Source organism: Ictidomys tridecemlineatus, chromosome 12 (assembly GCF_052094955.1).
Source record: "Ictidomys tridecemlineatus isolate mIctTri1 chromosome 12, mIctTri1.hap1, whole genome shotgun sequence".
Classification (NCBI taxonomy): domain Eukaryota; kingdom Metazoa; phylum Chordata; class Mammalia; order Rodentia; family Sciuridae; genus Ictidomys; species Ictidomys tridecemlineatus.
In genome coordinates, this window is record NC_135488.1 from 108,926,386 (window position 1) to 108,998,474 (window position 72,089).

Genomic DNA, 72,089 nt, shown 5'->3' on the forward strand with positions numbered 1-72,089 from the left:
CCACATTTTTTTTGACATTTTCTAGGCTCTAATAGCAATGCTAATTGTAGCTATTTTTTCTAGAATTATAGTATTACTTTTAGTTTCCTCTTTTGGTGTGGAAGAGAAATTCTAAGGTATGCTACTTGACTTTTTCTCTCCATTGGTTAGAGAGACAATGTAAGAATTCTGTAAGTTTCTGAATTACATGTACATTTTATTTCATATCCAGAAAGTTGTAATATCATCCCAGGATGTGGACATAAGGCCCACGTCCAATATACAAAGAACTTGGGTCAGGACTCCATCTATCTCCTGAATTACATAAGCTTCCTCTTCACTGATATCCCTACTTGTGCCATCCCTAGAAATTAGCATGATTTCAGAGTAAACTTCTTGTTATCTATAGAAAGTTTGAGTATTTCTTAGATTCTGATATTCTGGTAAAGTCTGCCAAGTTCCTTTGGTGAAGCTCTCAAGGAGATTTATAGCATACAGTTTTGGTGCCATGGCATAGTTCTTACTAAATATGACTTGGCTTTCCTTTCAATGGATGGGCACAGGGATTGATGGAGACTGGGTGTGATAAGTGGGTGAGAGACCATGGCTCTCCACTGTGGCAACTCAAGCTAGATTTTATCACTTAGAATTAGAAGTTTAACTTTTGATTTACAGAGAAAGTGATCTTCCCACAGACTGCTCATATATTTCAATTTTAGAAATACCGTGACAATTCGCTATCCCATAGATTCCTGAGGGTCAGTGCATTGAGGTAACTACTTGTTCCTTCTCACACTTGTGGTCTTTGCATTCACTTGTCTCTAGTAATTCTACTCTGCAACTAGGTCTCTACAACTCATACCCACTGAAAAGAAAGATCCCATCAGGAGGAGCACCTGTGTTTCTCACAGCTGGCCTACAGATCAGGTAGACTTTGAGGAGGCTGCTACTATTTATACCAATATATTATATTATCAATAGCATCATGAAAGGAGTATCCTCTGGTTCTTTCAAGAAAGGAAATTGGATGAGGAAAGACAATCAGTTCGTACTTAACAAGCCCATCCCAAATTCTTATCTCTTGTGAATTTCTTCTACATTATATCAAAGAATTTCTAACATCTTTGTGAACTAAAGAAACAAATTTAAGTTCATGCACTGATTTCGATAATTGTGACCAAATCAAATGATATATATCCTCCTTCATCTAAATATCTTATAGTAAATTCCCATGTGTATCACTCAGTTTTTTGCCAATACAAATTTGCAAAATCTTGCACTTCTTTTGGAGTGTAGGCCCCTAAAGTTATTTTATGCCTTTATTCCTCTTGCATATGCTGAGCTCTAACTCTCGTTAAACTTTTAGCAGTCACAAGAGATGGAGAGTTAATCTTGAGAAAAATAAAACCCTCCTCACATTTGCTGAGGCAAAGCAATTGACTCAATGAAGTAATTAAAGGCGAGGTAAGGCTGGCTGCTTCTGACACCAAGGGAAGGGCTGTGTCTGCAGGCAAGGGAGCTTCAGGGAGACTTGGGGTTTCAGAATTCTCAGCTTCATCCGAGCGTATCTGGATACCTCACTCAAAATGTCAGGCAACCAATGTTTTCATTAAAGCTATAGATTTCATGGGTAAAGTGAAATAAATGAATTAAAGGTTTTCTTTATAATCATGCAATCTGTACAACTAAATTTTGGATTCGACCTAGTATTATTTGATCCAAAGAAATATTTTAGTTTATTGTTTTGTAAATTTTTTTAGAAACTTTTTATGCCTAAGACTTGCCCTAGGAATTTAAAATCTTGTCTATGTATTTTTTTTTTGTGGGAACTCCAGTGCAATCCACCTGCTCTTCAGATTCAGGATACGGCTACATATAGTGTGCAGTGAGGCTGGTTTTGAAGGTATTGAAATAAGCTGGAGGCCTGAGCAAACCTCTTCCGTAAGAAGAGGTGATGTTGTTAAGACCAAGACACAAGAAAGGAACGAGTTCTCTGCCTCTAATCTTCATTTATTACTTTTTTTTTTTCTGGGAAAGCTGAGGAGAAAACTGCTGGAAGATGAATTTTGGAAATCTAGGAGGAACGTTCATAAACCACCTCAGTTTCCTTAGATGTTCTGAACTATGGGTGACCCATGGGCCACAACATGATCATGAATGAAAGCAAATGTGAGGAGTGAGAAAGAGAAAACAAAGAATAGCACAGAAGGTAAAAAAGGTGAGGATAATAATTGAGAATGATATCATGAAGATAGTGTGTTGAGAAAACGAATATGGGAATAGGTATCAGAGAGAGGAGTGAGGTGACAGGGAGTGGGGTGCTGAACTGCAGGCTCTTTGAAGTTTGAGTTGCTGAGTCAGCAAAAGAGTAAATAGAAAGAAACTCTCTAATTTCTTGGATAAAAGTGTCAGCATTCAATATTCCTTACTTACGAGTTGGGGCACCACAAATGAGAATGACTATTGCCAAAGGAATTTCTGTAATAATTAACTTCTGTATTCATCAGCATGCACAGGAAACAATTCTACTACCTGATTGTACCCTGGTTGATTACGTCAGTCTAATGTGATCAAAGCAAACTGCTTCTTTTCCCTCTCGGGACTTGGGACTAGTGTGGCCAGGCAGCAGCTGTCTTGATCCCTTGACACATCTACCTGCCTCTAGTTGAGTTTATGGACATCTCCTTCAGCGTCTCTTGACTTTTGATTGGTTTTATTGTGGCTGTTTTCTGTTTCATCTCATCTGCCCTTGGAACTTATCCAGGACCTGGTGGTCTATGTGTCTCAGCTCTATGGACTGGCAGAGAGCTCTCGGGAGTAATGCGAGTATCATTTTTCTCAATCCTTAATTAAACCAGTGAGCCCTGCACCTCTCTTACCAGCTGAGATCAATGGCAAGGATGATAATATAAGGGCCGTATTCTCTAGGGAAAAATGATGATAGAAATATATCTGTGCTGTCCAACAGAGAAGCCACATGTGGCTCTTTACATTTTAATTTAACTATAATTAAACATCAAAAAGTACTTGTCACATTTCAAAAGTTTAATAGTTCATATGGACAGTGGCCACCACACTGGATAGTGCAGATTTTTAAGTGATCTGGACTGTTGATAAGCCCTGTCCTCTGTGGCTATCTATCTAGTAATAGTAACATCTTTAAGCAAAGTTTACATTTCCTCTTTGAAACTGTTTGCTGGTGCCCTATACCTCATAAAGATCTGACGAGAAAGGTCAGTTATACACACTGGACTGTTACCAGTATTCCTGCTTTGCTGCCCTCCAGAACTGTAGCTTTCTAAATGTGACTTCCACTCCAGTGTTATTTGCCCTGACAATTTTGTCTTCACCGATCTTTTGTTTATAAACTATCATAGAGTTTCGTGTTTAATCGTACTCTTTATTCCTTAGATTTAGGTACAATATGTCTAACTCTATCATAACAACCATTCCAGATAGGCCTTGGACCACCTGACGCCAAGAAACTATTCTAGTCAATGTCATTAAAGACAGAGATTTGGCATGACTATCGAATGATACTGTCCCTATTATTAATTCCTAAGGAACTTCTGTAATTCACTGAGAGCTAAATAATATCTATATGTCAATGATAAAATACTCATATCCCCACCAGGAACCTCTTCCAGGAATCATACTCTCAAACTCATAGATCTAAGGTTTTCTTGGCATGTCCACTTCAAGACTGAATATGAATCTAAAAATTGACATATTTAAGCCAGGCGCAGTAGTGGTGCATGCCTGTAATCCCAGGGACTGGGAGGCTGAGGCAGGAGGATCATGAGTTCAAAGCCAGCCTCAGCAACAGCAAGGCACTAAAGTAAAATGCAAAATAGGGCTGGGTGTGTGGTTCAGTGGTTGAGTGCCCCTGAGTTCAATTCCTTGTACCCCCACCCCCACCCCCCCAAAATTGACATATTTGAAACAGAATTCTTGATTCTTCCCCAAACAACTGCTACTTATTCCAGTGCAGTACTTCCATCCACTCTGATCCTCCCTGTCTCAATTAATGTTCCAATTTCTTAAATGAAAACCTTGGAGTTGTCCTTGATTTCTCACCTTGTATAACCCCTCCATAGGAAGCACATCGACACTGTATACCTTGACTTTACCTTCAAAACACTTTGCTAATAAATCCTCTTATTTATCTGTTGGTTTGTTTGTTTGTTTGTTTATTTACTATCTTTTCCCTTTTCCCTACTGTGATCTGGATCTAAGCCACTACCATTTCTCTGAGCTTTTCCCTCATTTCTTACCTGAATCATACCTTCTTTTCTCCTCTTATCTCTTGTCTTCTGGTTTCCTTTCTTTTCTTTCCTACTCATTTCAGCGTTTCCCTAGACGACTGAGGTCATTTCCTAAGTGCCTGACAGCTCCATAATTTCTTTCTCTTAAAACTCTCCAACTTTCTACCAGGACTATGAAGACCTTCACACTTGAGTTCCCAATTTCTCTGTTAGAGTTTGGGCCTGGAATGTCGCCAATGTCCTTTGCATAGGAGGTCTGGTCCTCAGCTTGGCACTGTGGTGAGGAGGTGGAAGGCATTTGCATGTGGGGCTCCGTGGGGGTTAGATTGCTGGAGGCATGCCCTTGAAGGGGAGTGTGGACGCCTCTCTCTCTTTGCTTCCTAGCTGCAGTGAGGTGGGCACCTGTCTCCAACACACCCTTCTCACTGTCATGTAACAGCCTTCCCATGAGCTCCAAAGCCATGGGGGCCAACCAACATGGACTGAATCCCCCAAACTGGAAGCCAGGATAAACCTTTCCCCTTTGTAGGTTGCTATGGTAATGGAAAGCTGAAGAGCACCTTCTCCATCCTCGCTGTTTACCCATCCCCCACATTACCAAGCAACCACTGCCACACTCACCTGCTCTCTGTTCCTTGGTCACATAGAACTTATTATTGACCAGGAGCCTTTTTAAATTTTTTTTTCATTTTTAATTTGTTTTAATTAGTTACACAGGACAGTACAATGATCTTGACATATCATACATTTGAATCAGATGGGATATAATTTCTCATTTTACCAGGAGCCTTTAAACCAGCTCCTCCTCTGCCTGCAGCTTGATACACCCTCATCTTTGCATAGCTGGTTCCTTTATATTATTGGGGTCTCAGGAAAAATAAAATGTCTTTAGCATGGCTGCCTTTGACCTCTTAGTCTAAGAAACTTCTCTCAGTCATAACCTCTAATTTTAGACGCATCGTGGTACTGGTCATCACCTGAAATACTTTCATTATGTTTGTTTAATGTCTTCTCTCTCCCAAAGGAATTGCTCCCTTGCCTTGCTCACTGGCTTTATCCTCAAAATGAAAATAGTGCCTGATATGTAGCAGTTTATTTGTGCTATTGTAACAGAATACCTGAGATTGGGTAATTTGTGATGAATAGAATAGTCAATAGAATTTATTGACTCACAGTTCTGGAGGACAGGAAATCCATGGTCAAGGGGCCAGAATCTGGCAAGAACTTCTTTACTTCAAAGGCAGAGGTGGAAAGTCAAGAAAAAGCAAAAGAAAGCTAACCTTATCATTTTATAGCCGTATGAATCCCACCTATAAGGGTGTAGCCCTTATGGACCAATCATCTGAAAAGTTTCACTGCTTAATACTGTTAGGTGGCAATTAAATTTCAACATGAGTTTTGGAAGTGACAAACATTCAAACTATAGCAAGTGGGTACTTGATATTCATTCATAGAATAAATTGATGAATTTTGAAATGGAAAACATTTAATGAATTACAAAAATTTTTGTGGTTTGCTACAGCATTCAATCTTTGAAAATAGTAGTACTATTTACTATGGGTAAATAGTACTACTCTTTGAATTTGCAGCTCAGATATTTCCAAGATCAGGGATTTTGATGTGATAGGGGTTGTCTTAGTTGGTGTATACTTAGTTTTACTATAATATAAGGCACATAGAATATAGTTAAGGAACATGTTCTGAATGCACTAATTGTATGGTAGTGAAAAAGTTGGGCCTTTGTCAACTTTGCTTGTTACTCTAATTCACAGCTCAGGGTTTGTAATTAGTGCATTGTCATGTATATTTGATGGAAGAATGAATTAAATGAATAGCTACTTACTTTCCAGCTATCTCATATTCAATGATTCCACATCATGCATAAAATAAGTACTCATTAGTTATAATTGGTTAACTAATTGAATTGCCTTTGGAGAAATGTTTAAAGGGAACTTCATGACACCTTTTGAGACATGTGGAGTACCAGGATTACAGTTTGGGTGTTCACTCTCCATCATGTCCGAATCTTCAGTAGCAATGCTTGGATATGAGTCTATAATTGCATGATGGAAGACGTTCGGGAAAGTGGCTGTTGTAACACAAGTTGTTTTAAAATCGTTCTGAAAATCAACAAAAAATAATAAGGCAGGACAACATGTAGATGTTGTAAACAGCATTTACAACAAAACTAACTGAACAGTATCTCCATGAGTCCCAAAGTATAAAGCAGGTGAGGGCAACCTGCCCACAGCTATGTCCCTCCATACCTGAGTAACATCGATAATTGTGCCTGGGTGGCAGAACCTCAATCAGGCACCCAAGAACATTAAACTAGGACCAAAATGATCCAATATATATTGGTTTGAAAATGCTGCAGGCTGGGATATAGCTCAGTTGGTAGAACGCTTGCCTTGGATGCTCAAAGCCTGGAGTTCAATCCCCAGCACCATCAAAAAAACAAAAGAAAAAAAAAGAAAGAAAGAAAAAGAAAATGCTGCAGTCTAATTTGACAACAACAACAGCTGAAACTAGGAAGGATTTTGTTCACTCTGGAAACAGGATCTACTTCAATGCTTGAGGAAGCTGTCATAGATTGGGTGTCATGAAAATTTAAAATCAAGTTCCCGGTGCAGTCTTGCTGGACAGGGCCCCACACTGAGGAGATTAGGTGTGCAGCAGATTCAAGAGGGGAAAGGGAAGGAATTCTAGTTAAAATGCATTGGAATAAAAGCAAGAGGCATTTGAAAGAAGGCCACCATGTCTTTGAAAACCATATGAAACCCAGAGAGGAGGGAGCTGTATGGAGTGAGATCCTGAACCTCACCTCCTTTCAAAACACAGGATGAAGAATCAAGAACTTGTTCTACCTGCTCTACATGCAATGTGCCCCTAAGGATACACAGAACATATCTCGGAAAGGGTGTTTTTATACAATGATTGCAATGAATGAGTGAAAAAAAAAAAAAAAAGAATAATTACAAAACCAACATCAGTAACCTGCCATGAATTAATGGACCCAGACCCTGGGCATCAACTTCTGGTGACACCAAAAATAGAGCAATGACCCAACATTATGTGGTGGTAAGGAAAGAACATCTCAGTGAATCTATGCTGGCAAAGGGATGAAGTATGAATCTTACTGAGCTTATGGGTGCAATGGTCATTTTAGGAAACACTGAGGACAGAAGAAGATACTGAAGTGAATCACAAGAAAGGAATCAGCAAACCTAGACTGTGGGAAGCTCTCCATACCAAGTGATAAGGAAATGAAAGAGGTGGTGGGAAACCTGCAGAATAAAAAGTCTTAAAGACATAGCCTCTTTTTAAACTGAAATTTTAGAGTATAGAGTTACAGGGCTGCCTATTTTTGTGATAAAATAAGTAAAACGATTACTATATAAATAGAATTACTGGGAACTTCTGGGGAAAGGAATTGGGTTACTTTCTGAGGGCTCTGAATTGGCCACCAAAGTCCTTTTCTGATCTGGGTCCTGGTTAGCAAGGGTTTGCCTCACAATATCTCAGTGAGTAAGACCTTTCGGTGCTTTGTGTGCATGTATTTTATCTTATAATCAAAAGGTGTTCAAGGTAGACAAATCATTTTTTTTGTAAATTCTCCAACAAATAATGAGCTATGTGTGGGACTACAGAAGGGTTTCCAGGACATGGTACAGCCTTTGGATTCTCATGAATCATGAATATTGGGGAAAATCCTGCCAGCCAGAGCGGAGATGTGACCAAATAAAGGGCTCAAAGCACAGCTTGTCTGCACAGACTGTCACCTTTTGGAAAGAAGGAGAGGGATCTGATATTGTGTAACTAACATTCTGAGCTCAGTGAGCAAAGCTCTGCCTGAAGGACACTGGGGGCTAATCACTGTGCTTTTCCAAACAAAAGTCAGCAGGTATTCAAAAGGCCCGAAAAGGCTCTGGGAGATGCTGAGTCACTGTGTAATGCCCCTAATTAGTATGCCAAGCTCTCCACCAGGACCCTGCGGTTAGCAATGCCCCGTGCTGCACAAACTAACCATGCCCTGTAGAGATGAAAAAAAAAAAGAGAGTCTCTCCGCATGTAATTGTTTCATAATATTGCAAGAGTCAGCTTCTCTTCCTGAGGCATAAACAGAAAACAAAGACAGTCCTCCCAGAGAGCATAATTGCCTCATATTTCAATGTGGAGGAGAGGTTATGACAACGAGTAACCTGACCTTCTGTAAAGAATCTGCCTGTTACTAATTGCCTAAAACAACCCTGCAAGTAATCACTGGCCTAGAAGTATTGATGAAAAGTACCACCATTCATCAACCTGCCCTGAATCCATCCACTTACCTCCTTCCATCCAGCCTACCCTCATCTCTCTTCTGGACAACTGGAAATAACCAACTAACGGGTCTCGCTGCTCTTGGTTTTACCACACAGGATCTAGTCTATATTGTACAATCTTATATGTATAATCTCCTATAAGACTTCAAGTAATGCTTAGGAAAACATTCCAGGTTCCACACACCATCTTCCTGATCTCATTTACTTTCCCTTTCTTTCTTTCTTTCTTTCTTTCTTTCTTTCTTTCTTTCTTTCTTTCTTTCTTTCTTTCTTTCTTTCTTTCTCTCTTTCTCTCTTTCTCTCTTTCTCTCTTTCTTTCTTTGTCTGTTTGTTCTAGAACATGGCTGTGCTCTTCTTGTTTCCTCTGCCTGGTTCCATGTGCCCTGGGGGTTTTATGGGCCTAGCTTTATAAGTCACCTAGGAGCTCGTGCAAATGCTACTACGCTCCTCAGAAAGTCTTAGATGACCCAATGTAAAGATTTTCTCCAGGCTTCCCACACATCATTGCTCCATTTTCATCATTAAGCTTTCAACTCGGAAATCATCCAGTTGACTTTTGTTACTTGTTCACCTGTTCTTTGCCTCTTCTGCCTCAGCTCCATACAGGTGAAGATGTGGCTTGTCCCCTTCTCCATTGTACTAGTCTGCTTTTCACTGCTGTGACTAAAAGACCCGACAAGAAACATTTTAGAGCAGGAAAAGGTGGTTTGGGGGCTCATGATTTCAGAAGTCTCAGTCTGTACACAGCTGGCTCCAGTCCATGAGGCTTGAGGTGAGTCTAAACATCGTGGCAGAAAAGTGTGGTGTAGGGAAGCAGCTCACATGATGTTCAGGAAGCCAAGTCAAAGAGAGATTCCACTTGCCAGATACAAATGTCTACCCCAAGGCACGCCCCCATGACCCACCTCCTCCAGCCACACCCTACCTGCCTTCAGCCACCACTCAGTTAATCCCATCAGGGAATTAATTCACTGATTGGGTTAAGGCTCTCGTTACCCAATACTTTCACCTCCAAATATTCTTTTATTGTCTCACTGAGCTTTTGGGGCACACCTCACATCCAAACCATAGCATCAATTGTGACCAACGTCTTATGCCTCACATAGAGCTCTTTGGAGATGAATCGGTGTAATATAATGTCCTCTGACTTATGAAAATTCACAACCTGCTATCTCCCTGGTGTTGTTCATCTGACAAGTTCATGTTTTAATCTGTATAACACTCCCTTCTACTTTTTACAATTTATTTTGTTCTCAGACTGAACTACTTATAATTCTCGGAATAGCTATTCTGCCTCATTCTTCCATGCACTTATACCTTGTTCCATTTGGGAGCCATGCCCTTCGTTTACTTCCTTGATGATCAAGGACTCTCATCTGTTCATCTCCTGCTCAGGTGCATGATTTGTGATACTGACTAACCCTAGACTGTGCCACATTTCACAATATCTTGTACTTATTTTTGCATATCTATTTCACTTAAATTGTAATTTTTTGAGAGCAGAAATGGAACATTACTTATTGATCTATCCCACTTCCAGGCACAAGATAAGAACTTATTGATTCATTCAAAACCTTTTCTCATTGTTCATATGTACCAGGAATGGTTCAAAACATCAGGGAAAGAAATATAACAAGAGAAACTTGTCCTTCACATGAACTTAGAGGTCAATGGGACCATAATAAAAATGTGTGAATAAACTCTGGTTCTAACTTTACATGAGTTAATTTGGGAAAGGATGAACTATGAGACTTGAAACTAGCTTAAATTTTTTAGATATTTAGCATCTTTGTATAAAATATCAAGACCAATTCATTTAGAAATTTTAGAAATGTGTTATTAATTCTTTTGTTGCTTTGACAAATATGTGAGAAAAACTACTTAGAGGAGGAAAGATTTATTTTGATTCACGGTTTCAGTCCATGGTTAGCTGGGTCCATTGTTTTGGATCAGAGGTGAGGCAGAACATCAGGGCAGAAGGTGAGGCAGAGGAAAGTAGCTCAGCTCATGGAAGGGAAGGAGGTGAGATGGAGAGAGAGAGAGAGAAGAAGGAGGAGGAGGAAAGCAGCAGCAGCAGAAGCTGGGGAGAAAATATATAGTCCACACCCCAAAGACCCATTCCCTTCTACCAGCGCCCACCTCCTACACTTTTCACCCTCCTCCCAAAAGTCCTTTCAAATTATGAATTCCCCCAGTGGACTGATCAACTCATGAGGTCATAACCATCATGAGCCAAGCATTTTCCCCAAACCCCTTCTCTTAAGTCATTGCACCAGAGACCAAGTGTTCAACCCACATCTCCTTTAGAGAACACACCATATCCAAACTACAATAAAAAAAAATTCTGCAGTGGAAAAAAATTGCCTATGTTTTTAACAAGGCTATGTACATAGTAAATATTCAGAATATGTCATTAGCATTGCTTCAGAAGGGGTAGGAAACCAGTGTTTCCATGCCATGCTGATGTTAGAGGCTGAGAACTTTTATAGTCCTTAGAAAGTTTAGAGCAATCTGGGTCATGCATCATAAAAATGTTTTCACACTTTGATGCAGTAATTACTCATGGGACTATCATCATAGAAATACAAATGTATTCGCTGAGGTATTACCATAATAAATAATTGGAGTCATGATCAATATTTTCAAGTAGAACAAGAATTAATAGCTATCCAGTAGAATATCATGTGGTGGTTCTTAAAATAACATCAACCTAAGGCATATATAAACATAAAAATATTCCTAATAATGCTAAAAAATTAAGATACACTATAGTTAAAAAAGATTACATGTATTTATATAGATTCCAAACTTGTAAAAACTCGATTCATACTTGGTAACAAAGTATATGTACTTATGTAAAATGCACTTCAAGATCCAAGTACATACAAATTCTACTACCCTTCAAATAATAAATATCTAATTGAAAAACATGTTTTAACTAATGGTAACTATAGTTCTGCTTTAAAATTGCCATTTAATGAATGAACTGTTGTTCTCAATGGGGGAGTTGATTCCTCCAACAACCCCTCCCCTCAATCCTGGGGAAACATTTTTGATTGTCACAACTGAAAAGAGGAGTGCTAGTAAATTTTAGTAAAAGAAGCCAGAGATACCGCTAAATATTATTCAATGCACAAAACATCCTACTATAACAAAGAATTAGCCAGTCCAAAATGTCCATAGTGGTAATCCTGAGGAACCAACATAGGTAGACCTGTCTTTGTTAGGATACATCAGGGGTCAAGTAATTACAGGGAAAACAGAGACAATCCTATTAAAGTGAATCTAGTTATTTGGGGGAATCTTACAAAAACTCATAAGTTGTAGCATATATTGATGGCCCAGCTGCAATCTACCTTATATATAGTACAGTGCTCTTGACAGGGAGATAATAATTTGGGTCTTGAATCACCTATTCCATTAATTTGTCTCTTGATAGGAAGGATGGGCCAGGCAGTGTTTTCTGGTTTTGACACTGAGCCAGAAGCAAGTTGTGGATACTCGTGGCAATGGATGGAAAGTACATTTCCATAGATATCAACACATGTTGCTTCTGACTGCTTTACCATCCCGCCCCCCACAGTGTAACACACACACACAAACACACGTGCACAATTGAGTGGGCTTAGACAAGTCATCTCACCTCTTCTGTCTCTTGTAGTCTCATCTGTAAAGTGAAAATTATAGTAATTTTCCTGCAGATCCTTCTTGCCTAATAAATACAAACCTGTATGTGTGGGTGTGTGTGGTCCCCATTTCACAGGAAACCACGTACCTCTGAACACAAAACCTCTATTTCTATGACTCTCTTTTACTACTCTTATTACTTAAATGACTCACTGTGAAGAAACCTGTTAATAATAAAAAAAGATTATTTGCTCTACTTTTGGATTTTCCTTTGACCTTTGTCATTAAACAGGAATCAGTTGTCAATTAGCTTCAGGAGCTCAACAGACCCCTGGCAGATATTGCTTATTCTGCTTCTTCAGGCTGTGAAGGGTTCTGTTAATTCCATCTCAAGCCTGGAGACACATTCAATTATCCACAACCACCCACACTGAGGCCGGCCCTGCCATTTGTCTCTACTGAGGCTTGGCCATACATGAAGGAGGATCTGCAAACCGGATGTCTATCCGACAGATTTAGGTTTGACAGAATACTTTGGCCAAAGACCTTCCTGCCATGTCTGTGAGAAATGTTCCAATTTAAAGATGTGTGGGCTGATGGAAAAATTGTCCTACCCTTGGAAAACCATTTGAGTGGGATTAGTACATACAGGTGTAAGCTTTCCTTCTTTGGTTTTAAATTTGATTTATGAAGTTACTTCCAAGCACCTCAATTTTTTTCTTCTTCTTTTTTTTTAATTGACTTTTTTATATCAGAAAACTACTTATCTATGAAAATGGCAGACCTAACCTTCACACTTTCAGTTCAGATGTTGGCAGGGAAACGGCTGGTTTTGCCTCAGGCGTGGATGGCAGGCGTGTGTACTGAAAACACACACATTCTTCTGGTTTCCCTGAGAGATTCACTGCAGTCTCTATGGGGAAGAGATTGTAAGTCCAAACTCCAGCAGAGACTGCCTCATCGAGCAATGAGGGGTAGTAGCTGCTTCCTTTATTCTCTTTTCTCATTTTTGTGGCTGTTGGCTCTTGTTACCATCACTCACTAACTCTGCTTTTCACTAAGGAAATGCTAGTCAAATAATTATGCTGCAAGACATACAAATCTTTGAACTAAAGACCCTGTGCTGGAAGGGAATCTGGTGCTAATATGTTCCACATATTAAAAAGAAACAGAAACTCAGTGAGATGCGGTCTGTGCCCTGAGCATATTCAACATCTCAGCTTGTTGCCGAGATGTGATTAAAGAGCAAATCTGAGTTCCAGGCCAGTTCCTGCAGTTTAAAACAGTGAGTGTGTGGCTTAATTTTGTCCATGCACCAAGCCTATTATAATGTCCATGAAGTGAAAAAGTAAAAACAAAAAAACAAAAAAACAAAACATTCGAATGAAATGGAGAGATGCACTAGACCTTTACACTTGTTTAAAGATCTCTTCAGACTATTGTAGACAGAATTCTCAGATGGCCCCTGAGATTCCCACCCCATCTTACCCTGGCATATCCATCTGTATAACCCTTTACCTTTGAGTGGGCATGGATAGAATGTGATATAACCGCAATGATTAGCTTTACTTATATTATAAGGCTTAAGGATTATTCAGATGTAATTAAAGTTCTAATCAATTGACTTTGAGTTAATCAGAATATGGATTTTCCAAATTGAGCACAACCTAATCAGATAGGTTATTAAAAAGAAGTCAGAGAGATCTAGAAGGAGATTTTCCCCACTGGTCTTAAAAGGAACAAGACACTAGGAGTTCTACAGATTCAAAAAAAACAGTTTCTTCCAACAACCCAGTGAAGTTGGATGTAGACTCTGAGTATCATAAGGGACGGTATTCCCTGAGAGTACCTGAGCATGGAACCCTGCTAAGCTATGCCTGGATGCCTGACCCCCACAAACTCTGAGAGAGCTAATAGATGCTATTTAGATGAAAGGTTTATTACACAGAAACAGACAACTAACACAGGTTTTGGTACTTGGAAGTGGGGTGCTGCTATAATGAAAATCTACAAATATAGGAGCAACTTTGGAATCAGTGGGCAGAGACTGGAAGAATTTTGAAGGGCATAGCAGAGAAAGCCATAATTGCCTTGAACAGACTTTAGTAGAAATATGAACCTGAGGCTACTGCTCGTGAGAACTTAGAAGGGAGTGAAGAACATGGCATGGAAAACTAGAGGAAAGGTAAAGCTAGTGAAACTCTTGCCTGCAGTTATATGCAAAGCAAAATTTACAAGTGACTCCTGGTTATCAGGGCTTGATATTTCCAAACTGTTGCCAGTTTTCTTCCTGCTCATAGGAAAGCATGAGAGAAGAATATTGAGAGAATATTAAACATATAAAGTAGGACCTTAGAATGTTTTGAAAATGGTTCATAGTAGGTTTTGTAGAGCCCTGGAACTAAGAATATTTTATATTTTCACAGAACTTTTGGGCATGTTAGCTAATTACCAATCTCAAGGGAGGAACTCCCACTGTTGGGAGAAAAAAGACTATTACTATGCCAACCGTGATGGTTAGGAGTCCAAATGAGTTTGGGCTACAGTTTTACCAATTGCATGGCTTCAGTAAAAAGAACATTTGTAATACAAGTAAGATAAAGTGGGTTTATTACTTATAGATAGGCGGCAAGGACAATAAAAGTCAGGTCCATTGTGAAATGCCCCAACCAGACTCAGGGAGGATGTGAGGTGAATAGAGTCTTAACTACATGTGTCCCAGGACCAAGGGACTCCCAAAGGCAGCCTACCTCGAGGTTGTAGGGTTATATACTTTAGGGACACATGCATTATGGTGTCAATCTTCAAAGGACATACTGTTTCTGGGGTAAAAAGGAACAAAACCTAAGTTGTCCAGGACAGTTCCTCCCCAACCCAAGATGTTGCCTTCCTTCAGAGGGTCAGACGTTCCTCCATATTGCAGAGCATGGCATGTCCAGCTCATTCTGTGATTATCCCAAGAACATGCATGAGAGAGGGGATGGGAGCCCAGGAATGCATGAAGTGATTAAAAAAGAAGAAAAGAGGGCTGGAGTTGTGGTAGAGCACTTGCCTGGCATGTGTGAGGCACTGGGTTCGATTCTCAGCACCACAAATAAATAAGTGAATAAAATAAAGATCTATCAACATCTGAAAAAGCATTTAAGAAAAAAAGAAGAAGAAGAAAAGAATATTGTGTATAGGGACTTATGTGGCCCTGCAATGTAGAGTAATTACTATCTTTAAAGATCAACTATTTAGCCTAAAAGATAAAAGTGGAAACTCAGATTGACTCAGTAGGACTCTGGGATGCTTTTAGACTCACAGCAGTGTCCTTTGTCATGGTGGACATAGAAGGGTGCAGCAGATGATGGCTGACCCATAATGAACAAAGGGGAAGGAACCAGTATCTTAACTGCATCCACTTAGTGACTCTGTGCTGTGTTTTCCAGTCTTCAATTAGGGTTGCATCTGATTCAGTGCAGGGCAGAAGTCATCAACCCTAACTTAGACACCATCTATTGAATGTAGGGAAGAGATGTGTCATATCAAATGTCAGTGTTCCATAAGGTGAACTTTGATGACTTTGTAGCTATATTTGAAGGCCTGGATTCTGGGGAACTCAAAAGACCCATGGAGAAAAATACCCATCTAAGAGGCTGGCTTTTGTATCTCTTACTGGAGAAAGTTCGTGCAATTTTCATGTATTTCAGATGTAATAAAGCTGATAAGGAAGAAAGGAAAGGTGTCAGTGTGGTTGGTGCAAAGGGTCAAGTCTTAGAAGACTTGGGAACATTATTAAACCTTTCCACATTTTAACTTTCTTATGTGTAAATTGGAGAAACTCGAAAAAGATACATCTATCTGAGTTTAGAAAAGTATAGGGTAGCAGAGAGGCACTTCAGGAACTGTTATGGTATAAAAGGTGAAAGAAATACACAGGCCATAGGACCCCAGTGTCTGCTCAACCAGAGAAGTTCTCTTGTTATATTTTACACATATATATCAAATTTTACATAAAATTTCTCATTTTATCACTTGTGCTTCAAATTTCATGGCATCTAATTCTTTCCTTTATGCCAAGTGGATGGTGGTGATGGGGAGGATGTGGGTGGATGATTGGTCAGAACGGTAGTTGGGAGGATGGGTGACTTTGGAGGACTGAGGGTGGAAGTTATGGTGAAGCTCTGTATCTGAAGCCAGCAAATGTCTCCATGGGATCTTCTTTATCTAAAACTCCAGAATTCAGAGTCTACATACTGTGCAGATCTGAGCGCAGTGGGTGGTTAAAGGCAGGCAGACATCACACAGAAGTCTGGATCTTTAAAGATGAGAGGTGTTCTTTCTCCAGGTCAGGCATATTTAGATTCTAGACTGCTAACCTTTACAACAGGGAATTGAGAGGCCCAGTCAGGATGCCTACGTAACAAGAATTCTAATGTTCTCGCCACAGTGCTGTTCATATTCTCTCTGTCAGGCTCGGTGGTAAACCTTAGGGTAAAAGAACTGTCCCATAGCATCTCCCCATACCTGCCAAATTCCAGAAAACAAATCCTGCAATGTTTAACCTGAAGACACATTTAATCAAATTATCTGTTCAAATCACTCCATTGAACAAATTAAAAAACCTAACATCAAGGTCAGAGAATAATTTATTATTTAGGGAATTTTAAAATTGTATTTATTATTATTTAGGATAAGTTTCAATAACAAAAAGACTCAAAGAATTGAATTTGCTTAAATGAAACAGACTGCATAGCTCTATTTTATGAAAGTCTAAAATAGGTAGTGCAGGTCAAGAGGGGCCACTACTGCTATCACTTTTAATGTTACCTTCTGTATTTAGGGCCAAGGCAGCCAGTGGAAGAGGCCAGAGGAAGTAGAGTACACACAGCTTCCATCTTCAGAACATTGCCCAGCAGTGACACACACACCATGTCTTCCAGAACCTGGTCACAGAGGCATACTTAGCTGCAAGGGAGGATGATACCTGTGATCTCTACCTAGTGTCCCTGCTAAAACTTGGAGAATTCTATTGTTAAAGAATAAGAGAAAAATTAAAATTGGGAAGTAATTCATCTCTGCATAAACAAGATCTTGGAAACAGATGAGAAAGTTTAAAACTTATGCTATTTTATAGCTTTGGGGAAGATAAAATGAGTCTCCTAAACCAGAGTGTAGCAATTGGATGGTAATTAAAGGTCATCTAGATCAAGAGCCTCAACTTAATAAATCATCTAAGAAAAAGAAAATGACTTCACCAATATCCCATTGTCAAACTTTTAGCATGAGTTTAAATGTGCAGTGAAAAGTTGAAGGAAATGATGTTAGGAGAAAGGAGGAGTGGAGGAAGAGCATGAGTTTATAAAAAGGTGGGACCAAGAAGAAGGGGTGAATAGAAAGAATAACTGGAAGGAATCTCTGAAGACACTGGCTGAGATAACCTGCTTCTCAGAACTCATCTGTGTTTCCCTTTCTCCAGTTGTCCTCAATTATGGGCATAGCTGCATCAGGGCATTAAGACAACTTGTCTTCCAGCGCAACAGATGAGACAGGGCACTGTCATACTGCAACAGGCTCCCACGAAGGATGGAGTAATTCTGACCAACGAGGCTAACAATATGGTAATGGATGCAGAAGCATGGTGGTCACTGTCAATGTGAGAGAACTATCCCAGGTAGACAAGATTTGGACACATTGGTCAAGCTGAATGATCTTAAGACAAAGGAAGGAGCAATTTGTAGCCAGGGCTAGGTCAGGGAGGTTGCTAGACTTGGTTAACATTTTTGTCTTATAGGCGTATCCGACCAATGAAAGTGCATAGCAGGTAATAACTGGATATCATCAGAGAGTATTTTCTGGACACATCCATCAAATGTAATGGATTCCTACTTGCAGCTAAAAATATCAGAAAGTTCAGGACATAAAGAGATTAACTGGAGATAATTCACAACTGCATAATCCATTCCTCCTTTTCACCTTACTCTGATGGATAAGATACCACTGGGTCCCGGATCCGGAGTTCTGTAGAATTAAGATCTATGAAGAGAAGGGAATTGATTTTGGTTGAAGGGAATAGAAGAAGGTGTAATATCATAAAGACTTTGAAATTTTCAAAAAAGTGGAAGCATTCATGATCCCATTTGTGATGGGATAGTCCTTCACTCATATGAATTTTAGTGACCACAGAGAGACAAGGGAGGCAGCTGCCTAGATTCCAGATCAGGGATCTTTAAGTTCCAAAACAGATCATGCTCATGCAATCCAGGTTCCTCTAGTCAAGCAAATCTTTTTTTTTTTTTTGGGGGGGGGGTTAAGGGAATTTTTAATATACAACAAGTAATTCCAAAAGTATGAGTACATATGGACAAAGCTTAGTAATTTAGGATTCACTTTTGTAAAAGCATGACAAATATTAAATGTTATATTTGCATTTTGAACACTGCAACATAAATATAAAACACAAAACATCCAAAGTTAACACTGATATACCACACCCAACTTGGATTTAGATACTGAGCATTTTATATTTCCTAGAAAGAAATTTTCAGTTTTGTCAATGCTTATAGTATATACTATTATTCCTACCAAAATCTTCATGAAATTTAAAAGGTTGGTATTAAAAGTAATTTCTTTTTTCGAATGTTCTAAAACATGCCAGTATGGATTAACCTTCAAATTTTCAGGGCATAAAAGATACAAAAATAGAGTATATATTTTAATACAGGATAATTCTGTTTACAATTATGACAAAAATACATTCAATTTTCAGACATTAAAAAGAAAGAAGGAAAGAAACCTAAGCAAACAAAAGGTATTTGGGGGCAAGTTATTTCTTAGTACAAATAATATATCATACACCAATCAGTTTTCCAGCCAACAGCATTAAAAATTTACCACTATTAATTGTTAAACAATGAATTTACAAGGTGAAAGATCAAAGAAAACTTAAGAACAACAACAAAAAAACCTCAAAAGGATTCCAAATCCTAAAATAAGAAATAAGAAATCTGCAAATTAAAATGAAACAGGGCTGGGGATGTGGCTCAAGCGGTAGCACGCTTGCTTGGCATGCGTGCAGCCGGGGTTCGATCCTCAGCACCACATACAAAACAAAGATGTTGTGTCCGCTGAAAAACTAAAAAAATAAATATTAAAAATTCTCTCTCTGTCCCTCTCTTTAAAAATAAAAGATAATGAAACAACAAGAATATTTGATGAGAAAAAGTGATCCACTAAACTAAATGTGTCTCTAATCCTCATTTGCCCTTAATAGTAGCTGATATTTGTTCTTTACCACATTCTAGTCACTGTTGTAAGCACTTCACATGTACCACTTGGAAATGTTCTCGTCCTTATACTTTAAATGGGGAAATTGCAAAATAGTAAAGTAACCTACCTACAGTGATTAAGCCATTAAGTTGTGGAGCTGAGATTTGAGCCCAGCCTCTCTGACTGATAACTAAGTTATTTTGCTATTTAATACTATTATTTGGAGTTCTGAGTTTTACTTTACTCAGTGATCATTTTCTTTGGAGTATTCTTGCCTCCACGGTAATACATATACTCTTTAAACATAGACTATAAACATAGATTTATGTTGATTCCCCTCTGGAATTTATTTAGTAACAAGAATAGAATCAGTATCTTGTAAATGCTTGATTGATGAATTCCTGAGGTTAAACCTTCACAATCCAGTAAAAAGTTCTCTGCACATTATTTTTAAAAGCAGTTATGGAGTTGTTCTCACCAATTTCATTTTCAACTTACAATTATCCAGATGTTACACTAAGAGTTCAGCATTAGCTCTCATCCTTTCTCCCCAGGTGAAGTGTCAGAGAATAGTGGTCATCAATCACCAGGTGGCTGGCAATAACATTCTGACCCAAGTTGACCAGTGAGCAATTGTTGAAGAGTAGGCTTCTTTTGGACTCTTTTCATTGGCAGCATTTCCTTATTCCATTAGCTTCACCCTCTACTCACTGGGATATTGCATTGTGAGACCTAAGATTAGTTGCTTGTGACAGAATGAGTGGGCGTTTTGCAGCAAGCTCTGTGAAAATCATTACCATTCTCCTCTCAGCACTGCCTGGACCAAATGCCCGGATTCGTGACTGTGTTCCAAAAGTGGTGCTCAAATCCATAACCCTATCCCCTAAAATAGATCTTTCTAGATGAAGAAGAGAAAGTGGAAAACATTGTCTTTGCAGTTATTTCGGGAGAGGGACCTGAGAACAGAAAGGGCACTCAATAGGAATTTGTTGAAAGAAAGTGTGAATTGAAAACGTTTTCAGAATTCTCCATTAAGAATATGCTATACCCGAAGGTGCTGTCTTTCTACCAGTTTTGTTGTACTTAATTTTCTGACCTTTTCTCTTGCAAAAGCCACTGATCGCAGCATGTTCTTCATCTAGCCTTTTGATTCATTCATGAATCCCTTCCCAGCTGTCTTCTAAAGTTCAAGGTTCATGTGAAATCGGGATGCAGAGTTGATCCTTAAGATAGGGGTCTTAAGCATAAGATTATTTGTTAGTTTCCATCCTTGATTTGATGTCTCTGTGTAAAATTGTTGACTCACATGCCTGAGTCCTAGGCAGGCCTTGAAAATTCCTCAAGTGGAATGGAGGAACTCTGATTGGGCAAAGGGGAGAGAGAGAAGGGGAGGGGGCATGGGAGTGGGAAAGATGGTGGAATGAGACGAACATCATTACCCTACTACGCACATGTATGACTGCACATGTGGTGCGACTCTCCATTGTGTACCACCAGAGAAATGAAAAGTTGTGTTCCATTTGTGTACAACGAATCAAAATGCATTCTGCTATAATGTATAACTCATTAGAACGAATTAAAAAAAAAAAGAAAGGAAAAAAAAAAGAAAATTCTTCAAGTGACACAGGCCTCTCATCAAAAAGCCCTTCCCCTCATGGCAGAAGTGGTCACAGTTACCCCTTTCCCATTTTGTCAGCCTGATACCCTGGCCACGCTTCATTGGACTAAAGATGAGTAGATGTCTGTGTATCAGAGAACTCATCGGATTGTATGTCTTTGGAAACCTAAGATAAAACAAAAGTGGGTAGAGAAATTATGAAATTTGCTCACTCTATCCAAATAAAAGAATAGACATCCTTTAGAAGTCAGGAGAGTCTATGTATTCTGCAGTAACATCTCCAATATTTCATTGAATTAGCCTAACAAAGGTTTACGTTGTACACATGCTTCTTATCCAGTGCCTGTGGAAACTCTGCTCCATGCAGTTAGGGACCCTAGCTGCTGGTGGCTCTGCCATCTTACAGGTACAGCAAATGGATCATGCACACTTTTCAGTCATGTTCAGAGGCAAGAAAGCCTAGTCTATCATTCCTGGGCTTTACATGGCCTTGACCTGGAAATAATACAGTGTGTCTGCTCAAATTTTCTCCTCTAGGACTAATCAATTGGATCCACATAATTGCACAGGACTCAGAAATGTAAGGAAGCAAGATTTGGTAAGCATCATTATCTCTTCCACACAAAACTAATGCTATAAACTTACGTATTTATCACTTAGTTACGTATCCTGATTCATGATACACATTTTTTAGAAAGGCACTCAAAATTAAAAATAATGAATGGTGAGGGGCTGAGGTTGTAGCTCAGTTGTAGAGCACTTGCCTAGCAAATGTAAAGCACTGAGTTCGAACCTCAGCACCACATATAAATAAATAAATAAATAAATAAATAAATAAATAAATAAAATAAAAGTCCATTGACAAACAAATTTTTTTAAAATAATGAGTGGTGAAATAAAAAATGAAAGTAATGGTTGCTCTAATCTACTCTCTTCCTGCACACTCTCTAAGCCAACACACTAGAGACCATTGTTCCAGAATCATTAGTATACTTCAACTTTCTGGTTCCTTATAATGCATGGCTGTAGTGCTGATGACAACATTTTTTTTCCCTCTAACCTTGAACCATTACAATGAATCTTCATTTACTGAGATAACTTGAGCTTTAGCTTTGCTCTAGGCAACCTGAAAGAGTTTAGCAGACAGAGTTCCCCTGAGTCCTTCCTCTCTGGTACCTATTAGGGCATCACAGTCTACAAATGCTACTGAATTGCTTTCTGTCTTTAGAGAATCAGCAATGTTCGCTACCCTGGCCCTTTTTCAGATGACCCCTAGGTCCATATGAATCTCTACTGCAAGCATTTCTATCCTTTCCACCATGGTCTCAGCACATGATGATTATTTAAAGATAAATCGGTGATCATTCAGTCTCCATGCAAAGTTGATCCCAGGACTCTAGCTCTCCCTACTTGATGGGCCTTCATATATAAACTGATAGATCTTTAATATAATAAAAGAACTTTGTATTCAATTCAGCACAACACCTTTAATACCCAGATGGAGGAAATTAAGAAGTTGAGGTGCCTTTATGTTGAATGACTGGCCTAAGATCAAACAGCTACTTAGCAGCAAAACTCATTGGAAAGTTGAGTTAGTTTGATTCTCAGAACTTGCCAGAGGAAGTGGGGACAGAGAGGACACATAATAAAATAAATAAATAAACAAACAAACAGACAAATAATTAAATTGCAATTTCACTTAATCTTTGCTTAGCCCTCTCTTTTGTAATCTATGAAAATTAAAACCAAAGATACAACACCAATTATAGTTCCACATAAAAGAGCATGAGAAGTTTTGATGACAGGTTGGTAAGAACATCACTGTTTGGAACAACCCTTGCATTTGTTCCAAATAAGTTCAACATAACAAGTCCTTCAAGATTTTCATGCAATATTCTAGAATTAGTTCAGGCAGCAACCTTGGCATTTACAGATAAGTCCAGTGGGAAGGACCTAAGAATTTTACAAAAGGTGAAGACCTGACTTTACAAACCATTTATTTTTTTCTGGAGGATTTTTTAAAATTATTTTTAACTTATACGTGATAGCAGAATGCATTATAATTCTTATCACACTTATTGAGCATAATTTTTCATATCTCTGGTTGTATACAAAGTATATTTACATCAATTCGTGTCTTCATGAATGTACTTAGGATAATAATGTCCATCACATTACACCATCAATAATAACTCCATGCCCCCTCCCTTCCCCTCCCACCCCTCTGTCCTATCTAGAGTTCATCTATTCCTCCCATGCTCCCTACCCCACTATGAATCAGCCTCCTTATAGCAGAGAAAACATTTAGCATTTGGTTTTTGGGGAATGGCTAATTTCACTTAGCACTATCTTCTTTATCTCCATCCATTTACCTGCAAATGCCTTGATTTTATTCTCTTTTATAACTGATTAATATTCCATTATGTACATATACCACATTTTTTATCCATTTATCTATTGAAGGGCATCCAGGTTAGTGCCAAAGTTTAGCTATTGTGAATTGTGTTGCTATGAACATTGATGTGGATGTGTCCCTGTAGTATGCTATTAAGTCCTTTGAGGAATAGACCGGGGAAAGGTAGAGCTGAGTCAAAAAGTATTCCATTCCCAATTTTCCAAGGAATCTCCATATTGCTTTCCATATTGGCTGTATTAATTTGCAATCCCACCAGCAGTGTATGAGTGTACCATTTTCCCACATGCTCCCCAAATTTATTGTTGTTTATATTCATAAAAGCTGTCATTCTGATTGGAATGAGGTGAAATCTTAGAGTAATTTTGATTTGCATTTCTCTAATTGCTAGAGATGATAAACATTTTTTCATAAATTTGTTGATTGATTGTATATCATCTTCTGAGAAGTATCTGTTCAGGACCTTGGCCCACTTATTGATTGGATTATTTTGGGGTTTTGGTGCTTATCTTTTTGAGTTCTTTATTTACCCTAGAGATTAGTGATCTATCTGATGTGTGAGGGGTAAAGATTTGCTCCCAAGATGTAGGCTCTCTATTCACCTCACAGATTGTTGCTTTTGCTGAGAAGAAACTTTTAAATTGAATCCATCCCATTTATTGATTTTTTATTTAAATTCTTACACCAAAGGAGTCTTATTAAGGAATTTGGGTCCTAATTCTTCTATTAGATACAGGGTCTCTGGTTTTATTCCTAGGTCCTTGATCCATTTTGAGTTGATGTTTGTGCATGGTGAGGAATAGGGGTTTAATTTTATTTTGTTGCATATGAATTTCCAGTTTTCCCAGCACCATTTGTTGAAGAATCTATCTTTTCTCCAACGCACATTTTTGGCACCTTTGTTTAATATAAGATAATTGTAATTTTGTGGGTTAGTCTCTGTGTCCTCTATCCAAAATGGATAGATAATCCTTAGGTCCTTCCCACTGGACTTATCTGTAAATGCCAAGGTTGCTGCCTGAACTAATTCTAGAATATATTGGTCTACCAGTCTGTTTTGGTGCCAATACCATGTTGCTATTGTTACTATTGTTCTGTAGTATAGTTTAAGTTCTGGTATAATGATGCCACCTGCTTCACTCTTCCTGCTAAGGATTGCTTTAGCTATTCTGAGTCTCTTATTTTTCCAGATGAATTTCACAACTGCTTTTTCTATTTCTATGAGAAGTATCATTGGTATTTTGATCAGAATTGCAATAAATCTGTAGTGCTTTTGGTAGTATGGTCATCTTGATAATATTAATTCTGCTTATCCAAGAGCAAAGTAGATCTTTTCATCTTCTAAGGTCTTCTTTGAGTTCTCTCTTTCGGGTTCTGTAATTTTCATTATATAGATCTTTCACCTCTTTTGTTGATTCCCAAGTATTTTTTTTGAGGCTATTGTAAATGGGGTAGTTTTCCTCGTTTCCCTTTCTGAGGATTTGTCACTGATATACAGAAATGCCTTTGATTTATGGGTGTTGATTTTATATCCTGCTATTTTGCTGAATTCATTTACTAGTTCTAGAAGTTTTCTGGTGGAATTTTTAGGGTCTTCTAGGTATAAAATCATAACATCAGGAAACAGTGCCAATTTGAGTTCTTCTTTTTCTATGTGTGTCCCTTTAATGTCTTTCATCTGTCTAATTGCTCTGGCCAGTGTTTCCAGAACTATGTCAAATAGAAGTGATTAAAAAGGGCATCTGTCTCTTTTTCCAGTTTTCAGAGGGAATGCCTTCAACTTTTCTACATTTAGAATGATGTTGGCCTGGGGCTTACCATAGATAGCCTTTATGATGTTGAGATATGTTCCTGTTTCCATAATTTTTCTAATATTTTGAACATGCTGTATCTTGTCAAGTGCTTTTTCTGTGTCTGTTGAGATAATCATATGATTTTTATCTTTAAGTCTATTGATATAATAAACTACATTTATTGATTTCCATATGTTGAACCAACCTTGCATACCTGGGATGAATCCCACTTGATCGTGGTGCTCTACCTTTTTGATATATTTTTGTATTTGATTTTCCAGAATTTTATTGAGAATTTTCGCATCTATGTTCATTAGAGAGATTGGTCTGGTCTGAAGTTTTTTTTTTTTTTGATGTGTCTTTGCTTGGTTTTGGAATCAGGTGATATTGGCCTCATAGAATGAGTTTGGAAGTGCTCCCTCTTTTTCTATTTCCTAAAATAAGTTGGAGAGTATTGGTATTAGTTCTTCTTTAATGATCTTGTACAACTCTACTGTGTACCCATCTGGTCCTGGGCTTTTCTTTGTTGATAGACTTCTGATAGCATTTTCTATTTTGTTGCTTGAAATTGATCTGTTTAAATTGTATATAGCATCCTGATTCAATTTGGGAAAATTATATGACTCTAGAAATTTGTTGATGACTTCAATATTTTCTATTTTATTGGAGTACAAGTTTTCAAAATAATTTCTAATTACCTTCTATATTTCTGTAGTATCTGTTGTGATATTTCCTTTTTCATCATCATGTTAGTGACTTGAGTTTTCTCTCTCCTTCTCTTCATTAGCATGTCTAAAAGTCTGTAAATTTTATTTCTTTTTTCAAACAACCATCATTTGTTCTGTCAAATTTTCAATTGTTTCTTTTGTTTCAATTTCATTGATTTCAGCTCTGATTTTAATTATTTCCTTTCTTCTACTGCTTTTGGTGTAGATTTGTTCTTCTTTTTTTAGGGCTTTGAGATGTAAAGTGAGGTCATTTATTTGTTGACTTTTTCTTCTTTTAAGGAATGAACTCCATGCAATGATCTTTCTTTCCTCTTAGAACTGCTTTAATAGTGTCCCAGAGATTTTGATATGTTGAGTCTGTGTTCTCATTCACTTCTAAAAAATTTTTAATCTCCTCCTTGATGTCTTCTGCAAACCAGTGTTTATTCAGTAGCATATTATTTAGTCTCCAGGTTTTAGAATAGTTTTTATTTTTTATTTTATCATTGATTTCTAATTTTATTTCATTATGATCTGATAGACTGCAGGGTACTATCTCTACTTTTTTTATATTTGCTAAGAGTTGCTTTGTGGCTTTTTATATGGTCTCTTTTAGAGAAGAATCCATGTGCTGCTGAGAAGAAAGTGTATTCTCTTGTTGAAGGATGAAATATTCTATATATGCCAGTTAAGTCTAAGTTATTTATTGTACTATTGTGTTCTAGTTTCTTTGTTCAGCTTTTGTTTGGAAGATCTATCTAGTGATGAAAGAGTTGTGTTAAAGTCACCCAAAATTATTGTGTTGTAGTCTATTTGACTCTTGAACTTGATAAGAGTTTGTTTGATGTATGTAGATGCTGCATTGTTTGGGGCATATATATTTATAATTTTTAAGTCTTGTTGGTGTATGGCTCCTTGAGCATTATGGAGTGTCCTTCTTTATCCCTTTTAATTGACTTTAGCCTGAAGTCTACTTTATTTGATATGAGAACGGAAACCCTTGCTTGCTTCTGCAGTTCATGTGAGTAGTATGATTTCTCCCAACCCTTCACCTTCAGTCTGTGGATGTCTTTTCCTATGAGATGAATCTCTTGAAGTCAGCATATTGTTGAGTCTTTTTTTTTTATACCCAATCTGCTAATCTGTCTTTTGATTGGTGAGTTTAGATCATTAACATTCGTGTTATTATTGAGAAATAATTTGTATTCCCAGCCATTTTTGTTTATTTTTGGTATTTAATGTGATTTGGTTTCTCCTCTGATTAGATTTTTTTTAGTGTAATACCTCCCTCTGGTGATTTTCATTGTTGTTTTTCATTTGCTTTTCTTGGAATATTTGGCTGATTATGTTCTGTAATACAGGCTTTCTAGCTGTAAATTCTCCTAACTTTTGTTTCTCATGGAAAATCTAAAGCTAAATCTTTTCTCATCATCAAATCTAAAGCTTAATTTTGCTGAATACAAAATTCTTGGTTGGCAATAATTTTCTTTCAGAGCTGGTATATGTTGTTCCATGATCTCCTGGCTTTGAGGGTCTGGGTTGAAAAATCTGCTGAGATACCAATTGATCCCCCCCTATGTGTGATCTGATTCCTCTCTCTTGCAGCTTTTAAGATTCTATCCTTCTTCTGTATGCAGGGCATTTTCATTATAATGTGCCTTGGTGTAAATCTGCTGTAATTTTGTACATTTGGTGTCCTGTTTGCCTCTTGTATTTGTTTTTTCAATTCATTCTTCATGCTTGGGAAATTTTCTGATATTATTTCATTGAAGAGATTGTGCATTCCTTTGGTTTGAAACTCTATGCCTTTCTCTATCCCAGTAACTCTCAGATTTGGTCTTTTGATGCATAATTCTTGGATGTTCTGTTCATGGTTTATTACTATTTTCACTGTGTGATCAAATTTATTTTACAGATTGTATACTTTGTCTTCATTTTCTGAAGTTCTTTCTTCCAAGTGATCTAGTCTGTTGGTTATGCTTTCTATTGAGTTTTTTATTTGGTTTATTGTATCTTTCATTTCAAGGATTTCTTACTTTTTTTTTCAGAGTCTCTATCTCTTATTTGAAGTAATCTTTTGCTACCTGTATTTGCTCTCTTATCTTATTTGTTGGAGTGATCAATTTTTGCCTGTATTTGCTCATTTAGGTCATTCTTTAGTTCATGAATCATTTTAATTATGAACCTTCTTAACTCTTCTCTGACATTTCATCAACTTCACTGTCCATGGGTTCTGTTATTACAGTGTCCTGGTTTGTTTGGGACACTTTCCTCCCTTGTTTTTTCATGTTGTTTATGTGTTTAACTTTCTTGCAGGGTGCATCTGAGATCTTACAGTTTCTTCCACATATTCTTGTAGTATCCGTGTAGATTGTCTAAACTGCACCTTGATATTGGGCTTCCAGACCCTGCTGGTGTCCCTCAGTGTGCTACTGCAACTAAAGGTTGTGGCAGCAATAGCCGAGGTAACTCGAGATAACAGTTTAGGTGCCCCAAGGTAGAAGCAATGTCTTATAGAGATGAAAGGCTGAAAGGGTGGTCCTCACACTCTCTTTAGGATGCCTGCTCTGAGATGCAGCTGCTTCTAGGCCCTGTCTGTTATCAAAAAGGTAGGGGCTACTGTGTGGGGAAGGCTATGGCAATGACTGCAGTGTCCCACCATGGAAGTGAGTTAGGCTCAGGCTCCCAAGCAGGATAGGGGACACGAACTCAGATCTACCCTGGACCTGGGTCCTGCCCAAGTTGGTGTGAGCTGGAGGCTGGGCTCCAGTGGGTGTCTGTGGTGGAGGGATGGACCTGGGCCTACTGTGAGCCTGGGTCCCGAGCAGGCTGGTGTCTTTTCTGGAGGATTCTTGAGAAATTTCTAGCACTTAACAATTTGATAACCTTTGTAATTTGTGTTGAACCTGTTGCACCTGTATTTAACAGTCTTTCCCATTTTCACTGAAAGGTTAGGACAAGTGGAAATAATCAAATAAAGAGTGGCATTAATTAGTTATTTTTTTCAAAACACTTATTGAACACTTATTCTGTGCAGCCTTTGGGCAAAGTGCTGAGGTCAAGGCAACAAGCAAGGCAGGTCTGCTTTGTCCTCTTCTATCCTGTAGCACTAGTAGCTAGGAAAACCAAATGTCAGATTTTGCGAAGAGGGGTGCTCTGGAGTCTATGTGATCCCATCATCCTAAATTCCCTTGAACTTCAAGGGCAAAGTTTGCATTTCAGATTAGCTAGTTCAGTGTCCTGGTGCAGTGGTTAAAATAACTGGTTTTGAAGTGAAAACAGTTCAGTGTGAATCCTAGCTCTGCAACCTTAGCTCTGTTACTTTCCATAAATAAGTCTATCAACAGACTTCTATATCAGAACAATTGTGCTGCACAACAATTACCTGATAACTCTACCACAGCCCTAACACTTAGCAAATCAATCATTTATTATTGTCTCTCAGAAGCCTGGGTGTTAGCTGTAGGGTCAGATCACCTAGGAGTTGCTGCAAGCCTGGGTCTGCCCTTCTCATGGAGATGGTAAAACTTCAAGAGTTCCTAATCTTCAAAATTGGATTAAATGGTACATATAAAGTACTTACTACATCTTCTCAATCAACAGCTGTTACTATCACTCCAAGTTTCTCTTGTGATATTTGCACGACCCTCTTGGATATAACCTTGGTCTGCGGATTCTCCTGCCTCATACCATCTAAGAACACTACTGAAGCTCTTGCTTCCTCTCATCAGATCACCTCTTGAAGCCTGAGAAGGGATGGGGCCTAATTATTGCACATTCTCTGAACCACCTCTGGAAGAATTTCTTTCCTAGAACTCTACAACTTCCTTCCCTGAGCTCTGCCTCCCAGTTGGCATGATGCTGCAGGGGCCATCTCCTTTCGGGATAGCCAAGTATTGTTACCGTACTTGGTAACATTTGATTATTCAATTAGAATAAAACAAAATTTTCCAGGTTTTATAGGAGTTGAAAAAATTAGCATCCCTCTTTTCCCCACTGAGGTTCCTCTTGTGGTAGAACAAAATAGAGACTTCAGCAGCTTGAAAGCTGACAGGCTGTGGTTTTGCATGCTGACACACAGCAGCTCTGCTTATTGGCATTTAACCATAGATGCTTGCAGCCGCTGACAGGTAGCTGTGACAAGATGACCCCAGTAGCAGAAGCAGGAAACAAAATAACCAAGAGAGAAGGAACTCCTCCCCTTAAGGCTTAGTGCAGTAAAAATCTCCAAGCTGTATGAGCTTAAAGCCTCTAGGCTGTTGACAAGCTTCTACCCATATAAGGAATGTAGAATACACTCCCCAATAGAATTGCACCAACTGCCTTGCCTCAATGTACCCCAAACTTGCTTATATATTAAAGTAAAATCCCTGCTGCAACCGGAGCTCAGACTTTGGGAATTATCCCTCCGGGCTGTGGTCACTAATAAAGTGTTGCTTCCAGACCTTGATGTCCTAACCCTCATTTCCCGCTATACACTCCCAAGTATTGGCTGAGAGATAGACCAAGAAGTCAGACCAATGAAGCCAAATGCCATCTTAGAAACTAACTAATAGGCTGGGAATGCAGCTTGCAAATTTAGTAATGATGATTTGATGACATGGAGCCTTAAAATTAGACAAAATTACCCACTTAGTAAAGACTGCTCTGGAAAATGTCAGGCCTCTCTCTCAGGGGGCAGGCTCTTTAACTTTTTGCTGGAGAGTGGGCTAGAGAGGACCAAATGCCAAAAAGAATGGAAAAGCATTAGTTTTTCCTGTAGTTTCTTCTTCCAAATTTGCCAGACAATTGAGTCCAGTGGGGGGTTCTGGGCGAGGTTTTGAAGAGATGCCAGGAGGGTGTGACGTACTGAAGTCCTTCCACAGGAACCCGAGTAGGGAAACACAGATCCCACCTTGTCTACGCCAGCAGAAAATGCAAGTTACAGCACTTCAGAGGTCTTGTACTTCCCCTTGTTTCCTGAGAGTTTGACAATGACCCCCAAACAAAAGATTTAACGACTCAGTATCTGCATATCATCATGTCTAGTCATTCCATTGACTAAGGTGATCTACCCTCTGCGCTTTTGTGGCCTGACAGGAATGCAGTTATCCATTTTATAAATACAATTGGGATAGCTTAAGCTTTCAAAGGCAAAGCCACCACTAATGCTATAAAATCATACATGATTATAAAAATGATAACATTTATGCCTCCTCTTCTGCTGTACTGTGAGAAAAGGGAATCCTTCAAATACAAGCTAAATTGCACCCTGCCTTGAACAGGAGCAATGGGCTTCCTCTCTCCCCACTGAGCCTCTTGGATTCATAAGGATAAAGACATGCTCCTTGACTATATCTTTGTCTTAAAATGTATCGTGTGATCTTCAGATAGCCTTGACTTCCAGGAATGAGACCCCTGAAAATATTAGAGTTTGGAGCAAAACCTGCCACATGATTTGCCTGAGGTCACAATTTAGGAAAATTCCAGAGCTGGGATTTGAATCTGCACCAACGTGACCCTGAATCCATAATGTTCTTAGCAAATGGCCTATCTCCATACTTATCCCCCACCCCAAATTCTCCATTTGTTGATGTTCTATGCAAGAAATAAAAAGGAAATGATCTGGACTTTTGGCAATGAAAACCCACAATATGTACAAGACACACCTGCAGCTTTTGTTAGAATCATCTTCCTCTTGAGGGAAGAAGGTATTATGTAGTGAAATCAGACAACCATGAGCCCAGCAACAGCTTTCTCCTTCTGAAAGCCTTGGTGTGAGCTTTCAAGGCAGGGGGCTGAAGTTTCCTTCACGGGTAGGTGTTCTGGGACATCGGCTCGTCAGGAATATCAACTGCAATTACTGGAGTGAGAAGAAAACATTGAAATTAATAGACCTCCTAGTGATGGCCTCCCACCAAGACCCCACACAAGGCAAAGAATGACCAGCTCCTCGTATGCTGGGCAGAAAGGCATCATGTACACACTTTGTGAAATACCCAGGCTTGGCAGGTGTGAGCACTGCCACTCGATCTGGTGATGACAGGAGACTTGAGAAGGACAAACAGCTTCTTAGTATTGTCTTGGCCTTTTCAGGAAACAGTGCGTTTGCACTTTACTTACCTTCACAAGGTGTTTGCAGCACGTGGTTGACTCAACTATGCAGCAATCTGAGTGCTCCACAAACAGGGAGGGATTCTCAGTAACATGTTGCAATGCAGCTGCAGACTCTAGGCAAGAGTAGTGTTATTCACTTTCTCTCTTCTCTCTCTCTCTCTCTCTCTCTCTCTCTCTCTCTCTCTCTCTCTCTCTCTCCAAACTCTTTGCATTTCTTTCACATGATTTTTTTGGGGGGCTTACAAATCCAAGGCACATACCTAATCTTGGCTGGTCAAACATCTAACAACTTGTGGGTCACATGATATTGATGATTACCTGGTGTGACAGGCAAGGGGAGCAAGGCTTAAAGGCTCAGCCTGGGTTGGTAAAGCAGCAGGTGACAAGTCTGTCAGGGCTTCGAGTTCCACTGTACCCTCCTGTGAAAAGGAGTAGCAGGAGGAACGTATTATCCTGAGGAAGCCTCCCTGCTCTCTAGCCCAGGAATTTCTCAAGCCTCACAAAGGACTGAGCAGAGTTTGAGCCCTGGCAAGTAGCTCCCCTACAAATGTTGGACTATCATTGAGAATGAGGGACCTGGGTGATGGCAAAGTCCTGTTGTGATGCCACAGCTCCAGGAAAATTGATCCAAAGGACTCGGCAACCATTGGTGCTTTCTTAAAATGTGAGATCAAAATGAGAGATGATTAACTCAGTGTTATGGTTTCGATGTGAGGTGTCCCCTAAAAGCTCATGTGTGAGAAAATGCAGGAATGCTTAGAGTGAGATGACTGGATGAATTAATCCCCCAGTAGGGATTAATTGAATGGTAATGAAAGGCAGGTAGCATGTGGCTGGAGGAGGTGGGCATTGGTGGCATGCCTTTGGGGTATATATTTTGTATCTAGCAAGTTGAGAGTCTCTCTCTCTCTCTCTCTCTCTCTCTCTCTCTCTCTCTCCCTCCCTCCCTCCCTCCCCCACTTGCTGGTGTGATGTCCTAAGCTGCTTCACTACACTATACTCTTACTCGATGACGTTTGGCCTCACCTTGAGCCCTGAGGAATGGAGCTGGCTGTCTAAGGACTGAGACCTCTGCAACTATGAGCCCACATATAATTTTTCCTCCTCTAAAATTGTTCATGTCAGGTTTTTTGGTCACAGCAGCAAAAAAAAGCTGACGAAAACACTCAAATTATACCCAAATACCTGTAAGCCATTGTTCACCACCCAATTCCCTCAGGTTGAGTAGACTGTCAGGAGTGCTTTCTTGAAAACTTGTTTTGTACTTCAGAATCTCAACGATCTCATTTTCAATTGCAGAAAAATAGGACACTTCATTCCTACCACATGTTTCTTACCAGTGCTTTAAAACTCATTGGTGGAAATAAGAGTAAACTCCTAATGTCAAATCCCTTGCTCTACCTTCCTTTTTTTTTTCTTTCTTCCCTTCTTTCTTTCTTTCAGCAACCCAGTAACAGATTTATATGTTGTGTCGGATTCTGCATAGGATACCAGGTCTTGGGAAGCAAAACTACCTATGGCATATTTAAATATCACTGTCTTTACTCATATTCTTTCTTCCATTGAACTATGACCCCACAGTTTCACGGACAAGCTATCTGTTGGTTCTTCAAAGGCCCTTCCCCGTCATCTGCTGGTAAAGGTGGATGCTCAGTGTCGTGGAGAGGGTTTGGCATTATCGACATCTCCAAGGAGTAGAAACATGAGACTGGCAGATCAGCAATAAGTAGGCAAAGGACTGTGTATGTTTTGAAAATAGAAGATGCATATCCTCAATCAATTTATTGACTGACCAATGAAAGCCTCTGTGTTAGTCAGCTTTTTTGTTGCTGTGACTGAAAGACCCAACCAGAACAAATGTAGAGGAGGAAAGGTTTATTTAGGGGCTCAGGATTTCATAGATCTCAGTCCACAAGTTGCTGGCTGTATTCTTCAGGGCTCAAGGTGAGGCAGGACTTCATGGTGGAAGAGTGTGGCAAAGGGAACTAGTTCACCTGATGATCAGGAAGCACAGAGAGAGACTCTACTCTCCAGATACAAAATATTTCCCCCGTAGCCATTCTCCCAGTGAACCACTTCCCCAGCCACATATCCTCTGCCTCCAGTCACCACTCAGTTATCCCATGAAGGACAGAATCACTGATTAGGTTAAGGCTATAGCCCAATCATTCTCCTCAGAACCTCTTGCATTGTCTCACACGTGAGCTTTTGAGGACACCATATCTAAGCCATAACAGCCACCCCTAGTCCATTGACATCTTAGTGTGACTTTATAATGTTTAAAAATAAGTCTGTTTGCAGAATCCTGAAAATGTGTGTGTGTGTGTGTGTGTGTGTGTGTGTGTGTGTAAGAGAGAGAGAGAGAGAGAGAGAGAGAGACTGACTGTGCCTAGTATAAAGAACTTAGCTGTTTATAAAAACCAGGAGTTCAATATCAGATATTACCAAGTACCAAGAAGAGAAAACTTGTAAAGTTGGGTGGGTTGATACAATGTGGGTGTGCATGTGTGCAGAGGTGGGGGAGATTTCTGTATCCCCTGCAATCAGAGTTCTGTTTCAAGTACCAGAAAGTGCTGTGAACACCCAAATGTATCTAAGTCAATTTTGATTCATAAAGCAGCTGACATTATGCAGAATCTCAGCATTTCTCTTCCAAGGAGAGCTCTTCATGGCTTCAGAGAGGAAGAAAAGAGGCAAGAGATGGTGCTAAGTGTGGAAAGCTTCCAGAACATCCTTAGACACTGCTTTATGATGTGTTTCCAGTATGAGTTTACTCTTAACATTGGACTGTTTCCTTTCAAAGAAAAGATGAATCCCATATGTTGTTCTCTGGTTGTTTAGCTTATGGACTTCCTTCACAAGCTGCCCAGGGTTTAGACAGACGAATCTTTCCATATCTTAACTTATTCAATAATACAATAACTCTTTGAAGTAGGTATAATATTATTCCTGTCTTACAGATGAGGAAACTGAGACACGGTTCAAACTAACTCTTCCACAGTCCCACAACTTCTGAAGAACTTCCATATTGTTCTCCATGGCAGCTGTACAAATTTTCTTTCCTGCCCTTATTGTATAAGAGTTCTCATTTCTCCACATCCTTAACAGCATTTGCTATTTTGTGTTTTTTTGATAATAGCCATCTGATGAGATGATATCTCCTTGTGCTTTAAATTTGCATTTCCCTGACAGCTAATGGCACTGAGTATTTTTTCATAATTTTAATTTATTCATTTGAGATGTGTCTATTCATACTTTGGGTACATTTTTAAACTGAATTATTTGCTTTTTGAATGCTTTAAGTTCCTTATACTCTGGATATTAGTTCTTCATCTGATGAATAGTTGGCAAATACTGTCTCCAATTCTGTAAGTTGTCTCTTCACTTTTTGATCTTTTCCTTTGCTGTACAGAAGCTTTGTAGTGTAGACAATCCTATTATCTACTTTTGCTGTTGTTTCCTATGCTTTTAGGGTCTACCAAAAGATTCATGAATCTAAATATATATCCCAAGGAAATAGTATCAGCATATCAAAGAGACACCTGCCTGCCTGCCTGCCTGTGCTTATTGCTGCACCATTCGCAATAGCTAAGATATGAAATTAACCTAAGCACCCATCAATAGATGAGTGGATGAAGAAAATGTATATATCTACAATGGAATATTGTTCAGCTATAAAAGAAGATAGATATCCTTTAATTTACAACAAAATGGATGAAACTAGAGGACATTATGTTAAATGAAATTTCAGACACAAGAAGACAAATGCCTCATATTTTTTTCTCACACGAGGATATTTTGAAAAAATGAAATGAATGTAGAATAGTGGGGAAGGATAGGAGAAGGCTGGAGAATGAGTCCCAAAATTCAATTAGATAAAAGTGGTACGTTCTAGTATTCTGTAGCACAACAGGGAGACAACAGTTTACAATGACCTATTATGAATAACTGGGATAAGAAAGCTCAAAACTCCAAATACAAAGTAGTAAGAAGATGGAAAATTACCCGGTTTGATCAGTACATATTGTGTACATGTACTGAACAATCAGCTGTACCTCATAAGTATGTACAAGTATCACACGTTCATCAAAAATTGTAAAGGAAATGGAAATGATAACTACCCTGGTTTGATCACTATACAGAGTAACTATGTATTGAGTGATCACAATGTACCCTGAAAATTAGTACAATTAAAGCTTACAATCCCAGTTACTCCGGAGGCTGAAACTGGAAGATCATAAGTTTGAGGCCAGCCTGTGTAAATTAGCAAGACCTTGTCAATGAAAATGCAAAAAGGAACAGGGATGTGGCCTACTGGTTGAGCAACCCAAGGTTTGATTTCCAGTACCTCAAAAAAGGGGGGGGATTAAAATAATGACAAATAAAAATTCAAAAAGCACAGTCTCACAGCATCAAGCAATAAAACTGGGGATAGCTGTGGCATCAGAAGCATAGTCTGTGGCCTTAAGCACCACACTGCTCTTCCCCTCATCCTGAATTAGGACCACCAGCTTGTGGATTGTGTTCTTCTCCAAACCTGCTTACGGGGAGGTGGAAGGCAGCACATGATCATATGTTATTGCTGAACCAGAGCCAATGTGGTTGGGCCCCACACTTGAATGGCTTTTAGATTTTTCTTTTCATTTTGATAATTAATAATTACTTCCACTGGGCTGCTTTTCCACTGGATTAGTGTCTCTTTTACCAATCTTGGCCGATATAGACCACACCCTCATCACCCTAATGGAATTACTAAACTAGGACTGAAATAAAAATGGTTCTGGGTAAAGTCAAAAAATATAACCAGGAGGTCTGGTGTTGGGGAGGGGTTGTGAACATTAATACAGAATGAAATATCATTAAGAACCAAAGTCATTTATTCTGCCTGGAATAAATATTGACCATTTTTAGGTAGCTGAATATCATTTATTATCATCAGTGCAGTCTCACATGCTGAGAACCAAAGAAGCGTGGTAAATTCTCATCCCTGGGGAGAGCCTCCCATGATGTGACTACCAGGATAATAATGATTCTCATCCCTGTGATTCCTACTCAGTCCTACAAAGGACTTGACTAAGTAGCATTTATCCAGAAGTGGAGGTTCATGGGACAATTTCCTCTCAGATAATGTAATTATGTGAAGAGAGGCCTCTTTGTTTGTTACTTTTTCCTTACATTTGATGCCAAAAAAAATTATTAACTAATTTTCTATTTTGAACATTGGCACATAGCTGCTTCTGTGGATGTCTAGTCACATTTACTCATGGGTAAACCATTTTAGAGTTGTTTGAAGTCACAATTGTTAAAATTTTCTAACCCGTTGGTTTGGTGTGTGTTCCATCTTTAAATGGTCAAAGAAATGTGCTGTGTTAACATTGATACTGATGAAATAAACAATATTCCATGCTTTATATTATGGAAATTTAAGTATTTATCATGACCCCACAAAAGGAAACTTTTGAGCTATCATTTATTTATTAGATTTCAAAGTGACTCAAAGAGAACCCAGCTCTAAAGTAGATGAAATAAATGAAGTGAGAAAAGAAGGATCAAGGAACGGAAAAATCAGAGTGTGTGTGTGTCTTCACACAAATACACTTTACTTCATTTATAGTACATTCACATTCATAAAATTCTGGGACATTCGAGATGTATATGAATGCTTTCTTTATTGTAAGAAACTATGGAATTGCAGCACAGATAATGGGTAGTAGTAGTTGAACACTTAGCAGAGGACCTGAAATCTAGAGACAGAGGTTTCAAATTGGAAATTTTTCCATATGGAAATATCTCTTCAAGGCCAGTTTCTTTTTTGGAATTGTAAAAATATCTTAAATATTTGTCCATGGGAGCTAGACAATAATAAGTTTTTATAGCTTTGAATTTCAAGGTAAGATCACACGTGGAGGTGCATTTTAGAAAAGAAACAACTTCCTTCTACTAGGGTGCCTCTTGTTTTGCACAATAGTGATGCATGAACATAATAGCAGAAAGCCCTCATTGCACAGAGATCTCAACACGCACTTGCACTTGGTCTTCATACTGCTGAGCCACCTCCATTTTGAGATTTTTAAAAAGTTTTCATGGCTACTGCAGGTGGGGCTTGTTCTTCAGAGAAGAACTTAGAAAGACCTTGGAAGAGATAAAATATTCGTTAGCCCCAGGGATCTCGCCAACTAGGGTGAGGGTGGGATTTATGCATAAGACTTAATGTCATCCTCCAAAATGTTAATTGAAAATAGATAAAATAGTAAGAGTAGAATACTAAATGTACGTTGATTTCACCCAGATAGCACACACTACTTTTTAAGAAATTGGTTACTTCTTATTATATAGTATAATCAATGATATAATTCTACAAATTGCTCTCTAACTCTATCTAAATATGTATATATGTACTTGTCACTAAAACCAACTAGTTTCCTAGGATACATAAATTGTCAGAATTAGGAGCAATGTTTGAGTCCATGGATTTAAAACTGCTCACTAACCAGAAAAAAAAGCAGATGCATACCTCCATAATAATACAACCTCTAATTTCTATTAATTCAATCTCTATTAAAGGCTTAATGAAGCATTTTCATATTATTAAAAGAGAAGTGAGAAATTGAATAAGGTGTTAGGAGGTGTACCAGATCAGAGATGAAATCTGAATGCATCTGGAACATATCTCTACAATTACTCTTTTTAATCTGGTATCCAAGGGAACAAATATATATGGAAGCCCAGAACAGATCATGATGTCTTTAACATTGGTCTAGGACAGAACCCATATTCCCCTGACACCATCACGTTGTCAGAGCCTAACGCCTGGGTCTCCTCTTCAAAGGCTGAACTTAAAGGGTTGTTGGTATTTGTCCTCATCTGAGTGCCCTTTCCAGGCCATGTGAGTTCACTGCTCTGCTGGCACGTTTTCCAGAGGACAAAATATGCATTTCAGCCACCTGCTTTTTAAAGACCAGAAGAACAAACAGTTACCCCAGGACTTCTGGATCATCATGGCTAAGTTAAACCTCAGCTGCAGATGAAATAAATGTAGAGGAGGCTCTCCCTGCAACTCCTCATCTCTGTCCTCACCCCACAGATGTAGAAGCAAGCATTTGGCTGGCTTGATGAGAGAGCTTGATGCTTCTAAGAAACAGACCAAACTGAGTATTGGAGTCAAAAACCAGTTTGGTATGATTCCACCACGTATCAGCCATGATCACAAGTAAGATTCTTTTTTTAAAAAAATTTTATTCATTTATTGATATGTGGTGCTGAGAATTGAACCCAGTGCCTCACACATGCTAGGCAAGTGCTGTGCCGCTGAGTCACAATCCCAGCCCACAAGTAAGATTCTTAATGTTGCAAAATCCCAGATTTCCACGGGGGCATTTTAAATACTGCATAGGTTTGTTGGGAGGAATAAGTAACTGTGCATAAAGCAACCGGCATCGTGCTTCGTGTTTTCTTCTGAAGTAGAAAGGCTGTTTATTACTGGGAACCTAGGCATGTTCTTCAAAATAGGCTTTTTCTTGTAAACAATTTATCCAAGACAATGCTATCACTCAGTATAGTCATCAAACACCTCAATTGGTGCAATAACAAGGGACTGGGTTGGCATGATTGGTGAATTTTATTTATAACTATCATCATGCCTGCCCTTTATGCATTTTTACATTTTAACTAGCAGTCATAGGCATGTGTCTCTACAAATTCTCTTTATTAAGTGTCTCATATATTTCTAGCTAGAATGCATAATCATCAAATCTTTTGACTGCCAAAGAAACCCATCAGAACATACAGATATAATAAACTCATGTATACAGTCAGCCAGCTTGCAGTATGGTAAATAAATCTTACTGTGTTAGATTCTGAACACATAAAAGCAAATTGGATCCCATTTTCCAGGGAAACATATCCTGGTGATGGAGCAGAAGAGGTAAACAGTATTTGCAACACAATGGTAATCACTGATACAGAGGTTCAGTCCCACCACGGAAGCACTCAGGAGTGATTCATTCTGTTCAGACACCTGGGGTCCCTGAAGGAGTCTGAAACTTTTTAAGGGCTTGGGGAATAGGAATAGTATGTGGAAGTCGAAGCTATGTGCTGGGTAGGTGAGATTAGCTCAGAAGGATTTGTGGAGTAAATGTGGAGGAAGAGAGGAGTGCAACACCCTACAAAATAACCAACAAATAGGAACAAAAAAGAGAAAAAGTTAGCAGAGGAGCCTAAAAAGGTGCAAGAGGAAGAAGTTGAATAATAAGAGAAGAAAGTCAGCTCATACAAAGCTTGAAGTTCTCACCTCCCTTTGTTCTGCAGAAGTTAATGGAGTATCTAACACCCGCTGTTTGGTGTTAGAAATGTAGAAGCTAATGACATGACGTGTGCCTGATCACAGAGATGCATGCCAATGACATCCCCTCCCCTTGTGTTCCTTGAACAGATTGTCACTGGGGTTCAAGAAGAACTTTGTCAGACATCTCTAACTTAGGAAAAAAACTTGTTTGTAGTTTCTAACTTTTCACAGGGGAGAAGAGACAATATGGGAAAGGTTGGGGCCGATGATTCCAAAGTGTTGTTGTAAACTAGAAAGTGTCCATTAGCACAAGATGACACAGGAAGTGGGGGTGAGCTTCAGAGCTGGCAGGAAGATAACTTGAACATCCAGGTGAGGACACAGACCAACTGTGCCTCTCACAAAAACATGCGTGGGTCTTATATTATTCAGACCTCCTCAGAGAAACAGATGCAATAGAGATGTGTTGGAGTCGGGGGAGGGAAAGAGATTTTAAGGACTTTGCTCACGTGATTTTGGGCTGGCAAGGCAGAGCTTGCAGGGAAGCCCAGTGGAGACTTGAGACCTAGGGAAGAGCTGGTTTTGCAGCTCAAGTCTGAAAGTGTTCTGAAGGAAGAATTGCTTCCTCTTTATGGGAACCCAGTCTCACTCTTAAAGACCTTCAGTTGATTAGATGAAGTATAATCCTCCCACCATCTGCTTGACTCGAAAGTCTATAGATTTAAAAGATAGTCATATTCTAAGGAACACCTTACAGCAATGTCTAGACAGGTGTTTGATCACACAACGGGCATCACAGCCTAGCTAAGTTGAGATGGAAAAATTAACCATCATGATCATCTGTGAAACTTTAGACTTGGGAAGTTCTTGTGAAGATCAAGGAATATATATATATATTTTTAAAGTATAATCCCATTTTAAGCCAAGAGACTGTAGGCTGCTGGTGCAGTTAGTGCTGACAATCAGCACTTCAGTACTGTTTAGCCATTCATTTATTCATTCATTATTTGGGGCAATATTTATTGAGAACATCCTGTTTGTCAGGTTCTATCATTAGGAAGAAGCGACTAAGCAAAGGATTTTCCCCAAGAATCTTAAAATTATAAATCAATATTAATGCAAATGTGGCATAAACCCCACTATCATGTATAATTATAAGGTATCAGTAAATTTTATTTAATTTACTTAAAACCAAGATGTCAATATTAAATTTAAATGGTCCTTACAGATAAGCTAATCCAGCATCTTCATTTTAGAGAAATGGGAAGGCTGTGCTCCTGATGGCACAGGATATAAATCCCAGAAATGCATCAAACTTCACAAAGTCTAAGTCCCACTCAGTATTTTCTCTCTGAAGAAATTGCAACATTGTCCATACTTCTGGGCTTAACTTTATTTGCTAATCATGATGAGGGCTTCTTGAGAAGCACTAGCTATGCACTAAAGAATATCTTGTTGAACAAAGCTTCTAAACCCTAAGGCTGTATTGAACAATTAAATGAGTCATGCCCAAATATTAAGAAGCATGGTAGTATATAAAATGATTCAGAAAAACCATGAGACCCTCTCATGTGCTTCAAGGTAGGTTACTGCAGAGTAGATTTTAAATACAAAAACAACATGAGTTTTTACTCGAATTGTCTCACCGAGAAATGAAACAGAGAAGGGGACAATGGAGAGAATGGATGGTCAACTGCAGAATATTGTCTGAGAATAAAGTGGAGCTAAGAGAAGAGGGTCTCCCATGGCAGGAGGGGATCCTATTGTGAAAGTCTCACTGGTTGGTTCAAACACTTGTTTTCCATTCCTAACCCATGAACCAGTCGCCTCACACTTTTGAAAGCATCTACCCTGACTGCATCCGTGAAAAGCCAAAAGGTATTAAAATAGAAGCAAAAAGGACACTCATAACCAGCCCTCCGTCTAGCATTCGGCTTCTGAGAAATAAGAAACTTACTAAAGCTAAATCGAAATGCCTGGCGCTGTCTCTCTAATTCTCCTTCTGTTTCTTGTTTATGACTTTTAAGAATGTTTTATTCATCTTCGAACAAAGCAAGAAGAGTTATTTTTTTTTCTTTAGAAAATTTCCCAGGTGTGGAAACACCTGCTAAAACACCTGCATGTTCTTCCAGCAAGGTGAACAGGGAATTGTGAGGGGAAATGGCCCCACCTAGAAGGCAGTATTTTTGCTGATCAGTCTTTATGAAGTTCCTTGAGGAAGAGTAGCTTAGTGGGATGATGTAAGTAGAAAGACGAGGCTCCATTCTTACCTTTACTAGGATTACCTTTGCAAGTGGCCATTGCCCAATAGAGTCCTTTGTGAATTACTGCATAAATGAGACACTGATAATTCTAGTACAGCATTGTCTTACAATCTTTGGCTATGTGCTAAAGAATATCTTGCTGAACAAAGCTTCTAAACCCTAAGAGCAAACTTCATCTCTCTGTGTTCACAACCATCTCTCAATTTCAGCCACTCTCTAGGTCATGTCAACTAAAGAGATTATCGGTAGAGATACCAGCTTGCCTCTGTGGCCTTGTTCTCTGAGGGTATTTCTCTTGAGCAATATTTGACAAACTTTGGGAAACCTATTAGTATCTGTAACAGTCACCTTGATATCTTGGCCCCTGCTGTGCTTCCCACATGCAGCCTCAGTAAATCAAGTTGCACTTTAAAAAGTGACAATTGCACTGATCCCTTAAAAACAGGTATAAATTAGACACAAGGAAATAGAGCATTTCAAGTGGAAAAATGTACTATGATAATGCACCCCTCCCTCAATTCTAGTTCAATGACTGGAAACATCTCATTATTACACAGATAATAAGTGAAGATAGGTATCATTAGCTTCCTTAGGAGATTTAAGTTGCTCTTGGGTATTATTAGACTTGATGAATTGTTTTTAAAAAAGAGTTGGAGTCCTAAGATGTAAAATACAGTGCCCAATGCCTGCCACTGGTGATCAATATATCCTCCACCCAGGGAAGCTGAGCAGAAAGGTTAAGATGCACAGGAAACCCTTTTGTAGAAGTTTGTAAAGAGGCAGGCAGAGGCTCTCTTCCATTAGTCAGTGAAACCACCTCAGTAGAAATCAAAATGGTATTTTATCCATTGGAGAGCGAATCTCTTTCTTTCTGTTGGTAATTGCATCGTTTATCCTCAACGCCTCCAAGCCCACAGACACACACACACATACACACACACAAACACACACACACACAAACACACACACACACACACACACACACAGACAATATGCTTTGGGGAGAATTTTACTTAGTCCTGAAGCCTCAAATGATGAAATAAGAAGAGATAAGTGTGGTGCTGGGAACAGGGCTAAGGTACAATGACAAACCATCTTGTTTCAGGTGTTTGTGGCTGGTTCATTTCACTGTGCAAGTTCCAAGCTGAGAAGTTCTTTTTCTGGAGATTGAGGATGTTTACTTGTTTCTGCCCCCTGTGTGTGCATGAGTGTGTATGCACAGGTGCTCAGTTTTCATTTGCATGATATGTTTCTTGTGGGAAAACAGTCATTTTCTTAAATACTCAACATGCAGTGCAATTGTTAACAGAAAATGGAAAACAAGGTCATTTGTGCCCAAATCTCTGAACTCTTTAGTCTCTTTTTACTAAAGTTTATGGACTTCTTAAATATGTGAACTTATCAATTCAATTTTTGCCCATGAAATTCAGTACAGCATTTTTTTGACTCAAGCCTCTTCGGCCTTAGTTCCCATTTTGGAAGTCTACTAAAGCTCCTGTGTCATCCAACTCACTTATTCCTCAGACAGTGTCTTCCCATGGTGCAATGTCCCTTTTCCCAGCTTCATTGGGTGGCAAGTCACATTGCATCACCAACAACAGAAATGGATTCAAATAACAGAGGGAATTCTTTGAACTTCAATGCTAGATTCCTGTCCAGAATTATCCAGAAAGGGTTCAAACCATAAAAGCACCTAGTTGGATTCCATCTATCATTAAAATAAAAAGAACAAGAGTATGACTGAATCCCAGAGTAAAGTTTCATATAAACTAACCTGCCTCAGAGTATAAAGATCCTGGTTATCTGGCTCACATCCAGATATTTGATGTGTACCTTGAACACTTGGGGTCAGTGGAGGGGAGCATCCTACCTTCTGAATGAATCACCTGTTTTGGCAAATGGCTCCTTTTTAAAGCAACAGGGAGTATACAGATCACAAGAATGGTAGTGTGAACAAAGGGATTTTCAGCTCCTTGTTTTTAAAGTATCTGTGTTTCATAAAGCCTTTGGAAACTCAATTCATATTAAAAAGAAGAATTTTGCCCAGGGAGAATGTCAAAATTTGCCTGTAGACAAGGCTTTCTTTCTCTTTCTCCCTTTGTTCCTCCTTCTCCCCTTTCTCCTCCTCCTCCCCTTCCTCCTTCTCCTCCTGCAATTAGCCAACCTCTTTTCTTCCCTTCCTTTTCTCTTTCTTCCCCTCTTCCTATAACTATAAAGTAGAAAATGTCAGACAGAAAACCCTAATAAAAATCCTCTTCACTTTCCCAGAGATGAAAAGATTCCTGTAAATTATTTATATACTTTGGCAAACAGACCGTATAGACTGAATACAGTTGATGGTTGCTGTTGGTTGAAGAGAGCTGACAGGGAGGAGTGGAGACGGCTGTTCCTGGGACACAGCAGTGACAAGGAGGAAGTGCGTATGCAGTAAGCTCTCCTGGAGTCAATTAAAAAAGCAACGTGGGGAAAAAACAAAATGTTTCCAGCCTTGGTGAACTAATGAGTGACATGAGATTTGTTTTAGTCAGCTTTTGAATTGCTGTGACCAAGATACCTGACAAGAACAAGGTAGAGAAAGAAAAGTTTATTTGAGGCTTCCGGTTTCAGAAGTCTCAGTTCACAGATGGCTGACTCCATTGCTCTGGGCCCTGGGAGAGGCAGAACATCATGGCGGAAGGGCCCAGTGGTGGAAAACTCTGAGCTCCTAACAGGGACAGGAAGCTGACTGGGGTGGGCGATAATCATAGGGAAGATGCATCCTTCCGGGGCACATTCCCAGTGGCCCACCTCCTCCAGCCATGCCCTATCTGCCTCCAGTCCCTACTTGTCCATTTAAACCAGGATGGACTAATTAGGTTATAGCTCTCATCATCTAACCACATCACCTCTGAATATCCCTGCATTAATATTAATAGGAGTTTTTGGAGAACATCTAATATCCAAACCAAAACAAGGTAAAACTTTGTCTTCCAATTAAAACTTCTGCTTTAGCTCTACTTATATTTTTAGCATTCCTTAGAGTGTTGGCAGAAGGGTATTTGGGGATGCCATCCTGTCAACAGGAAATTAAATATCATCTTGTAGGCTTATTGGAAATTTTACCAAGAGAGTCTATACTTTCATTAAACAGAGCCACCATTTGGCACTTACACCTCACTGTATGAGCCAGAAAAACTCAAGTAGAGGAAGCAGACTTTCTTCAAGGGCAAGAACATGGATTGTACTCACACCATAGAAATAAAAATATTTGATTCAGACAGAAAACAGTTCACTCTTGAATTTAAAATTATAATTCAACTGCTCCTCTTGCAATGAATAATGCCCCAAATCTAGTGTGTGTGAGCATATGGTATCGTCGCTCACACAAATTTTCAGTCTCTCGCGGTCTGTGAGAATTAATAACAATGAAGAAATATCAACTTCTTGGGGTTTTTAATGGTTTGCATGATTCTTTCACATATATTATTACATCAGACTTTCAAAACAACTCTATATGGTAGGCGATTCAGGGAATGTAATTCTGCTTCTTTTTAGAGGAGTGGGAGCTAAGGTCCAGCTGGGTACATGGTGGGCCGAGTGGCATATCATAGGTTGGTGGGGTGAAGCCAGAAAACAGATCCAGATAACAAATCCAGATTGCAGCCATCCGTTCTGTACTCAAATCATCCCACAGTGGTGTTATGACACGGCTCTCTTGTTCAACCTCTCTTGAAAGTACATTTAAAATTCTTTAAACTACAAAGACCATATGTGCTTATCTTCAGAGATAACAGAGATGACAGGGGACTGGAGCAATGCAAAGGAGTCCAGCCAGACTTCAGGAATGGAAGCCGTGGGGGCAGCTGAGAAGACGAAGAAAGCATGCTTAGGCTAACCAGACGGGGAGCAAGAAGAGCAAGAACGGCACTGGGGCTGCCTGAGCTGAGGTCGCTGAATCATCTGCCACCTTTAAGTAAAAGACAGGAAGGAGTGTTTCAGTATTCAAGCTTTTCCAGAATGGCTAACCAGTGGGATCCTTCAGCAGGCACCCGGGTCTCCCTGCCCAGCACCATGCCATCTCCCCACCCATTTACCAGTCTCCTTTATCATGTACAGATTCAGGGCTGCCTCTGCCCTGGAAGTGTCCACTGTCTTTACACAGCACTAGGTTCCTTCCAAGCACGGGATGTGCGTTCATGGCCCATGTCTTCCTTTGTTCTCAAAGTTCTTGCATTAGTAGGCTGAGGCAGTTGGGGTGCGGAAGTCACAACCTGTGGATGCTTTCAGGTTCTCCTCCTTTCTGCTCTAAGCTACCAACAGGACAACTCACGGTCCTCAGAGGGCTAACCCCACTAAAATAAGAAGTAGCCATTGTATTTAACAATATATATACTGAGGGATCACTAAGCTCCAGTACTGTTGAGAGAACATGGAATGCATTTACTCATTTAATCTTCACAACAGAGTGAGTTACTATGACAAGTGTAGTTACTGTGATCCCCACGTGTAAATGGATGAACTGAAGCCCACAGAAGGTAACTTGCCCAAGGTTATAAGCTAAACTTGGGGAACTTAGGACTCCAAAACCAGGCAGTCTGATCCAAAAAAATAGCAGATATATAAACTCATCCTCAGGTGTTATCAGAGAACTTAGTCCAAGAGTCTCCACTCTGAGGCAGGAGAATTTCCCAAACTAGTGTGGCTAGATTTCTTAAGTGGCAAGACAAAGTTTTTGATTAAATTTGCATTTCAGGTAAACAACAAATACTTCTTAGACTATATGCCATGCAATATTTGATATAGAGTTATCCTTAAAAAAAAAGGTGTCTTTTCTCTGAAACTCAAATATGACTTAGCATTCTGTCTTTGGTCTGGCAGCCCTCACTTCAGCCCACCATTACCACCCTGGCTCATGATCCTGGTTCTTCTCGTGTAGGTATTCCTGGAGTCAGGCAGTCTGAGCCCAATTTCCACAGTCAGATCGTCTCCGTGGGAAGTTGACCAGCTAAGATGGGGAAGGCCAAACAAATGGAACTCTCACTGGGTCTTCCTTGGCCTTCATAGTGAAAGCCTGTGAGCTTCCAAAGCCTCCCCTTCTCCCTCCCCATGTAAGTTCCTGAGAGATGTTATGTCTTCACTGTTGGGCAAGGAAATACACAAGGTACCTTGGAAAAAAATTCCCCAGATCATTTTTTTTCCATAAAACGAGATTTACCCCTAACTAGAGCCTCAGTGTATTGAGCTTCTTTTTCCTATTGAGGGGCGAGCAATATCCCTACTCATCCTTTCCTTCACGGGTCGGTGTCAACTAGTAGACCCAAAGATGTGGACACCTTGGTCCTATCCTTTCAGGGATAAGCCTCTTTCAAAACCAACTTCTTGCCACATGTATAATTTTCCAGCAAATAGGCCATGTCATGTCTTGCCCTTCCAAGCAGATTGGAGAGTTCTGAACTCATTATTCCTTGAAGAGAAAATTCTGGTGACCCTTCCTAACAAGAAGCTCCATTTTTTGGGGGGAAACAAAGACATAGGGCACTCCCACATTTCAGTAAGAATTCAACTTACCAAAACTAGGGTTTTTTTGCCCTGTATACTTAGCCCCACACCACCCAAGTCTCCTTCACGGGGACATGTATAGTGAGCTACCAAGATCTCTCAGGAAGAAGGTGGGAGGGAAAGAATCGCAAGGCCCTGACTGTGTGGCAGTACTGGGCTGATGCTGAATTCTAAACAGGTGATGGGAATTAGGGAAAAAATATTCTCAAGTATGTTCCTTGTGGCAGATTGGTTTCCGACCTGCCACACTCTACAGTGACTTTTCCTGTGGTAAGGAAGCAGATTAAAAACCAGGCAGAGCTAAAGCTCTGGTCCCTGATCTGGATCAGTGGAGGTGCCAACAGATTCACATACTTAAAAACTTCATTCTGGAACTATTTCTTTCTTTTCATAGGAAAAGAGGGCAATGAAATTTCAGAAGTGGAAGATTCGTTTTCTGTCACATCTAAAACATTTCCAAAGTTGGCTAATTAAATTATACCTTCCAACAGAGAATGCAAACACAACTTCAGGTTCTAATCTCTCAGTAATCAAGCGTTCTATTATTAATGTCCTCTTCCTTTTTGTGGGCTTCATTGCTCATTGTACTACATGTGGCATTGATTAGCAGTAGGAAATATGTGTTCTGTTTTGTTAGCTTGTGAGAAAAGTGGCTATAAAAAGGCACTGAATCAGAAAGCAAGCTGTATCCAGCTGTGCTGCGGTGTGTGGAGGTTTATTTGTGAGGAGTCAAAGCCAGCCGGCTTATTTAGTTTGGAATAACAGAATAGAGTCCCAGATCTGCCTGTGAAGCCACCATTCTTGATCAAACACCCCCAAAATCTACAGGGAGCCTTTCACATCAATGATTTGTGCAGAACTTTACAGTTTAAGCGCATTTTTCCAAGTATTGGTTTAGTTAATGTGGTTAGTTAATAATCAATTTATTAATGTTCATAAACCTGAGTTAAATACTTTTATCCAGATTTTACACACAGAAAGTCTGAAGTTCAGGAAGGTTGAGTGATTTGCAGCAGACTACGTAGCTCGTGGGACAAAGGTAGGATCTCAGCATAGACATTGCAACTTCAGACCCTGTGCTCCTGACATCAGAGATTATATGCTCTCCCGGCAACAATGAGCAACTCAACGCAATTCCCAAATACTTATTAGGCCATTGCCTTGTTTCATAAACCAAGGCTCTATGAGAGAAATTTTTTAAAATACTGGTAGATGTGGACTGTGATAGCAAGGCCGTATTGATGGGCCATATTACAGATGAAAGATGTGAAAGAATCCAGGAGAGGCGCTCAGGAAGGACCAAACTTCTGCGCGAGACAGGGGCATCTCATGGGCCTTTGAAAGATGAAATGCATTTTATTTTCTCAGAGGAGGAAGGGATAGGATCCAAAGAGTGACCAATAGAGACAAGCTTGGTGGTAGGAAAGATCTTACGTTGGAGAAAATGTGAGTTAACACAATGTATGATACTGTGGTAGACAAAGATTAAAATGCCAATTGGTTTCAAGTGAAGGAATTTGCCATTTTTGGGTAACAAAATCCTTAAGTAGTTTTCCAGAAATAACAGTATCACAAGTAGTTTTCAAATTAACATTTTTTTCCTACATAGAAGAAGAGGAGAGCTTTTAAAGTGTCAGCGTCTATGACTTGTAACCAGAGGCATGAATTTGAGTTTAGACAAAACCCCTCTCCCAGGAATGTGTACTGTGTGCAGAGACCCATCATCCAAGAGAAACCCCTTTACTACTAGGACCTGGGGGTTCCCATCTGGGTGGAATTTTTGTTTTTATACCAAAGGAATAACCAGGTTATTCCTTTGGTTACCTCCAATTCCAAGGTTCTGTTCTGTATTTCCACGATCAAAGTCAGCTTTGGGGAAGGCAGAGTTAATTAATCCATGTGGTGTCTGGCTGCAGAACAACTTCTCAGTGCCTCCTGAGTTTGAACTGGAAGAAGGAAGACATGAAGACCAAGGAAATCTTCTCTCTCCAGATGTCCTATCAATGGTGGCTGTTGGTATAGATGCTACAGGACAGATTTACCTTCCTGGGCCCCTGCACTTCTTTTTAGTTACTATCCTGAACACTCCATTTTTATGATTTGGGCTAGCTGGTCAAGGTGATAGAGAACAACATCTTTTTCCAACTTTCTTTCTCAAACCCTGTTCTGGTTCTCACTGCCTCTCCAGGTACTGGTGATCTGTAGCTTTGGTCTGCATATTCCTACTCCAACAATCAGGAAACCAGAAGGGGATGAAAACCCAGAGATTGAGATCCCCCAGGCACTATAATCTTTCTTCCAGGTCCCTACTGTCAGTCTCCTAATGACAATAGAATAGAATCCATCATTCCCGGCATTGGAAGATGGCTCTGATTATGAATTGAATGTTTTTTTAACCTAGGTATATGGCATTCTCCTAAATGTTGTAGAATATCATAAATAATGAAAGATAGCAAAAAAATAGTAGTTAAATGTATAAACTGTGGATCCAGACTATGCTTAACTTATAAATTTTAATTTCCTATTTGATTTTTTTTTCTTTTTGGTGGTGCTAGGGGTTGAAGAGGAAACTTATCCTTGCTAAGCATGAGCTCTACCACTGAGCTACGCTTGCAGTGCCTGTGAGATTTTGGACAGGGTATTTCACATTCCTGTACCTCAATTTCTTAATCCATAGTCAGGATCTTTTTTTATGACTATTAAATAAATTAATACATATATGTGACTAAAAATAGCTTTTGGCACAAAATAAAGGATTCATACAGTTAGGTGCTTTATCATTATTAGCTTACAGCATCCATCTTTTCATAGGGTACTTGGGTGATGAATACCAAGAACTGGAATACAAGATAGACTGTAGCTGATGTTAATTGTAGATTTAGGAAATGAATCAGTATGAAAATTTAAGAAGTTTGATAAAGGAATATCAGGAAAGAGTTTGCAAAAGAATATTTAAATAATGTTCAATGAATCTGTGTTGTAAGTCCTTTAATTTAAAGGTCCTGAGGACTCCTTGTCCCTGAGGTCAGGGTGTCTGACAGAATTTACCCCATGGATTATCAAGGTTTTCAGCTCATCTGGAATTAAAATCTTTGAGGCTCTGTTACTGTAGGAATCAGAGAGCTACTGAAATCAATAATTCCTGTTATAGATGAAAGAATATTTTGATTATTTCTACCCTACCTGTGCTCTTATAATGAAAACATGCCTTAAACAGACCAGCATCATTTTTTGTTTACTTTCTGAGAGATGATATAGTTTCATCTGCTGTTTAATAAAGAAGATGAATATATCCTTTTTGTCATGCTTTTTAAAAGTCTCCCAAATAAATGTGCCAGCATAGCAGTATAAGGTTTCATTCAAATATACTATGTCTCCCAAATTCAATCATGGTGGAAACTCAAAATTCAAATTTCACTGATCTAGCTCTAACTAAAATGTCATCATTCCCCTCAATCCAAGGTAATCCTACAGTAAGCCTTCAATCACTGATCTGTCTTCCTCTCAATTCATCCTGCAAGTGTCTGAGTTTAGACCTCCATTATGTCTCATCTGAATTATGATATGAATTCCCTAAGCAAGCATTCAGTCCATTTTTCATACTATAGTAGCTTTACAGTATGGCTGTCTACTTAAGCCAAAGTTCCCTACGAAGAATGTGCAGAGAGCTGGACACAGCGTACCACATCTTTCCACTCCTCCTCCAACTAATTTACCAACTAAATTTCCTACTGTGGGGACCACACATCCTGTGCTTTAATAGTACTTACATTTGTGCCTTTTCCAAGCATAGCATGCGTTTCAATCTATTTTCCATGTGTAGAATATAGCTCCTAAGTCTGCCTGGTGAGCAGTTCTTCATCTTTTAATAGCCACATCAAATGTCATTTCATGGATGGCAACTTTTTGAGATGCCCTGGAGCACATGCTCGCTGTTTGACTGCCCCTTTGCACTAAGGATGTGTGGGGTTTAGGTGTGTGCCTGTTTGTTATTGTGAACAAGAATGATTGCACTTCATATGTTCATTCATCATCCATGTTGCTATTTTTGTAAGCTGTCTATATGGTCACTTGTCTACTTTTCTATTCTATTGTTGGCCCTTATTAATTTGCAAGAGCTGTTTAAAAATTAAGAAAATCAATCTTTTTAGTAAATCATAAGGAAATATTTTTCAGAGGGCAATCCACCTTTTTTCTTGATTTTATAAAATTCTTGTATATGTTTTTTCAGGCTGTGGAGTATGTCTATCAACCCTAAAGTGCCTGTTGAACGGGTTTATTTGTTTAGCACTTTTCTTGAGTTGCTGCATAATGAGCTCTTTTGACAGACTCTTTACATCTAGAACTGTGTTGTCAAATCAGAAACTCAAAAATAGTCAAATGAGCACCTACGTTGAAGGAATGTGTTCTTAGAAGCAGCACATATATCGTAGTTTAGAGAAGAGAGATAAAATCTTATGGATTCAATAAAATATCCCCTACTTGATGAATCTGACAGAACTAATGCTTCTGAAAAATTTAAAGAATAACATTAAAAATGTAAAAACATTTTTTCTGTGGGGTTTCAATTTTTAAATATTTTGTGTAACAGAAGGAAAATGAGAAACACTAAAATGTATAGTGTTTCTATACACAATGTATAGTTTATTACTGTGAGGTGAATACTCCTGCCCTCACCAAACTTGGAGAAAAACAGAACTTCACCCCCCACCTCAGAAGCCCCTTCGTTGTCCCCTTCAATCCCTCTTCTCTCCTTTCAAAGTTAATCCCAGCCCTGACTTTAACATCTCCTTGCATTTGTTCATGGTTATATGGTAAAAACGAGCAATTTTGAATAATATTGCTTATTTCCCCTAGATACCAAGTATTTTTCTTTAGTCTACAAAACAAAGGTAATTTGTTTTTATTTTTCTAATTCAGAAAATGTGATAGACTAAGTTCTCACGTTGGTTCCTCGTGGTTGATATTCTCTGGCTGATGGTGTGCCCTACCTCCCGTGCTGAATTTGGAGAGGGGCGGGGGGAGACTTCACTTTTTCCCTTCTAGCCTGTCTTCCTTTTCTTCTTTTTTGTTGCCTTTCTGCATTGATTTGAATTTCAAGCCCAGTGCTGAATAGGATCAGTGGCAGAAGACTCTCATCTTTATCTCATTATTTAAAAGCACTTGTTTTTTCTTCATTAAGGACGATGTTAGTCGTGACTTTGTTTTGTGAATCCCTTTTATTGGAGTTTAGGGAACTCTTTCTCTGAATCATGACTTTCTTGCTTGCCATCTGCTCTAAAAACCACACACTCTTTGGTCTTCATTGGGCTTTAAATCCTTGGTTCTTGGGGTCACCAAAACTGTTCTCTGACTGAGACTCTCCTCCTGCATCACAGCCCTCAAAGAACCTCCAAGAATAAAGTGGGGGTGATCTGCAGGCCTACTTCACAGTTTTCCTTAACTGGGAATCATATTCCTTTACTGCTTACAGTACAATATTTGAAAATAGCTACTTCAGTTTTTCTCTCAATTCTTTTCCAGGAAGACAGCCTGGGTACATACTACTCCATCATGGCTAAATAGTGAACTCAATATATACTTCTAGGTACTTTAAAATTTTTATTTCAGGAGACTTTTCTTGAGTTACAATCTGATTAGTGCTTTTGCTGTCCTTATTCCATGGTGTTCCTCTTCCTTTTTTAGGAACTACTGCTATTCACATATTGAATTATTTCACCTGTCTTCAATAATTGTCATCGTCCTTATTTTTTTAACCTGTTTTTTTTGACTTTTAAAAATTTCCATAAGTTAAAAATTTTGCATTTTATCTGTGTCAAGTTATTATCTTCTCCCTTTCACATCTCATTCACTTCTCGGATCAGACATGACTTCTGTTCCTCATGTTGCTGCAGTACCTCCTCCTCCTGACTGCAAAGTAGGATTAACATATTCTAATATTTATTTTGGATTTTGGGGGATGCATCACTTAAAATTCAAACTTCCAGGAGGGAATGTTAGATTTGCTGAGCTCGGCCCCAGGATGTCCATGATTGTTGGGCAGGAGAAGCATGCACCATTCAGGTCCACGTGGTGAAATAGACTGGTGTCTGGATTTGCTCTTCCATAGAGGCATCATGCGGGACTGGGGCTCAGTCTCCAAAACTCAGGGCTGCTTGAGAAGCACCAATATAGAGCTGTCAAGAGCTGTCAACACAGGAGAGTCTTCTGTACCCAACTCTCTTTCCATTGTAGCCATAGAAGAAGGAAAGAGTGTCTGGGCTCCCAGAGCTAACATTTCTAAAGGAATTGCAGGTGGAGCATCTGTAATCTGAAATCTGAAATATGAAAATCCCCCAAATATAAAATCTTTTTAGCAGCATCAGACATGGCACCACAGTGGAAATTTAAAATATTGTGTAAAATTACCTTTGGGCTATGTATAGAAGGTGTATGCGAAAGGACTTTCATGTGTAGACTTGTATTCCATCCCCAAGATAGCTCATTACATATATGCAAATATTCTAAAACCTGAAAAAAATCCAAAATCCCAAACAGTTCTGTTTCCAAGAATTTTGGAGAAGCTAGAGTCAAACTATAGAGAGAGGGGATAAAGTAGGGAGAGGAAGCAGGGGTTGGGGAGAAGAAGCAGGGGGTGAGGAGAGGGAGAAGGGGGTGGGGAGAGAAGCAGGGGCTGGGGAGCCTGAAATGAGCAAATGTTGTGCAAGTGCAGTGCAGGACTCTGAGCAGTGAGTCCCCGGGGATCACAGGGCCCCTCTTTTTTCCTGCATGCAGGATGTTGGAAAGGAGACCAATGTGCCAATTGTGGTACTTGTGACTGCTGCTCCCAGCACCCCCCTCACCTCCATCCAGTGTCCCATTCTGTAGGTAATTCTACTTTCACTAGTCTTTGTTTATTTGCACATAGTGTATATTCACATGCTTGAGGGCAGAAATAAACATAACAGCTGCCAGTCACTGAATGTGCACTGCTCCCCAGGCCCTGGAGACACAATATCATTCTAAGCAAATGTTATTATTCATAACTTACATGTGAAAATGGCACAAGACAGTCACTGAAATGCTCAGAGCAAATGCATAGGAAAACCTGCTTTCTAACATAGTTATATGAATCCAAAAACTAAATCTTTTAAGTGGTGAACCATATCTGCAATATAATATAAACATAAATACATAGGAAGTAGTTTCTGATGTTTGTTATATAAATGGAAAAATCCCAAGGGAAGTTGAATAAAGAATCAGGTAAAAGAAAAAAAAATCAGTGTATTCAGGGTTATGGTAACAGAATTGGCTTTGAAGATGTTTCTTCAGTGTCTTTGACTAGGAATTAAGTGCATGGCCTGAAAATGCATGCTTTTTATCTTTGTGACCAAAGGGAAGTCACTTAAGCATTTTGAATCACCAGATTCTTACCCACAACAAGGAGAAACTATCTTGCTAAATTTGGATGGTACAGACAAGTGCTTCTGTTTACTACCTTCTGTTTTTGCAGGGAGTAGCAGTGAGTGTATGATAAACCTTCCCAGTGTGTATTCTTGTTTTTCACAGCTTTGCAACGTGATTATTTATTTCAGTGACTTAGCAAAAAGATAACTCTCCTTGAAATACAGGAATCATTTCACAGCTCCACTTTAATTGCAATGGGGTTTTCTCTGCAGACTGTGAAGCTTGGCCGTCACTCACTGCTGGCTTGGACCGCAGGTCTATTTTTCAGTGGGAGTTAACAAGCGCCTTTCTCAGAGAAGCATTTACTGGAAGGGAAATCATGTCTCTCACTTTCATTCTCCTTAGTAATCTTTTTGGTTAGCCTGATCTCAAGATTCCTGCAGGGTTTCTGGGTGCTCCAGGCCTATTTTCATTCCCACTTTTGGAAAAAAAAAATAATTTTTAAGTTCTCTGCTTTCAAAATGGCGGTCACTGTGGGATTTCTCTGTAGGGGATGTCAGTGAGAAAACATTCTATAATTCATTGTGGCTACAGGATGGATCATGGAGCTGAAAAGCAATAAACCACCTGGAGACCGAGCAGAAAGAGAAAGGTTCACCAGGAAATCTGTCCTGAGGAGCATCAGAATTAAAATCAGGACCGTGTCAGTTTTCTCTCCTGATCTTTCTCCCTCTGTCTGGACCATCTCACTCTCTGTTTGTCTGGCTCCTCCTTCTCTTGTCTTTTATTAGTTATAGATGTGCTAATTCTGAGACATAATGATGGTTAAATATCTTCTTGATTTCTTGTAGACACTTCCCTAGATACTGTCCACTGGCCAACTTGCCACAAGTCCTTGACCGGAATTCACCTGGTTTTTATTTCCTCCGTTCATCTTGGCCTTTATTTGGCTATACCTTTTGCCTGAGGAAATTTCTCACAGTGTTTTCTAGGGCTCAAAGGACCTCTGTTTCATTTCGTCGATTTAGCAACTCTGATTTGAGAAGCTGAGATAAATTCCGGTCATTTTTTTTTTTTTTTTTTTGGTGGAGAAACTGCCTCCATATGGCTCTGAGGGGTGGTCAAGATCCCTCAAGATTTTAGGCAAGACTCGAGCTTAAAAAATTACTCTGAGTTCATGAAATAGACGCAGTCAGAACCTCACCCATAACCTCAGCTTTTGTTTAAAACAAAATTCAACTATTTTCTCCTACAAACATCTTGAATTTTCTGCTGGAGAGTGTTCTCTGACATTATGGTGGGCTCAAGGTGGGGCAAGCAGAAAATGCTAGGGAGCTAATGACCCCTAGAGGGGTTTACACCCAAATGCCAGGTGAGAATTGGTGCAAGAATACAACAACCTACCCACAGGCGGAGCATCCCTCCAGTGGGCTCTCCAGCTTTCAAGGGGCATAGAGGGTGGAGCATCGGTGGTGCGAAGAGCCAAGCTGCCCGTCACCACCCCCCACATGGCTTCCTTTATCTTGCTGGCTCACTCTGCAATTCTCTTACCTTCACTGCCTGAGGGTACCCCATCTGTATGCACACACTTGCTTCATGGTTCAGCTTCTGATTTCTTCTGTTTTCCCCCTTCGTGTTTTGTCTTGTTCTAGGTATAGGTTTGAAAGCCATCAAAACTTAGCCTTGTGGCCAGTGCTTTCTGTATCATGGTACCGATCTCTTTTCCTTTATTTTAATGAGATTTTATTTCCAGAAACAGTGACCACTCATTTCAAAAGTTTGCCACTGTCGGTCCCTGAGCTCCATTATTAGTTTAGTTTAATAAAACCATATCATGGTGGCAGCCCAGCAATGTCACAGCATGGACTGTGCCCGCTAAGAGTTCACTCTGTGTACTGCGTGAGGATGCCAGGGAAGTGGTCACAGCCTGGCATGACCTTATCTCTTCTCCTGGCCCCCATTCTTCCATCTACTCTCCCATCATCTAATGAGCTTCAAATTAAGAAACCAACTGCCCAAGATAAACCTTTTATTATTAGGACAATCCCCTCTCAGAGCCTCGGTGAATTTTGATAATTCACATTTTGGGGAATTGACTCAGGTTCCCCATCATTTTCCAGGGCCCCTAATTTCACCATCCTGCCTAGAAGGTGTTTACCCTGTGTCACACACACACAGACACCAGATGGAAAGCCACCGTATCTCAACCCTCCATCTTGGCGAAGGGTGGCACTGAAGAAGAGATAAGGAGCAGTGTTGGTGAGCAGCATAACACCCCACACGTATCCTTCTTAGGGTCTCCCCTTTGCTCCTGACAGTGTCCAACAGGAGTTCCCCGGATTCTGAGAAGGGTTGAGTGACCGTTTCAGCATCGCCATTGGCTGCTGCTAACTTTCCTGCTGCTGCAGGATAACGTGACACTGTTCCAGAAGAGCAAGCGTGAGCAACCTCACAGCACTGGCAGTGGCTTCTCTAGACCTAGAACCCTGTGGTGACCACCCTCCTCCAAGTCCAGGCATTGTGATTGGTGGCCCGAATGGGTGAGCCCCTTCTGAACCTCCCAGGAAGTTCAAGTGGAAGCCTGCGGAGAGAACAGAGTGATTCCAGGAGTTTAGCAATAAATGGTCCTGTCCTCTTTACACCCTCTCTGCCCCTTAATCTCTTAGTAGCATTATACAATCAATGTTTCTGACGCAGACACATTCATTTTATTATTCTTTAACCTAGATAAACTAAATCAAATGGCGAGCCCCAGAACAGAAAGTTATAACTCGGTGAAGAGCAAATGGCTTTGAGCAAAAGCCCGAGACCCTTGTCAGGAGTGAACCGTGTGTGGCATGGACATGGTGGGGAATGGCAATGGCACTGCTTCCTGAGGCAGTGGACGCTGCAGTTCCCATGTCTGCCCAGGATGCTTTCTGTGAGTTTTCTCTCCTTCTTTGCATGTTGCAAGTGCTGATGACAAATTCTGAATGCTGATAGGAGACAGTCCCAGTCACAGCAGGCTGTTTTCTCAGCTCCCAGGAGATGCCTTGTGGACTTAATGCCAAACAAGGGTTCTCCAGGTCTCCAGATCAGTCCCCAAGTGCACACATCAGGCAGCTCACCGATTAATGATGTAGTTGTGTCTGAGTCTAATAGATACTTAGTTACAGGGTGTGATCTCTTATTGCATCTCCCCAGCATAGCTCCTGCTCAGATTTCATCCATCTTGAAAGCAATTCTGCAAATATCAGATAATTAGCTACTAAAATTTAGACTCCCTAATCTTTACTTTTCTTCTATCTTTCCTTTCCTCTTTCTTTTCTTCTCCCTCCTCCTCTCCCTCTCTTCACTTCTCCTCCTTTCAGAATAATCTAACTCAAGGCTTGAGAGAGATATGGGTTGCCAAGTAAAGAAAGTAGACATGTTGTTTTAGCCACCATAGTCAAGTGGGTGGCAGGCAGTAGCAGTTAACATAGGTGGGATATTGTCAATGCTTAAAATTTAGAAAGGGAGTAAGTGATATTACAAGATGATTTCTCTTGGGCAAGAAAAACAAGCAATGATGGATGAAGTCACTTATGGTGACAATTAAAAATGAATCATTGAATTCTAAGAAAAATCTCAGAGGGCTATTGCAAGTAAAATTGTTAGCTGGAGTTAAGTAACCAAGAGTACAACCAAAATGTTCCCTTACCAAATGTTAATGCCACTTGATTGGCCAGTTTCAGAATTAACTTAGAAGTGAACTTGACATCCTCCAAAATCTAATGTCAGGCAGCATATGTGGCCAGATCTATCCTATTTGGGAAAGAAGCTGGGCATACTGAACACATCCATCATAAGGAGGTGGAACAAGAAACTTCCGTTTGTTGCAGAGAAACAGTTGGGCAACTGATTGAGGATCTAAAGCTAGACTAGTTGGACAATGTATGAATACCAAAGATATTGGTAATTTTATTGGGCTTGTTTTTTTTTAATATAATTTGTAAAACATAGTAATCTCTAAAGTATTTGAAGGCTGAATAATCAGAAGGAATTTAACTTTTAAGATTTGTGGCGTTTTTTGTTTGTTTGTTTCACTTTGGAGCTAATCTAGGGTAAACAAAATTGTGATGTTGGCATAGTTGCCCCTGTGTGGTCAGAACATGCAACTTTATTCCCTGGAAGCCTGTCCTCTCTGTGGGTTAAAAATTGGCTACTGGAATTTTAAGGTTCAAGAGTCTCTGATGAAGAAGACATTTTGTTCAGAAAATACTATCTCCATTAACTAATTTATAATGAAATATAAACTGATTTTTAAAACCAGCTTTTGCAAGAATATATGCTGACTCAACTGAGGAAAGCTACTTATGAGATATTCTGAACTTACTGTTGATTTTTTTTTAATAATAAAACTATTTAAAATTGTTATTTTTTTTTTGTTTTAGCAATGGGATTATACAATGAACAATATAAAAGTGACTTTTCTAACAGATTTTTTCAAGGCTGAATGCCTAATCAATAATTCCAAAGCCAAATTGTCAATGGTTTTGCTGCACTTTGCTTTAGTTCGCTTTTTTGTTTTTGTGATCAAAACACCCAGCAAGAACAACTTGGAGGAGGAAAAAATTTATTGGAGGCTGATAGTTCCAGTGTTCTCAATCCACAGAAAACTGACTCCACTGCTCTGGGCCTGGGCTAAGAAGGCACACCATAGGGGAAGGGTCCAGCAGTTCATGGGGGTCAGGAAAGAGAGAGAGAGAAAGAGAGAGAGAGGGAGGGAGGGAGGAAGGGAGAGAGGGGAAGGGGCCACAGAGAAGATGCACCCTTCCACAACACACCCCAGTCACCCACCTCCTCCAGCCACACCCCACCTGCCTATAGTTACCATCCAGTCATTTAAACTAGGATGGACCGATTAGGTCACAGCTCTCACAATCTAATCATTTCTCCTCTGAATATTTCTGATTAGCCATAGCTTTGGGGGGACACCTGCTATCCAAACCATAACACACATGTAAAAAGAATTTTCTGTCAAAATGATATCTGTGACTTGGATGAAGGGACTTGACTGTGGGACCCTGAGAGTCATGAAAAATGTAGTTGACTTACACGTGATCCAAATTAGAGTGTTAATGATAAACACAACACGGGAGAGATTCGGTGAAGCATCCTCACTACAAAGTCTTTTGGTGAACATTTTCTTTTCATGGAAAAAGAAACTGTCTCATGAATTAAAAAAAGAAAATTACTATAGCTATGTTGCAGCAGTTTTGACTTCTTCAAAAAATGCTGAAATTTGCATCCAGGATGCTTGAGGACATTGTGTCATTCATTGTCCCTATTTGTCAGACTAAAAACTTCAGTTCTCAATGATTTCTTGGGCAATGCAAACAAAATGTTGTCGTCCTATCCAAACATTTATATTAGCTTGCATCTCTGAATTATTTGGAGACAAAAAGAAATTGCCTGATTATAAATCTGGCATATGCTTCCTTTTCTGGTTGTCACTTAGTATTATCCTGCTATTATTTCACAAAGCATCCCTAAATTTTGATTCCAAATGGTCAACCTGAAACATTTTTCATATTGAGAAAAACACTGAATACCCATGTCAAAAATCCTGTAAAATTATATGTCAAATGGTTAGTTTTGGAGGGAGAGATTCTCAAAACTTACATATTCTCAAAACTGCTTTTGAAATTCCGTTAACTAAAATTAACTAACTGGGATATATCCTCAGATTTAAAATATATATTGGAAGAATTTTTGAAGTTTAGGCTACTTTAAAGTAAAACACAAATAATGCAACATAATAACAAAGATGTTGTGAGCTTAAACAAGGTTATTTTAGGAGGTTCCCTCAGGCTCTGGAGTTATTTGCTCTTTGAGGGGCTTTGCTGTATATTTTGAGAATACTTTGATATGTCATGCAGACTTTAACTGAAAGTGAACTAAAGGTGTATATGCCATACTGTAGGGTGGGGTGATCAAGTTGTATCAGCACCAAAAAATTCAATTAACTTTCCTGAGTTCCTGTGTATTGCTTGTTTACTTTTTCTAACACCCACTGAGTCCCTAATCCACCAGCATCACCCCTTAATCCTGTTTGGGTCTGCTTGCTCTCACTGGAGCCACGCTTATTGTCATTCTACAGAGGTCCACTTTTTTCCAATTCATTCTCTTTCTTCTAGTGATGTCTGTCTCCAATTGAAAGACCTCCCTTGTTCAGAGACTGTCAGTGGAGAATGACCTAGCTTCATCTGTCTCTCAGAAGTAATTCAAAGGGAAGTTTCATAAGATCACACACAGAGCAGTCAAGCAACAAGTACATTTACCTTAATATCGAATACTGGCCTGCCACAGTCCTAGGGAAGACAAGAAATTGAGTATGCATTTATTCACTGGTACCAAAGATACTCATATATCCCCAAATATCCATTTTCCCCTTCATATAAGAGAATCTGCATACTTTGTCTGGGTACATGAGCATCTAGAATAAATCTCACCTTGCCAGGCTCCTTCCAATTTAGGTATATCTACATAAATAAGTTTTGAACAATACAGCATAAGGGAGAGTGGTATTTCCAACTCCTCACATTCTGCTGGCTTCAATGTGGCTGGGGAAGACATCCTGGATGAAGAGGAAAACTTGGCAATGAGCAAAGCCATAAAAATGTTTGGGATTCTTAACACAAGGGAGCATCAATCTATGCCTGGACTACCTGCATGAGAAATTAAATTCTCTCTGATTTAAACAAAGGTAGTTTTTTGGTCTACTATTGCCCATAGCCAAACTTTATCCTTAGTTAAACAGACATAAAAATAGCTTATAATATTTATTTTCTATATCTGGGCCACAATATTCTTTGATGTCACCATTTTTTTTACCAATAGCCTAAATCCAAATATTTATTAAAGTTATGTTTTTGATCCCTTGTTACTTTTCTGATACTTTACTTTGGAGAACACCTACAGCTACAACTACAACTCCAGTTCCATTGAGTCTCCAACCTACTATTTCTGTACTATAATTTGGCTGGTATATTTTCTAAAACACCTCTCTTTGCTTCAGGGAGTCTTATTGTTCAGCACCACACAATTTAATAGACAACAGCTAGAAATAGGACAGGAGAATAGAGAGGTCCTTGTCTCTTTGATAGTATTAGGCAATTTCTTTTTTGTCTCTTCTATGAAGTTAACTACTCTGACTTCATAATAGAGTTTTTAATAAGCATTAAGTGAAAAGATGTAAGCTTCAGAGATTTTCAGTGTATCTTTCTCTATTTTATTATAGCATGCTGTGCAGTACTATTCAGATATGAATATAACCTACTTCCAATATAGAAGATATTCTATATCCTCTCTTCCAATATTTATTAAAAATATTATAAATTTATATTTTGTATATGCAAATAAATACTAATTTAATATATAATTAAGTAATAAAGCAAGATAATTTTAAGGACACCTATAAACAAATCAACATCTAAAGATCTATAGCATTGTCAGTATTTTAGAAACATCTATCATCAATATCCTAGAAATAGAGAAGAATATCCCTTTATTCCTTATTTACCTTGTTCTCTATCATATTTCTCTGCAGAGGAAATAGATTATTCTTATTTTTCAAATAATTCTATTATTTATGTATATCTACATGAGAACATGTGACTTAGTTTTGGCTATTTTGAATTTGATATAAGTGGAATCGTGATTTTGTTAGTTTGTCTCTTTTCATTGAGCATTTGTTTCTAAAACCCATTCATGTTATTGGATGTGGTTATAATTCATTTTTCTTGTTGTGTAATTTTTTATTGTATGTGAATTCACCATAACACTTTCATCCATCCATTGATAGGCAGCTGTGCAGTATCTGCGGCTGTGTGGCTGTTTCTGCTTGTTTTGGTTGTTTCTGCTTCCATGAACATTCCAACCTAGGTCTCCTAGTGCACACATGCAGAAAATTTCCAGGTTCTGTATCAAGAACCAGAAAGGCTTGGCTGTGGGCCATTGCTTTCCAACATGGCCTACATCTTTTTGTTCTTTGGGGCCATACAGGTGAGTCTCCAGTAGTCACAACTTCTCTGACACTTAACCCATCAAGATCGTCCATGTTGGCCAATGTGACTTTGATATACATTTCTCTGATTAATAATTATATGCATCTTTCCATATTTTATTAATGTGTTTCTACGACAACACTATACACATCTTTTGTTCAGGATCTCTATTGTATTTTTATCTTTTTCCTTGTTGATAAGTAGGGGATGAACCACATCTCCAGCCCTATTTTGTATTTTATTTAGAGACAGGTTCTCACTGAGTTGCTTAGCACCTCACGGTTGTTGAAGCTGGCTTTGAACTCACTATCCTCCTGCCTCAAGCCTCCCAAGCAGCTGGGATTACAGGTGTGTGCCACTGTGCCTGGTTTATAAGTAGGATACATTTTAATCTGCTTTCAATATTACTGTTTTCCAGTCATATGTGTGCAAATATCTTTTTCAACTTATAACTTGTCTTTTTTTTCCTCTCTTTTAGGGAGGGGGTACCTTTTATGGAACTGAAATTATTAACTTTAAGATAACTGAAATCACCAATCATCCTTTTATATATCACTTTTTGGCTATTTCAAAAATCCCCTTTTTAAAAAACAAACAAAAAACTTCCAATAGTAAGGATATTGCTCTGGATTCCTTTTAAAGTTTATGTTGTCTCTTTCACATTTAAATCTTTATTCCACCTTGAATTGATTTGTTGATTTGGTGAGGTTCACATTATCATCCTGCATCAAAATTTTACAAATACAGTTTCAGTTTTCTTTTGTTTTTTGTATGATTAATTTCCCAAACACCTTTCATTAAATAGTTCATCCTTCTCAAAATGCTCACCAGTGTTAACTCTGTGATTTATCATGTTTACGTAAAAATGTGGCTCTAATTCTAAGTACAGTATTCTTTTCTAACATGATTTTGTTACTAAATCAATGCCACTGTATTACTTACTAGGGAAATACACTTTGCTGTCTGATAGCAATGTTTATCGTATCACAGGAACTCTCTTAGATCTTCTTAAGTTTGTACCACCATAAAAATTTTAGCAACACTCTAGCATTTGAATTTTAGAATTAATTTAGCAAAAATTATAACCAACGATATCAATAGCAAAGCAACTATGATTTTAACTGAAATTTAATTATATATACATACACATATATATATTATTAGAGGATTGATATTTGTAAACTTTCTCATGAATAATGATTTGTGTAGATTTAACTTTTTCTATGTAGAAAATCATATCACTTGAAAATAGTGAGCTTTTTTTCCTCTCTTGATGATTAATTTTATGTGTCAACGTAGAGTGTTTTTGGATGAGATAAACATTTAAATCTATGAACTTGGTTAAGCAGGGTTGCCCTCTCTAATGTGGATGGGCTACATCTCACCCGTTGAAAGCCTGATAGCCTGGCCTCGGTGAGCAAGAGACAATGCTCCACCACACTGCCACTAGACTTGCCCTGTGCCACTGGCTCTCCTGGGTCTCTGCTTGCTGGCCCATGCTGCAGATTTTGAACATCCAACCTCCACAGTCACATGAGCTAGTGACCTGGTTCCTTAGTTCACTTGGAGAAAACTGGCTTAACCCAGGGATCCCACCTGAGGTTCCAGGCCTGGCCTTTGAGCCTGCTGGAGCACATCTGCTCACCTGGCAACATCAGCCTCTAGCATTTGATGAATGCTCACAGATTCCTGTCTGCCTTTAGCTTTGTAAATGCTTTATCTCTGGCTGGTAGTTTATTTTTTTAACTATGGAGAGTTCTCTCTAGGGAGTCCAATGATGCACTGAAAACTGTTTTCTTGAAATGCATCCAGGATCAAGGTTGCTTGAGAAAGCACTTCATATTATCAAGAGCACTTCATATCAACATATAGGAAATTTTATCAGATTCAGTATCATTGCAAAAGACTTGATTGGGTATCAAACATTTTGCTGGCAACAAAGTTTTAAGAGACATAGGATGTTTCCAGTTCATAAGGTATGAGCTTCAAAAGGGCAGAATCTTCATTTATTGTGTAGTGCCTGGGGTGTGACAGGTGCTTAAGAAGAGCTTACCAACATTGGCTTGAATGTTTGGGGAGGACTCTGGGCTACATAGAAATTTAACTGCTTGGTGTTTGAATGGTAACATTAAGAAAGGAAATGTAATTCCTTATTAATGATTGGATACACAATTCTTTACTACACTTGGATAAAATATTGTGAAGACAAAAGAGAAGGGAGGAAAACCATTGAAGAGTTTCCTTCTGCAGGGGCATTCCACTTTGACCTCTTTAAATAAAATAAATAAATCAGCATAGAGCTCTCACACAGCTCTTGCATCCCACCCAGACTCTAATGCCCAGACTTCATAAAATGCTCCAGGGTGTCTTTTATACTTCTGAAAGCCTCAGACGCAGACCGACTGGTATGCGATGCAGGAGGGAGTCAGTTGTAGGAGGATGAGATTTCTGTGGCTTTCAAAATGTGCTTCTAGTCCATCAATTGTTTAATGGTAGGTGAACTCACAAATATGTTCTTGACCAGTAATTTCCTGGGAAGGGACCCCAAGGAGCAGGGAAATAGGGAAGCATCTCTCAGGAAATGCCAGAAAGAGAATTGCATTTTTAAAAAGAGAAGAAACTAGGAGGAAGGCTGGCCTCTGTGGTAGGTGATAAAATATAGAAAGGTGCTCGTCCATGAAACAGAAATAGCTGAAGGCTGCTGCCTCTGACATTTCATTTTTGTTTTGGCAGATTAAAGTTTGTTACCACAAACGCACCAAGGAGGAGGTGGGCCTGGCATTTTAAGATAAGTCCCGGCCTCATTCTCACCTCTGACCTAGAGGGGTAAGGTTGGCTTCTGGCCCGGGAAGGCTCTGCATGGCTCCCAGCCACAGGGCTCTCCTCCTCCAAGCTCTCTAATCTCCATACCAACTTCAACCATGATGATTAAGTCATTTCCAACCTCCCGCTGGATCCACAATCTAATTCCCAGCCCATATCAGCTACACGGCCCTTGACCTTGATGGCAAACCCGTTAGGTGGGCTGCTACCTTATTCTGGTGGCACCTTGTGGCAGGCATGAGAGGTCTGCCTCATTGCCTACTCTTGGGCCAGTGTCGGTCTGGAAGACCTGCGCATGGTATTCTGATCTCCACTGCAGACTGTCGGGACCGTTTATGGGTTTGTTTGAGCTAGTAAGGCAGGCAAGCTGCTTCCCTGGGAACTTCCAAGTGAAATTCCTCAGTTCAAGAACGCCTAGACCACGTTAGTGCCCTGCCTCAGCTCACAGCCCTAGATCAAACACCACTGCCAGGAGAAGGGCGGAACCTGCCAAGCATCCAAATATCCTATTTTTCCTGAAGGAGCTCTTTACCAGCCCCCTTTGGTCTGTGTCTATATAAATAAAGCATTCCCAGGATTTTCTCTTTGCTGGAGTCAGATCCTCCAGGCTTGTTTGGCCATCATTTCCCTCACCTTTAATATATATTTCTGGTCTCCTGTGTTTATTTTGTAACACTACTTTCATAGCTTTTATTTCTCAGCCAGCCTACACCTCCCACGGTTACTCTCTCCTGCAGGAGGAGGGCAGCAGACTGCAGTTACTCTTGCTGACTCTTCCCCCAAACCCTAGAGTTGAAATGCTTTTTGAGAAGCCAGGGTGCTGCTGCCCACAGGTAATCCACACTGGGCCTGGTCTGTATCCCAATGCAGGTCGGTTTCTCTCAATTTCCAGTGGGACTATTTCCCTTGACCACCACCAACATCATCAAGATATATTTAATCTGGGTGAGGTACGCAGTTGCAGCTGAGCTGAACAGACTGGCAGCTCCTCTCCCACCAAGTCCCAGGGGCAATTGCAAGTGCAAATCTCAGATCCTCCGTATCTTCTCTCTTCTACTACAATTAATCAGTTAATGATCACTGGAGAATAAACTCAGAATAAATAACCCTCTCCCAATTTCATAGGGCTCAAATGTTTTACTCCTCTTTACTTCATTTCTATTATTGCTGTCAAGTCAATAGAATAATTTTTACCCAAAGGCATTCTTACTTTAATAACCACGATTTCTGAAGTAAGATTAATATTTTAACTACACTATATGAAATCTGTTTATTTTCAGGTAATTACTTACTGAACATCATTTTAGCTTCACGAGAATGACTATGTTCTTGGCCTGAATGCTGCTTAGTTCTGTTTGATACGGTTAAGACAGCTTTAAGGAGTTCTACTTCACAGAAAAAGTCCAAAAACTATATGTCACAAAAGCAGAAAAGATTGTTCGCTATTTGTTTTTTTTTTTAAACAAAATGAGATCTCAATATGAAATTTCTGCTCTACTGATTTTAAGACACTGAAGAGAGAACATGAGTTTTGACGTAAATAGAAAGGAAATTGATTTTTGCTCAAGAACAATGCAGCATTGCTATTAGGAATAAATTTAATATCTATGGAAATATGTTCTCAGCCTCCATCTGTTTATGTCTGTTAGGAGCAGTGTCAGAATTCCACAGAGATAAGTGCAGGGGAAGCTGTATGGAGCTTGGCTCCACGAGTTTCTGTTGATCTCCTCCCTGCCAGGCAGTGCTAAGTGCTCACGTGGACTGCAGGGTACACAGAGCAGCTCTGGTACAGAGCAGACCCACAGCCATCACTGCAGAGATGACGCAACTCGCTGCCACAGCTGCCAATCCTACTCTCCAAAGATGTCCCTTTTCTCTTGAACCGGGGACTGTCATCGTCTCCTAAGGTGAGAACATTGTAACTATCATTCCAGGGACATCCCAGGTAGTGGTTGAGAAAAGATCAAACAAAATACCAATAAAGAATAAAAATAGAAGAAAAGAAATAAAGGAAGGATAGAAAGAACAAGAAAAAAAATAAACTTATGGAATATGTTGAAACTCAAGAACTCAAAAATCCTACCAAGCTCTGAGTCAAGTGTTCTTGAAAGTTCTTGCTTAATGACTTCCTGACAAGTTTCCAGGTCTTTTCTTGTTTCCAAGAGTGAAGCTTAAAAATGGCCTCTTGGCACACAGGCCTGAAGATGCACCCAGGGTAAAGGTTATAAGTGAACCTGCTTGTCTCAGGTGGCAGGGCTTCCTGGAGAGTGGGGTGGGTAGAAGCTCTGGCCATGGGAAACGTCCATGGACCCTGCCCCCAAACTCCCTTAATTCTTTTTTTCACATTGGTCAGAAAAGAAGCAAAATGGTTGTTTTATTTATGCAATGTGGTGGCAAATGTTGACTCCTGTTTAATTTGAATTCTTAAGATGCGTTGAAGCTCTTTCTAGGAAGTCCTGACATTTCATCTCATTAGGAATTAGCATCCGACTCTGATTAGGAAAGTCTGTGACTTTCAGACACAAGATCCATCTTGTGTTTTTGTTCATTAATTGGGTGTCAGTGAAGGCAATTTGTATGTGTGCTTCTGCCAGGGTGTGCTTCACAGAGCATCTGATTGGTCATTACACTGACCACGCATAATGTGGGGCCCAGTGCAAAATGAACGTGCATTACCCCTCACCCAAGGCAGGGGAAAAGTCCTTCAAAAGCATTAACATATAAACCACTTTTCTTCCTTCCACTGTCTCTCAGCTTGCCACGGTGCTTTTTATTCACTACTTATGAATAAGTAAATTTTCTATGTGCAGAAAATTTCAAGAAGTAATTTTAGCATGGATTTTATCTTTTATCCTTATTTTGTGCAATGCCAGCTTTAAATGCAAATACATGATCATTTAACTGATGCAGAAATACCAACATTACAGTTTGTGTTTCCTAGCTCATGCATGCATTTATATTTTGTTCTTACTAGAACAGTAAAGATGAAAAGTTTATATTCCACTTTGTGGAATGAACATATCCTAGCAACACTACCTTCAGACTAATGATGAACACTGAAATTATGGGATGCCAGACCTTTCCCTTTGTATCTATGTGGTTGTCTTAGACATAAAAACTGTAACTTGTGTTGCATTTGAGTCTGGCTGGCTCCCTTGTTTCTTGGGTACACTGGAGTTCTGTGTCCACAAGACATGTGGATGCCGTATACAAAGGGCTTGCCAGGAACAGGAAGGTGCACATATCACCTCTGCTCACACACAGATTGTGCTGTTCCATCAGGCTCCACTGCAAAATATAAGTTCTAAAACAGAAATTAAATTCACTTTTTCTGAGTTTAAAGCCTCTGCACACACCATCATCCACTCACCTATCTGCTCATCTTGTATTTACTAAGCACACCCCAATTTATTAGGAAATAAAACCCTGGAGCAATGATAGAGATATGAATGAGAAACTATGACCAAATATTCACCTAATAGTTAATTGATTCCTTAATTGTTACTTAGTTCCTGTCCTATTTTTCCTGATGTTGTTTTCTTTTATTTATTCCCAACTTTGTATTTTTTAAAATAATCTTGTTTATTTATGCAACTTTGATTTGGAAGTTATGCATTTATTGGTGTATTTCTGTTACTTTCTTGGAATGTTTTAAAATTTTAACATATCAACTTTGGGAAGTCCAAAATTAGTTGATAGTTTTCTCCTTCTTCCCCATTAGTATATGAAACTTAGATTACCACATCTATCACAAAGTATAAAACAACCATTTTAGGGATTCTAAGAAAGGCACATTCACTATGGTGCTGGTGTCTTAAAACTCTTAATGCATTTATCCAGGCTTATCCGACCTTTTGTGTAATTGAACTCAGTTAGGCATCGGGTCCTTATGTACATATGGGTTGGTTTCTTCATTCTCTATTTTGCTCCTTTGGTTTAATTATTTGACTCTGTGACAAAACCATACTATTTTAAGTATACTTTGCCTTTGAGATTAAGTAGAATTGTTGATGTAGCAAATGTTCCAGAATTGGTCTTTATTCTGAAAATCATCTTAAGCTAAGTCCATCTTTTTTCCTTTTTGCATTTGTGTGTAAATTTTAGAGAAACGTCTTTCAGGTTGAACTCTTTATTAAAATTTCATTGCTTAATAACTAGTTAAAAATCATTGATATTGTCTTAATATTAAATTTATTTTTGCATTGGTTGTTACTGATGCAAATAATTTTTTTATTATTGATCATTTCTTCAGAAAACTATCTGAAGAGTCTCATTAAGGATACTGTTTTGTCTGTAGAATACAATTTTTCTGTGATTTTTCTGTTAAATAATCTTTGGCAAATAACAGCAATTTTGTCTCTTTTCAATCCTTGATCTCATTTCTTTCTGTGACTTCTTACACAGTCAATGGTTAGAACCTCTCAGACAGTGTGAAATAGTTATAGGGAACATGAGCAAATATTTCCCACAATGAAATGAAAAATTCTTCTAATGTTTCATTACTAAGAATATTTTTTTCTGTGTATTTTTGCCAGAATCCTTTTATCTGGTGATGGGAATTTTCTATATTTATGAAAGTAGCACCGTTTTGTAAACACAAATGAACTTATAATTTTCTCATTTCTCCTGACATAACCATGTATTCTTTTCCTTTTTTGAAAAAAAAATCTGATGCTACTCTATAATCTTTGCATTTCCGTGATACATTTGGTCCATCTACATGCATACTTTCTTATATTTAGGTTCTTAAGAATGATTGGGCTATAATTCTCCTTTTGCTGATTTTCTTTCCAGGTGTCAGTGGGAAGCTTATGTAAAACACATCTACGTGAATAAATTAGAAATTATTCCTTGAAGAATCAATAATATTTCCTTGCACAAAATATGGACAGGTATACTGTTGTTTTAATTTGTTAAGGGTTTACTGATCATTTTTATCACCTACCTCTCTACTTGAATCACCACTGGTAAAATGTGTTCCAGAAAATTTTTCACTTTATCATGTATACCTTTGTAATTTAATCTCAAATTTTATAAATGTATATACTTCTAATGAACTGTTGATAGAAGTAGTATCAATTGAGACAATTTTTTTTATTTTAGTCTTTTCAAAAGACTCAACATTTTTGTCTTGTAAATCACTATTCTGTTTTCTCCCTTGATCACTATTTTTTCTGCTTTTGTATTTATGAATTCATGTCTTCTCTTTCCCATTTATCTTGCTCTTAATTTGCTCTTACTTATCTTAACCTTTGCATTCTTTTAAAATGAATGATCTTGTTTTGTTTTGCTTTTTTTTCTTTCAAATTTTGAATTGGAATTTGTACATTCATTGGTGTATTTCCATTCCTTTCTCAGCATGCTTTAAAAATTCAACATATCAATTTTTTACAAATCAAAAGCTAATTAATAGTTATACCTCTTCCTCAATAGTATAAGGAGCTTAGATTGCCATATCTACCACATAATTTATTTTTAGTTCAGTATTTTAAATATACCTTGTCTTTGCTTTATTACCTTCATTTTCTCAGATAACACTTATCTATATTGATTCACATGATTTTCAATTTTCCTCTCAAACCATTTTTTCTTGAATTTCAGGCCTTCTTTGTGGGTTGCATTTTCTCTTTCTTTGTTTCTTTAAAGTATTGAGTTTGTGAGCTTTTTTCATTTTGTTGGGTTTTTTTACATGTTTT